The sequence below is a fragment of the Megalops cyprinoides genome, chromosome 17 (assembly GCF_013368585.1).
Source record: "Megalops cyprinoides isolate fMegCyp1 chromosome 17, fMegCyp1.pri, whole genome shotgun sequence".
NCBI lineage: Eukaryota > Metazoa > Chordata > Actinopteri > Elopiformes > Megalopidae > Megalops > Megalops cyprinoides.
In genome coordinates, this window is record NC_050599.1 from 23,260,700 (window position 1) to 23,332,788 (window position 72,089).

The window sequence follows — 72,089 nt, forward strand, 5'->3', positions numbered from 1 at the left end:
GTCACGACAGCACCTCCGTTTGAAAATTATTCTATAGAGCTTCCACATTATGGATTTTTGGATTGTATGACAGTGTTGGCTTTGAGGAAAAAAATCTATTCCAAACTGTCATTTAAGATGTTGTGTTTGCTTCATTTCACAGACCTCTGAAGCCCCTCTCCTTGCCTGGAACCTCTCTAATTGTCACTGTCAGCACGGGGGCAAAACTGGCAGAGAACTCAGTACCAAAAAGCTACCATGACATCTGCTTTTCTTTATCCTGCCGATTGCCCCACTAAAACAAGCAGAAGAAAGGTCATCCTTGTTTTTAGACTCATAACTGTGGTCGCCATGAACCAGAAACATTTCAGCCTGTCTGAAAAAGTAATTGGCACAGCTAAGACACCCCAGTTATGTAATCGCATCCAGCGAAGACATGAATGAGGAATGGCACTTGCATGCCTGCAGGTACGGATATGTCTCTGCTCTGTGCTAGCACACTTGCGTCTTCTGCAGGTAGACTGATGAAGTGTGTGCACGCAGGGTGTTATCTCTCGAGAGAGACGCGCTGATTGAAAGCACATGTGGCAGGCAATGGCATGGGCTCAGTTACTCGCAATCATGACAGCCTTGTAATTTTCCCCCACTTCCTGTGCGTGTGTTTGTGTCTCATACTGCTGTCACCAGCATGCAGAGATGTCCCTCTGTGACCCCGCAACACCCCTCCCATGGCTCTACTCCCTTACACTGGGATAATTATGCATCATGTTGAAAGGTTCTTGTCTCATACACACACACACACACACACAAACACACATGCATGTGCATGTAAACACAGACACAGGCGCACCCATGTAGCACCTTTCTGTCAGCATCTGATACAAGATATTGGCATCCACAGCGCTTGGTCAATAGACATTTTAATGGTGGCCTTTATATATGTCATTGTCACTTACCTGATGGCTACACCATCTGACTAATCCTATCCATCACAGCTGTCACCGGCAACCCCCCACCCCCCTGCTCCCCTGCCCACAAAAGGGGTTGGATTTACATCTCTCTTTCTGCCTGTCTCAGAGGCACAGAGCAAGCGGAACACACACTTATCTGTTTGCAAACCTACTGATACAGCTGGAGTGGGAAGCCAGACACTGTCCTCCCAACCTTTAATTTTATTTCCTGTCAGAGGGGTCTCTGGGTTTGTGTTGTGAAGATGCCTGCAGTGAATTTGAATGTGTCTGAGGCTAATTTTCATCAGCAAAATAAAGAGCCAAAACCAGGCTTCAGTGAACTATGACAAGTTTTGTCATGTGCGCAGATGTTGCAAGACAGAAAACTGACATGAAAAAGCAAAAAAAAAAAAAAAAACTCAGCCACACACTGCAGCAACTACTGGACAAAAACTGAGAGGGCTACAGAGTAAAAATTGCAACAGATATTGAGAGAAACAGGGAGGGAAATGGGAGAAAATCACATCCTCTCCTATCTCTCCTCCTCATTCCTACATCCCCGCACTGTTCGTGACCTCGAAATGGAGAATTGATCTTAAGGCCTACTTCTGTTCCATAGGAGAAATATGAAGGAAGCAGAACATTTCCCCAAATTGTCTTCTCTGGCACAGGATGCATAGATGTATCCTCATGTGGAAGAGTTTTCAAGGACTTGTGACATGAGTGTCACATTCCATGCCTTCTATTACACAAACAGTCACAACAGGTATACCACTATGTTCCAAATTGTTATGCACATGCAGTTTTTGTTTGCTTTTCCTAAACAGTCAATGCGATTAAGGATTTTCTTTATCCTCAACAATTATATTATAATGTGGATGTTATTACAAGCAAAACTACTGATGATGACAACAGCTTTTTCTAATATTTTAAAAAGAACTCAAAATACATTGTTCCAAATTATTATGCACAATGCAGTTTGAACACATTTAACTGGTCATAACGAAACAGAATTCGAAACAGAAATCTGTTGTATTTGTTGCATGAACAGATCATTTTTCAAAAAATAAAGGCAATTTAAATAAAAAAAAAACATATTTATAGATCAAGTTACATATTAATATATGAGCCCTTCTTTGATATCACTTTAACAACTCTCTCATCCATTGAACTTGTAATTCCATGTATAGTTTCTGCCTGTATTTCATTTAAGAATGCCAGTATTGCCTCCGAGAGCTGCTGTTTTGAGGTATACTGCCGCCCACCCTCATAGATCTTCCTTTTAAGGATGCTCCACAGGTTCTCAATAGGGTTGAGGTCAGGGGATGATGGTGGCCACACCATGGTTTTTTCTCCCTTTATGCCCATAGGAGTCAATGGTGTTTTTTGCAGCATGGGATGGTGCGTTGTCCTGCATGAAAATAATTTTATTCCGGAAGGCACGATTCTTCTTTTTATACCATGGCAGGAAATGATCAGTTGGGAACTCCACATATTTTGCAGAGGTCATTTTGACACCCTCAGGGACTCTAAAGGGACCTACCATCTCACTTCCCAATATTCCAGCCCAAAACATCACTCCGCCACCTCCTTGCTGACGTCGCAGTCTTGTTGGAGCAGGGTGGCCATTCACCAGCCATCCAGAACTCCACCCACCTGGACCATCCAGCGTAGCATGGCATTCATCAGCGAATAAAACTATTTGAAAATTAGCCTTCATGTATTTCTGAGCCCACTGAAAACATTTCTCTTTGTGAGCATTGCTTAGGGGTGGCCGAAATACAGCTTCATGCACAACTGCAAGCCTCTGGAGGATCCTGCATCGAGAGGGTCTTTGGAATCCAGAGGCACCAGCAGCTTAAAATACCTGTTTGCTGCTCAACAGTGGCTTTTTTATAGCTGCCCTTTTAATACTATTAATTTGCCTGACAGAAACTTTCCTTAATAAGCCTTTATCTGACCGAATTCATCTTTGCTCTGAATCTTTTCACAGTTCAATGACCTCACTTCAGTTTTCGCGAAATATCAATTGTTTCCATACCTTTTGCAAGACGTTATACTATTACATGCTTTTCATCTTCAGAAAGATCTTTCTTCCTCCCCATATTGCATGAGAACTGTGACTTGCTTAATAACGTGGAACAACTTCTTTAAGTAGGTTTCCCTTTAATTAAGATCACCTGGCAAACTAATTAACAAACCTGTCTGAGATTGATACCAGTTATCTAAAAAGATAGGAGAAATAAAACAAGCAAAAAACTTTCATTGAAAAACTAAATGTTTATTTAACTGAAATCCTACTGATTGTCACTTGCATAATAATTTGGAACACAGTTATCAGCCAGAGGAATACAGTGGCAAATTATAATACAAATTACATTTTGACAAGATTGCATACATTTTACGACTGCTTTAGTTACATTAACATTTATTCATTTGGCAGACACTTTTGTAAGTGACTTACAAGTGAGGCAGACTACCACACAAGCAAGAAACCTTAAGGAGTCAACAATATTACAAGCACTGCATGACCAGGTTTCAATGGTTGGCCAGACAAGCTCTGAATAGTTTTTTATCCAAAATGTCATTTTATGGATGAGTTTTTTTTTCCTAGCAAAATAGTCATATTAACCCATTCCATACATTCTATGCTAAAAACACATCTGTCCTGAAGATGGAGGGGATCCTGCTAAATGTCATGCAGAACTGACAATCTTTAACTGAACAAGGATGCTCCATTTCCCCGAGGCTGCCTTTTCTTCTTGCATGTCTCGACATTTTTCAGCGAGGAATCAAGGAAAAGACAGGAATGCACCTCAAAGACAGTCCTCTGTAAGCATATATGTACTCACACTGAACCCTGAATACTGCATTGTTCCGCTGTACTCATGAAACGTGCTATAAGAAAAGAAGGATTTTGTGTGTGTGTGTGTGCGTGTGTGTGTGTATGTGTGTGTGTGTTTTAAAACATAATCTGGCACCTCCTACATGAAGAGACTTCTAGACTTCTCTGCTTTAAAGCTTCCACATTCCCCTCTGATCTACGACAGAACACACCTCTCTATCCCTGTTGACACAGAGCTGAGCTGAGTTTACAGCATCTCAGACTCCTCCTCCCCTCAGACCCGGAGGACTCAGCACAGGAAAAGTTCTGGAACAAAATCACCTGAAGCAGCAGCTCCGGGAGAGTGATGGAAAAAGTCCGAGCTGAGCGTGATGGGAAATAGATGTAGAATACAATACAATAGAACAATCATTATTAATCCTCCAAGGCAGAAATAAGTTTGTCAGCAGGAGCAGCCCAGATAAAATAAAATCGAAAAGAGATCTAGAATAGAATAGAACAGAATATAATAGAGGTGAATGAAATTGAACAAAGCAGATTTTATTAACTCTACAGGGAGAACATAGTTTGTCACCAGCAAAGATAAAATTAGACTAAAATGCTCTAATCACTAGGATTAGAAGTTTACATAGTCATTATTTCTAATTGCAATCAGCAGGAAAGATCACATCAATCTAGACACCATGAAAAGCAATTTAACTGGATGTATCTGGACTTAAACCTTTCTCTGGTTTCATTATTTTAGTGTCCATTTATAAGACACAGAATTTAGAATCCTGTTTTTACGTTCCATAGGAAGATGTGGAATGGTGGTAATGTCAATCCTTGTTTGTGTAGCTGGTATATTTTTGCATATTAAAATGGAACCTAATTGAAAAGAAGTGTGAAAGAATTTAACACACACCTATAATTAACCTACCAGTTAACCTATATATATATATATATATATATATATATATATATATATATATATATATATATATATATATATATAAAAGAAATGTACACATTTTCTCAGAGGTACCAACATGGAGACAGTGCTTAGCTTAGCAGACACTCTATCTCTGTAGTTTACAGTTTTGTCATATTATCCATATATACAGCTGGACATTTGCAACGTCGAAGTACCAAGGGTACAACAGCAGCAGCTCATATTGGAATCGATCAGCTAGCTTTAGGTTATGAGCCCTGTTCCTCATCCTTCAGCCGGAGTTAATGTCGTTCCAGTGGTTTCTGATGCAATTCACTGCTAATCGCTTCCACTATCCCATGCATGCAATGTGAGCAAACTGCAAATGATAAATCTGTGTATGAAAGAGGGTGGAGCATACAATTACTTATGTGAAAATTAAGTACATAGACTCTCGCTGGGGACAGGCCAGGTTTTTTAGCTCCTAGATGATGGGCTCATGCCAAAATTTTACATCTAAAATTCCAATAATGACTGAGAGGAATTTTTTACCCTGCTGTGGATCCCACACATTCTGTTGAAGGTAGTAATTTATATGGAATAATGCCCACTGAAACCATGCTAGTTACCAGGGGGAGAGCTGATCGAGAATCTTATACATGAATTTTATCAGAACATTGCTGTAGCTCTGGCAGCCACTCAGGTCTTTTCCTTTTTTCTCTAATTTTGAGGTTGACCGACGAGGACGTTTGGTTGCCCCAAGCAACCGTTAGTGTCAAGCTGTGAAGAAAAGGCAGTGACACTCCAGTCGACTCCCAACAGTCCGCAAGATGTTCTCATGTCTAATTAACAACTCGCATTTTAGGTTACATTTGTTTTCTCTTAAAGGCTCTTTTTTCTTTTGGCCTATTCATTTAAACCCATTTGGCTGAACTATGAAGATCACTGTGCACAGATTAATCTCATCTGTGCTGTATCAGAATTAATAATAAGGAACACATCCCTCCCCCACAACCCCCACCCCCGCCCCCCACCCTCTATCTCTTTTCCTGGCAGTTTTCTAAAGTGTTGAAGGCCGGGGGTGTAAAAGGTTGCTGGAAACGGACACAAAGGACCGAACCATCAGTCTTTCTTCACAAGGTAATGAAGCCCCGGCTGCGGCTGAACCGCTGACCCAGTGATACAAGCCCCCTCACGCAGACTGAACTGGGGCCGCTTTTCAAACTACATTAACTTTTGCTTGCTTTTGCTTTCATCATCGCCATTCAGTCAGATATCACAAACACTCGCCACACGCTTTTCAACCCGCAGAGAGAAACCTCCATCCAAACCAAGAGAAAAGGGGCTCTGCCCTCTGCACCCCGCACTGGGCTGTTTATTTCCCTGTAAAGTGTGTGTGTGTGTGTGTGTGTGTGTGCGTGTGTGTGTGTGTGTGTGGGGGCGGTGTCCTGCTGCAGGTGTTGTCATGTGCGTGGAGCAGCAGCAGTCAGCAGCTTGCGACCAAAATGGCTTCCGGGGGGCCCCGTTTACCGCTCTCACCGAGATAGCGGGCACAACCCTCCGACGTGACAAAAAAATCCATAGAGATAAATGAGCGTGAGGCCGTGTTAGTCCTTCCGGTGCCATCGATACTGTACACATTATAAATGTACATGCCGGCACCCCCCAACTCACATGCCTCCAACTACCCACTATCGACATCCAGGCCTTTCAACTCCAGGATGATAAATCATCCCACAACAAATGCAACGGGAGGGAAGAAAAAAGTAATTATTTGGTCAGAAATAAGGTGAATGGTGGAGAGGATGTAAATCTCTCATGAGGGACTCATGTATGTTACACATGTAACTCGCAATGATAAACTAAATAACATAACAGGCTTACGGCAGTTAAAATGAGATGATGGTATGCTTTGGCAATTTCCATAATAAATACAGCATGGTGTTTGCGAAAGTTGTTTTATCAATTACTTGTGGACCAGGTATACATCAAATTAATTTACATGGAAAATCATCAACTTTGAGAAGAACGTAATGCATACTTTTCATAAAAATCTGGTCGGTGTCTGCACAAAAATGAGCAACGTCTCAGCACGTCCCGAAACCCTGCATTGTATTCCTTCAGAAATGATGCAATCTATCACTGTCACATTATTGAGTCAATTACATTACGATATATTATATTACAATATCAAAAACGCCTTTTTGTCATCTCGACGAGTCAGCATTGATGATTTATCGCCTCGGTATCATGCAAAATATAATCTTAGTTCTACTTTAGCAAAACAGAGTGATTTATGGCCTTCTGATCTGCGGTGAAACATCAAAACAGGACACCCCACCGTCCATGTGTTCTGATTTAACAATCAAAAGGCTGTAACGTAATAAATCAGGGACCCTGTGAAGTGTTTTCCATACAGTGCCAGGTTCAGCAAGTCTTGTATAAAATACATGACTACAAATAACAGGAGAATTAATATATAAGGAGTCCTTTAACAAACGTCAGTAGATTAGAGACAGCAACATGGTCTGAAATATAACAACAGCATCGCACCTGTCAATTTTCTGTCGTCCTGACGCGTCGAGCCCTCTGCAACGGGAAAAAAGTAATCACCCCTCAAATAAAGAATCAATCTTTCACACCTTTTGCGTGGTGAGAGCCGCGGTAACCTTTGCGAGAGAGAGGGGGTGGGGGGGTGGGGAACGCAGCCCCGCAAGCTTTCGGGCGGAATCGCATGTAGCCCGCGGAAGTACGCGCCCTGGCTCCGCGCGTCCCAGTGTGAGGGCGACTGCGCTCGACCGCATCGATTGGCGGACGCCGCGGCACTCTAATCGCGGTGCCGTCTCGCATTACTCACCCCTCCCGCACAGTAATGGGCTACCCCAGAAGAATAAAGATGCAGTCGCCAGATATTGATCATGAGGAATCCACACCTTGAGCGAAATTAACGAGACATCGCCGGGAGAAATCGATACGGTCATCTTCGTTCCCCCGCCAGGAGCGGGGGGCTTCTTTTTTTTTCATTATTTCTATCGTCTAATTAATACCATTCTTTCTTTCTGCTCCTTTCATCCAGCTGCAGATGACTCAAAATGATTCATTAGGGAGCGTCACCCCTTAACTTGGACATTTCTGAGGAATCTTTTAAAGATGAATGTCAGCTAGAGTTCACTTGCACTAGATAAACACTGTATGCCAATGTATGAGACATGGAGAGGCATCTGCATCCAACTTTCCATGTTGGATGGATCATGTTATTTGGCCTAAGATAAACTAGCCCCCTTCCATTGCTTCAGAGCGGCAGTAGAAACACTGCAAATTGACTGCCATGGTTGGTGTCATGTACAATGCAAATCACAAACTAAACTTGGCTATTGTTTCCTCAAGCATGCACAGCAGGCCACAGACCACATCAACAGAACTTAATGAAAGACGTTTCAAGATGATTTTCACTGTGATACCGTCAAGATCAAAGAATCAAAGGAATGTACGGCATGGCAAACAAATCGTGTCTGCTAAAATTCTCTCGCTCTCAGGTCTGTCAGTTTCTTCAGTACATACTTAGAAATCTTCAAATGGCCCTGCATCAACTCCTATGGTACTAAAAGGACATTTGACAATCTGATGATTACCCCCCCACTACTTTCTGCAAATTATAGTGAATTCAGTGCAGCCACCTTTAACACACTCGACAATCTTGTAATTTTCTAAAGGGTTTTTTTATTATTTTTCACAGAGCACAGGAACGTTTCATTCTTAATGGATGTTGCCAGGCCACTGGGCCCAGAAGATAGCTACCAACTGCGACAATCCCATCTAATGTGTGTTGATGGGTGTCTGGCGGAAGCCAGACTGAAAGGTTTTTTTAAAACCTGAAGTTTGTCGTCTGGTGGCGTGTCCGAATGGACAGACCCTGGCCAACACGGCAGGCTAATTTTCTCATTAAAAGGGGAATTGAGTTTATTTCTGACAGCGTGTGCCCCCGGTGGCTCCCTGTGGCTTTGTGCTATATTCATTTTGGATTAGAACAGAGCTAATGCTAATTCGTCCAAAGCATTTTGCAGTCAGACACGCTGGCAGATGCACCTTTTTGCTTCAGAGGTCACAGGAGGACTGCCGCTTTAATTGAGATGGTTGCACAGTGTCTTTCCCCCAGTTGGAAGGGAGGACAAATGCTTAATCCCTGTAATCTAGCCAATAAAACTGAGTATGCAAATGGCTGCCTACTACAAATGATGTAACAACGCCTGTAATGTTGACAGAAAGGAGAGAGAAAGAAACTTTAAAGGAAGAGTGTGAATAAAGCGGTCAATTACTTCTCACATAAGTGGCTCCTTTAAAAACACAGGAACAGAACCTCTCAGAACCTGTCAGTAATGGTTTGTAATGGATGAACCATTAAAATGGTAAACATAAAAACATGACACAGTTTAGAAACAGGAAAATAGGTACAAGCGAAAATGGGATAAAAATGGTTGAGATTAAGAGCCAGGAGTACAAATTTTCCTACCAAACCACCATGTTCTGTTCTAGTTCCCCTGAATCTCAATAGTCAACACTCTCATTCACATAGTCTGGTCTTCCCAGTTGTGAGGTGTGGCCAATTAACTAAACAGCTGTCCAAACACTGCACAGTGAACTCTCATTCTCTTGCACACATCAACACTGACAGTGATTCTGATAAAGAAAGACTGACAGTTGCATAGTTTGTAAAATGATGAGAAATTATAAAGTCCTTTCTTACACTTCATTCTTCACTCACACTTTAATTTAATTAAAAACATGGAGGAAATTTGTCTCAATTAGTGAAGACTGCATCGTCTTCATAAGGAGCAATGGAGCTCTGTGAAGCAGCCATGTCCCAGACTCCATCACAGTTGCTAGCTGTTACCTAGAAAATGTGTGGAGATACAATTTGTTTACATCTTGAACAATCTACAGTCTGTGACACATACTTCATAGATACACCAGATATCCCAACTGGTCAGCGCTCTTCACCTGCCGAGGACCGTATGTGGCCAGGTATTATATGTTAATGGTAATACAGTGGTCATGCTGAGTGATGTCCTGTAATGTGTCACTTTAACATGTAAATAAGGATCACCACAGTATACGATCTATATATATAGTGCAGGCATCAGCATTGTTTACCATTTGTAGTGTGTGCCTCTCCATGCCCTAACAGCCCACAGTACCTCAGAAACATGTCACTCCACGCTGTCGGCAGCACCGCGGATATGCCCCTGTAAGTGATTCGCCACTTATCTGGCCTGTATGACAACCAAAATCAATCACCTGCTGTCTTAAGGAGACAATAACATTGCCACCGGGCGTGGGCCGCTGACGTTCCTCATTTCCGCATTGACGTCTTCCCCCCTGGCTCCCGCGAGCCCACTCCATCTCCTTTCAACGTTTCCCCCCCTCAGCGTGAGGGTCTGTCATACACGGCCTCTGCGCTGGCCCTGAGGAGGAGACAGCAACGCGGGCATCGTGCTCACGAGTTAAAGATGAACTCCGCCAGCAAGGATACGGCCCACGGCAGGTCCTGGTTGGGCGGGTGCAGCGGCAGAAACAGCCGCACTGCTAGACACCCCACCTCCATCGAAGAGACAAATTAATAGGCTGCAAAGCTAATAGAATGGCTCTTATCAGAGGAGGATGCGTATTTAAGCGTGGGATGCGTGTTAGCTGTGATGCTAGTTAATTGGCGAGGTGGACCAGTGACAGGGGCTCAATATTTGCCTCACGTGCAGAAAGAGGACAGGGCCTCGGTGCCAGAGCCACCGCCCGCCCCCCCCCCCCAATCACTCCCGCCCCCGTCCTTCTGACAGCGGAACGATGATCTCCGCTCAGGCTCCCCGCGAATGCACTCCGAGAGATCGGACTGCGTGCGGCGGTAACAAATCGGCAGGATTTAGCCCGTAAAAACTGACATTTACTGCGAGTTTATTTAAAATCACTCGGAGCGGGAGTCAAAGCGTCTAATTAAAAGCTAGGAATCTGAAAATGATGCGCCATCTCAGCCGTCATGCTGCAGATGGAAAATGATTATCCTTCACTTTCACAAGCGCAGCACACCAGACAGCTATTCACTCCCGAAGATGCGTGCCGCTTTGATTATCCTACTTAAAGCACGAGGATCGTTTTGTGCGCTTGCCAAGGAGACTGCATAAGATTTTTGGCTCCTTATTTCTAATCAACCCTACCCTCTCAAGTTAGGGACTCCCCTAGCTCCTATCGGATTGATGTCATCATTGAAGGATTGATTGATTATTTGGTTAAATGTGAACAATTACAGAACAGGATGTTAGATGGCCCACAGATACACAATTTTAATAAAGATAAAATAATTTTAAAATGACCAAGGACAATTCAAAAAGGCTGATGAGGTATATTTCCAAACAGGCTGTGCATTACTCAATGTTACCTTTGGGGGAGGGATATAGTGTTCATTTGTTCACATGGTACAGCCAATAATGAAAATAGTGATTTTCATGATGTAAACTTCAGCAAAATAAAACTGACTGCACACAGATGAAGTGTAGATATGACTGACCATGTGTGCCTTTACCTGTGAAATGTACACACTGTCCATTCAATAAAAATAGATTAAACCATTCTTTGTGTGTAGTAGGACCATTCATAAAACCACAGCCTGAAGTGCTTTCTAACCACAACACAAAAAATGAATGCAATAAAATTAAACAAAGCCAGCTAGAAAAACTCATTTTTTCCAGGGTTACTTGCAGCCTATTACAAACGACAGTGCAAATGATATAAGAAAAGAAAGAAAGTTTAAGTATAACCTGTAGCATACAAGTACCTGGCTGAAGTGAAAATGGGAAAGGTCAATGAAAAATGTTCACAGAGAAGGAATCTTTGGAGTGCTGAGACAAAGACATGGTGCAATCACCATATAATTACCTTTTTCCTTCATGTAAATTACATACATACTGTCTTACCTGGGGCAGAACTAACCTTAGTTCTTAAACATGGACTGTGCCTTCTTTTTTCATTAATATTTTCTCTGCGTTTAAATTACACATTCTGTCTTGAAGGTTAATGACTTGGAAACTCCCCCTCTCTACCTTGCCCCTCCCCCCTACATGGTATATTACAATTAAACAGCTTAAACTACTTTCACAGCGATGTTCACAGATCTTCACTGTAATTAATGTGAATATTGATAGTCTACACGTATTTAATAAGCAAATATTTGCAAACAAAACAAATCTCTGCATAAATGTTGCTCACCACCTCCTAAAATAACCAAATACGGAAACGGTAGAGGGAGATTGATACCTCGCGTCCGAGGCGTGTATACATTTTCTCTGCGGATCCTGGGAGTCACGGCCGGGAGCATTTGCAGGGGATAAAATGCATCACAATCACAAAATCACAGTCCAATTTGATTAAATCATGTTTGAGTCCCCCGGGCTACGGACGGCTACAGCTGGTGGAGGGACTTATTGATGATTCTGTCCAAGTGCCCTACCGCCGTTTCCACCCCGCACAATATTTCTCCACGGACTTCAATCAAACACCAGTGGCTCATGTGTTTTGTATATTCGGCGCTGATTAAGATGCCTTTTTGATATGAAATTAAAAGGATGGAACTGCTTTCAAAAGCAGGCCTTCTATTAATTTCTGCCCTGGCCGTGTCGGAGAGGGCCACAGCTCTCATTAGCTTTGCGCTGCTGTTTTTTCGCCCCGTTTTCCCAAAGGCATCGCCTGCACCTCAGAAATCATTAGCTGAAGCAGCGTTGTAATTTGGAACTGCCTTGGCAGACTGATGGCTTTTGAGCCAAAGCGTGTTCCTTTTTTAATTAGCATTTTTCAAACATCAGTGTTCTTTTTTCAGTCTCCATAGATTAAACTTCATCAAATGAATTATTAAAATAATCTTTTTTTTTTCTTTTTTAAAAGCCCTCATGGTATCCAAACATGTGTGAGTCAATCTTGGTTGTACATTAAGCCTGTATCCAAGGGACAACGCTTCCCTTGGTTAGGTTTAATTATACAGAAAATGCTTTGTGTGTAAAATGTTCTATTTATGTTCAAATAACTATATCAAGCAATCTGTCTCCATCCTTTATGCATAAATAGCTGTTGCAGACCCATGTCATCTTTTATGGTGTTCAATCTACCAAATGGTGATATAATCAGCTTTTTGTTTCAGATAATCTGATCTGGTTTCAAAAAACAAAATTTTTCAGTGCTGTGAAAGGATTAACAAAAATGGTGAAAATTTGGCATCCAGCTGGTAAACCCTGTGTTATAAAAACCTGATAAAGGCCCTGAATGGTGACATGACCTCTGTTTTACATCTTCTCTGGAGAGCCCCCCAAATGTGTCCTCCCATGATGCACAAGGTCATTTCATCTAATAAGACCATCCAGGCCTCATCTTCCCATCGGAGCATCACGCAATCCAAATGGGAGCCAAACACAGTGAAATGGACAAGTCTCAGCTCCTCCAAACTGGGGGCATTTCCCGAAAAAATCCCAGCAGGTGGAGAAACATCCCCCCATCCCCTTACCACCACTACTACCACCAAAAAATGTAAGCCTTCCCCTATCTGGGCTTGATGAATCTGTGTTCCCGTGATCTGAGACCTTGGAAGGGTAAAAGTAAGAAGGCGAGGCTCCAGCCTCTCCTAATCTTCTCTCCCAGCCTCTGCCAAAAGCTTCGCCTCAGATTGCCAGGGTCACAGAGTGGAGTTCATCCCTCTTCTGTTTGTTTTTATGCACCATTTCTCTACTTCCTTTCCCTCAGCCGAAATCTGATTTCTGCGTGCAACCTTATTTATTACAGCACAACTGGAAATATGAAGAGCAATCAAACCCAATTTCGCTCCCAGCCTATCTGGATTTTAAGGGATTGATACCACAATGCATCTATATTCATGACAGTATGCCGTGTTGTTGCCATTCTGTTGTCTCTGAAGAGAGCACGCTCCTGTTTCTAGGGCAATAATACATGGTTTTGGGAGACGAAAAGTTTCATGCTCCTACCACAAGGTGAACAAAATAGATGCAACTAACACTGTCGTGTCTCATGCTGCCATCACACACTGACTGCTTGGCAGTCAGCCATCTAAGTGCTTTGCCATAACCTCTGTGTTAATTACTGTTTTTTTTCGTGTGATTTAAGGTTAGGGGTCCCAGTGCTCTCAGTCATTGGCAGTTTACAACAATCTCTTTAAGATGCTGCCAATTGCCTTGAGCCTATGCAGAGGTCAAGTAACCAAAAGCCAGGCCTCTGTAGATAAATGCTTCTTTTATTTCCAAATTTAAATCCTCGTTCATACTACAAACATAATTCAATGGTTCATCAAAACTGTTACACCTCTGGTATTGGTTGAGACCCCTAACGTGTTAAATGAATTATATAAAACCCATTTAACAGCAAAATCAAAATTGCCATCTTTGACTTTGACCTTGCAAAACACCACTTAAAGCTCATTCCCTCATGTATCAAAACACACATTGTTATTTTAATGTTAAACAACAAATGTCTTTGGATAGAACTGTACTTCATTATAGTTTTAATAGCAGGGAAAATACTGAGGAAATGTATTTAAATAAAATCTGTGCAAATTTATTCAATCCAACTTTTGATGGTGGCATAAAAAGTAATTATCAATGAAAATACAATAATCAACTGTGAAGCATTTTCAACTGTTTGAATATGTGTTCAGATCCAGAGCAACAGAGCATGAATTAAGCAGTAATAACCACAGTATATACTCAATACTTTAATACAAGAATTTCTATTTTTAAAAGTACAGAAAGAAAAGAACCCTCAGGCACTTCTAATATACATCCAAGTTCAAAGACGAATCTGATTCATTCAAAACTAAATTTTAAATGATAACAGCTACTTTGGAGCAGATCAAACAGGTACAGCTGTTACCCCTTGGACTGAATCTTATGGTTTTTCATGCGCGGATGTTGCGTTTTACACGGAGTAACGATAAAACGTCGTGTAACATTACGATTTCATTACGGCTCGCAACAGGAGTGGCGCTCCGTCTTTCTTTTTTGCATTGAAAGTGGATCCGCGGAGCCGAGCCCGCGACGAGGGAAATCCGTGACACGCCTCTTCCTTGCAGTCCTCCTCTCTTCTTCTTCTGTTTGAAGTTTCCCCATTTCAGCGGGGACTTAATTACTCAGATTCATGAAATAAAAGGTGATGCTTGCCATCAATTATTAACGTAATCATTTCATTTAGGTGCGAATGATCCGTGAACGTCGATGCTTCACTTTCGGAAGTTGTCAGAAGCGCACCGCGGTCTTTTTTAATGTTATCAGAGCGGACGCGTGGGGACCCCGGCCCTCCCAGGACACCCTTGTTGCTTTTCATCTGAGTCTGGAGTTCTGGACACACACTCTCCATTACTTCTGCAGTAGTTGACCTAATTGAATATACCTTGGCTGTGAGAGGACCTGTATTTTTTTTTTTCTTTTTTCAATTAATTCTCATTTCATTAAAATTACAAAAGAAGAAAACTGTCTTTTAAAATGTTTGGCAGATATGAAAGAGTCAACAATAGAGAACCTTCAAACTAACACATCTAATATTACATTTCTACACCTGCTTTTCAAACAGGAACTTTGCATTGTGAAGGTTCTGCATTATTAAATCTTTTCAGCAGGAAATAAGAGATGTCTCCTGTGTAAAGATGAGGAAAAAAACTCATGCATCAATTTTGTTGCTCCTTAAACAACTTCATGCACACAGATATACCTACAAGAGTGCATCATATACATACACACTTACAATAACTACAAGTTTTGTTCTGGTTGCACATACTACAGAGAGGGAATTTGTTTCATAAATAGAATTGGTGTAGGCAGATCAAAATCATCATTGTCTCTTACAATCAATGTTTGCATTCCACATACCAGCCAATATGTACACACAGTTTGCACTTCACCAATGCATTTTCTGTTCAAAATATGTATGTGTGATAAAGATTATAAAGATTAATGAGAGAAACATGTGTGTCCTCTCTCAGATGTGCTTGTGTAACAACAGTCAATGTTGGGAGGTGGTAGGATTGGTAGTGGTAGCGCTGGTAGTGTCTAGCGGTATGCAGTTCTCAAACAAAGGCATCATTTTGAATTAACCTATTCAGTGTATTGTAATTCACTTTTCTAAATGATTTGTTAATTTTTGGCAACCTCCCCATATGCTTGGAGCAACAACTACAATGCCAAAAATGACTGGAAGTGGATGAAAAAGATACATTGAAGCAGGCTGCTGTCCAGGCAGCACATCAGAACTAGTAGAGTCATTGAACATAAACTCATCCAAGTACTGAATGAATCAGTACACAGTGCACAGAATTGTTCATTGCATTTGGTTCCATCATTCATGTAGTTGTTTCTTTTTGTGGATCGGATGCAGTTCACTGACTCATTGCTGATTTGATCAGTCCTTCCAGCTTGTTTAGTTGTGTTTCCTTCTCTGAAAACATGGTGACAATCTATTTTAGTGACAATACTTTCTTTTGTAAAAAAAAAGACTTGTGTAAAACAGACTCCAATCAATTCAGACATTCAATCAAATCAGTGCCATTTTGTAAAACTAATTACTACTGAAGGTAGTTGTTAATGTTAGGTTATGAAATGAATAACCTACCTGTTTGTGGCAGGACCATTAAGATATACTGTATGCTATAGCAAATTGTATCAGGGCAAAAGAGGCAATAAGAGTACAGGACAAGGCTACATTGCATTCTGGATCTTCACTGTCGCAAATATTTGGTGGAATTAAGGAAGGAAGGCCAGTGAATTTTAATTTTTATTTTTGAAGTTATGTGTTTTACAGTTACAACATGTCATCTGATTAATGAGGCTATTTGCCCTGTAGATTTGTTTATAATGTTATGTTATTTTTAAAAGTTCACATCCTATGGTCAGAGAAGGAATCACATGCACTGAAGGAACCAGAGGAACTGAATGAGATAAACAGTCATATCCTGAAAAGGCTGAAGAAAATGAACAAATCAGTGAGACTGGTAATCTCTGAACTCACTCTGTGAGAACTAAAGCAGTGCTATTCAAAACATGCGGGGAAGTGCATGCGGGTAAAGAATAATACGACCTAATTTACAGTCAAAATGAGTTATTAGTACATGAAGAAAATAATGTCAAAGATATTAAGCATCAAAGAAGTATCAAAACACAAAATCCATTATTCATTGTGTTTTGGTTACACGTGTGCATTGCAATGAATTACTAATTTACTTTTTCAGTAATTCATTCTGCATTCCCTGTGGGTGATGAATGAATCAGTGATTCATTGAACCAGATATTTGTACTGAACTGAACGAAATGATTCAATTTAGTAAAAAAAAAAGTGAAAATGACCTTCACCTGTCATGACAGTTGGTGCTCAGACACATTTTGGAATATTGTCAAGTATGCGTATGCCACCGCTAAAGTGTGCTATTTTGGAACAATGAATTGATACAATATTAGTGGAATTCACATAGAGTATAGTAGTTTACAGCAGTTTATTTAATATCAAAAAACATGAAGCACGACAGCATAGCTGCATGTTTGATAAATGACATTGCTGCAAGTCATCATTGTCTCGTTCTGATTGTTTCCCCACAAGAAACTCACATCGTATGCCCTCGATTTTGCAGGCGGTCTGTTTTGCAAACCTGTCTGGCTGATGCAGAGGTCCTTTGACGTGGGTGGGACAGCCCTCCCTCTGTCCTGTGCTTTTAACCAGTTCGCATTTTGTGTGTTCTCAGAGTGCAATTACAAACACAAGCCCATTATCCTCTCAACTGTGGTCGATAGGACAGACAAGAAAGTGTCTGTGTTTAGGATGGCGGGGGTTTTGCAGGTGCGATGCATATTGATCTACGGTATTCCTATAATGAGAGAGGGAGGGACTCTGACCTCAGCTGGGGTAATGTCAGCCACATGGGGATATTATGCATTAATGGTCTAACCTGAAACACTGGCATATATGCCTATGCAGCTTAAATCACATGTGAATGCACAGACACACTTGGGAACAGTTGCATGCACACACACACACACACAGACACACACACAAACACACTCACCCCACCAGCCACACTCATATGCACAGTCACACACACACTCACCTCACACTTAGGCCCTTCTCGTACACACACAGACACAGAATCCCACTGACCACACGCTCACCCCACTCTCACACAGATGCTGTGTACATGATAAAAACAAAAAATAAATAAAAAAAAAATGCTGAAAACAGTTCCCTAATGTCCGAAAAGTGAAATCTCTGCAAGTGCAATCAAGCTATTTATCAGGTGGTAAAGTTCATTCTCTAAATAAGAGCTGCAAAATAGCCAATAAAATCTTTGCCAAACAGGCCAATCAGATGTGAAGCTATAAGTCTACCCTTGCTGACAGGCCGTTAATGAAAAGGCAGAAATAAGCCTCTTACTAAAAAATTGCCAACACATTGTGTTCGGGTTTGTGATTTTCACAGACAGAGGCTACATATTCATTTAGACGAAGCCTTAAAGCACACAGTCACGTCCGCGCTTGTTCACTCGCGTTTAGGGTAGGGGACAGAAATGAAAAACTGTATTCATATTTGACAATTGACTAGATTCACAAATTGGTCTGCCACTGTACGGTGAGCACATTGGCGCTGTATCTCGATCCGGCTTTATTGCTTTATTACTGCAGCCTAAAGACGAGCTGCAGCAACGGGGGCGGCGTTTACAGCAAAAAAAACGAAAATAAATAACACTCTGAGATTGTTGTAGCGCAAGCTTGACTGGAAGACAAAATAGGCATAAACCACATTTTACATCGTCTGCAAGTGCCGCTTGCTGAATCCTGCTCCCCTAGCCATTGTCGGGCCACAGAGCGAAACTTCTGTCCCGGCCACAGAGGAGCTCATTTGAAAACCGTAATTACAGAGGGGACGGGATGTGGGCCGCGTGAGTTTCAGAGGAGCCCGCCGAGCCGCGCTTGATAAGATTTCTGGGCGCCTGTGTTCCGTCTGTTCAATCAGGCTGGACTACGGTTAATGAATCCCAAAACGCAGTGGTCTGCACAGCCGCCTCCCAGCACAAGACAATCGCACTTTCTCCCTGAGAAGAGCCGCTGTCGCTAATTGAGACGAGCTGTGGAAACTCAGACACTCCCCTCCGCTCCGCATTTTTCTTCCGTGGACCGCGGCCAGGAGCGGCGTCCGCTTTTGGACGGATCCCCGCGCCTTATCTGACCTAAATCTGGGAAGATCTGTTCCACACTCCTCCCGCGCCGTGTCTCCGTTTCTGTTGTTGATCAGCCCGGGGGTTGGAACAGGCTGTGTTCGCTAAGACGCGGATATGCAAATCCTGAAGGCCTTACAATCAGAATAGAATGTACACCCACCGTGAAAAGTGGTGCCAATGCTAATGCTAAGGAATGGAAAATTCATACCACTGCCAGATTTTGCCCTTAACTCCTAGAACCCCAGTGCTGCCGCTTGGTGTCAACTTTCCGCACTGCTTGCGGTCTCTGCTGCTGCTCGTTAGCATTTCAAAACCAAGAATGACCGCTTTGTTCATTTCCCTGAACAAGTGGGATTCAGCTTTAAGTGACTTGAATGTAACAGCGGTGTGATGCAATTTATATACTTGATGCATCATTGCACACAATGCCGACACTAGTTGACATAGCAACACAGATGTATTGACTGGGTCTAGGTAACATTGCCCTGACTGGTTACACCTTTTATGCATGGTAAAGCATACTGTGCACATTGGTACAGTATGTGTGTAACCCTTAGTTAGTCTCAGTGCCCAGTCGACCCTTACAGTTAAGAAAGATGTGTATTTATGTTAGTGCATCAAGATTTATTTAAATATGTCTGGAGTTACAGACTCAATCATGGTGTCAGATGAGATTCAGTTCCTCCATCAGAATCAATTTGCCACAGAGTTAAGGTCAGGGTTCATACCCAGAGTTAAGGTTAGGGTTCAGGATAGTTAGATGAAGCCTTTATTGGAATAGAATGAACAACTTATCTTACATGGGAAAGCACCTAAACAAGCGCCCCTTTGTGATGAAGGATGAGGAGGAGCAAAGCCGACACAGCACCTGTGGATGAAAGATCCAGTTCAACAAAAAAATGGACAGGCAAGTTGGTGTCAAAGCCGTTATGTGCTACAACAGATGCATTCCCATAGTGAATGAATTAAATATTAGAAAGCACTTTGAAACCAAACATGCAACATTTGGAACCACTTGCCCAGAGGGATCTGAAGAATATCGATCAAAAGTGGAAGGTGTGATATTCTCCTCTGTGTGCATTCCCATTTCTTTGGTCTGGTCCAGCTTTGACTAATGAGAGTCACCACCAATGTTTATGAATTACCCTCATATTACACAATCAAAGAAGTCCATCTTCTCTCATTAAGACAAGTTGAGCACATGGATTCATTTCATTTTTTGCGGGACACACAATTTCACCAGTTCTCATTTGCATTTCCTTTGGTCTTTTCCTCAACATTTTTGACTTAATTAAACAAGTTAGATCTACAAATGACAAATACATAGCCTAGCTACCCAGGCAGCCGTGTTAAATAAAAATCTAAGAGAAGTGAAACACTTAAAAATGATGAAAAGACTGAACAGAACCTAAAAAGGAATAAATCAGGGACAGTGGAGCTGTGACTAAGTCTCCTGTTATTCTCTAGTTTATATTCTGTCATTCCTAACTTTATACTTGTACTTATTCTGTTATCCCTGCCCTGATATTTATGCATTTTTTTCAGAATTATTTTATTTATGAAATAATCACTGACCTAATCTAAATGTGTCATTTAGCGCACATGTAAAACAAATACAAGGAAAAAATGTCAACACAATCACAATTAAATAAGAGTGTACACTGTAAGATTGAATCTGTATTTTTTATACACGTATACATACTTGTTGATGTAGCAATATGTGAGTGGAAAGTGGAAAATGTTTAGTACACCTGCACATTTTTGTTAGTCTGGCCCCCATGAAAATGTAGCTGAATAACCCTATAGCCTGTTACTTTGGCATAACAAAATAGCCATGAAATGGTAAACTACCCAACAAGCTAGCTATCTATCTTACTTGTATTAAGATTATCACTGCAAGCACATCAATGAAAGTTACTGCTGCATAGTAATGAGGCTGTAATGTGTTCAGATAAAATAACAAGGAAATTTAACTTTACTTAGGAGGAAGACACACTTGGTTTTACACAGACAGCAATGAGGCACAGAATCAATCGACAAAATGGATGCCCCCTGCAATGCTTGCAAATTAAGTCGCGGCAGGGCTGTCCAAAAACATGCCTGTTCAAAAAAAAAAAATAAAGCATTGCAAATTAACACAAAAGGTAATGACCATCTATGTGGAACAAAGGAATATGTGGTAATAAGGAAAATTTCACTGAAAAAATGGATGGGGTTACTTCTTCCGCTTCTTTTGCATTCCCACATTTTTTATGGCAACTCTATCATCAAGCAAAGTATGAGCAAGTGCCAAGCGGCAGAAAGTGACAACGTCTCCAACGACAACAAAGATTGTAAGCACTGGACCTTCCAGCTCTCTCCTTCTTGTTGGGGTATAGGATGTTCATTCATTGAACCGAGATATAATATCAGACGTTCTGTGTTACATGGGCCCAATGTGGCTTTGTGAGAGATTACCTCATTACAAGAAATGACAGCAAACATTGTTATGTTTCTCTCCCCTGCCGTGACCTAGGGTATCAGCTGTGGAGGTACCTTTTGTTCTCCATAAAGGTCTGACGGTTGATTGTAAAGCCAAGCAATGAGCATATGTCCAGGTGGAGCGAGAATGATTGCAGTGGGTTGGAATTGCTTTCCATGGCACATATTTACATTTGTTCATTCAGCAGACACTCTTATGCAGTGGGAGTTACAAAGCAAAGGTCCATAACTGCATATTATAGGGCTGTATGAACAGCAGCGCCTGCAGAAAATGTCAGCCGACATTTGAACAGAGTGTTAGCGCATCACAATACTATAATAACCACTGCCATACTGAAAATACAGACTACAAACAATGCACAAACTAAAATTCTGCAACAATCAGAATGAAAATAGCATATCTAATGTCAATGTACAAGTCATTGATTTTAGAGTATACATATATGCAGCACACATCAGATGTAAGTACCACAATGAGATCGGGGAGCCAAAATGGAGTCTGAAGGAACTCTCATTCCACCACAGAACAGACAGGTAGCTGTGACTGGGTTGTGCACCCACTTGGGGGTATAGTCTGATGATTGCCTATAGATGGCCAGTTGGTCATCACCAGTGTTTTAAAACCTATATGAGTCACCTGGTAGCCAGTGGAGGGAGATCAGCAGAGGTGAGGTGTAGGAATATTTTGCAAGGGCGCAGGTCAGCAGGGTAGCAGTGTGCTGGATGAACCGCGGGGGTTTGATTGCAGCAGTAGGAAGAATCAGAGCACCAGGAGCTGAAGTAGTTGGAGCGGGAAAGGACCAGAGGCTGCACCAGCTGATGAGGAAGGGATTCTTCAAATGTGGAGGAAGCATCTGCAGGTCCTGTTCACCAGTATTACATCTTCTACAAAGGTCAGCTCCTTATTCAATGTCACCCATAGGTTATTTTCAGGGACGCAAATGCTGTAGTGCTGTCCAGAGTGATGGAGATGCCATGGAGGGGAGGGGAACTGGCAGGGATGTGGAGCCACCCAGTCTTGGCCAGGCTGAGCCTCAGATGAAGGTTCATTCAGGTCGAGACAGCAGCAAAATGCAATGTGTTATTGTGCGGATGTAACGTGAAATCAAGAATTGTTCAAATAAAATGTGTGCAAAACATAAAACTAAATATGATGCTTTGCAAAAGTGTGTACTGAAATGAGATTGTGTGGGGGAAAAAAAAAAAACCGTTTATGGTTTTATGAAAATATTTGAAGGTTTGATAGATGAGCTTCTGCTTTTTATCTATGCAGGTGTAGTCTGTGCTGCAGTGTGCAGGCACTTCAAAAACCATAAAAGGGTGATAAACAAGTGTGGGAACAAATCTGTGAAAGTTGCATCCTGCTGTTCTTTTCTCTTATCTTGGGTACAACGAGAATACAGTGTGGTGGATCCCTAGTGGCACTCCTCATCAGGTATAGTGATTGGGCATTAATACAATCGGCCTCGAAACCGTGATGTGATTGGATCCGGTCGCTCTCCCAGGGGCTTCTCCCATGCTGAGTGATGTCTCTTGAGGATTCATCACCCACGCACCCACGTTAATTTTTTGGAATGTGAACGACATCTGAGTTGGTAGTCCCTGCCCAGGGCTACCCTGTACTGCAGGTTTCTTCCATATCTTCCTAAGTAAAACGCTGCACTTAGACACTTTGTAGAGCTTGCAGCGCTCGCCTTGTTCAGGAACATGCTGTTCATGTAACACAGATCCAGAGAAAGAACATCTGAAGTGCTGCCCAGCTTCTCAAATGTATTAAACCCATGAGCCGGTTTTCTCTTTCAAGCCAAAACACTGAGTGCCCCAAAATTGCATCCAAGGAAACAAATTGGAGCACTCATTTACACTGCAAACAAGTATGAACATTGTTGTTCAGCACATACATATAAAGAACCAGTTAATGAGGTTCAAAAAAAGTGTGGATCACCTGGGATATGACATCTGTCTAAGGGAGGAAGCCTGTGCATCAGTGAACATTATGTGAAGTCTTTCTTGTCACTTGAGATGAAATGACCTACACATGGAGGCTCAGAAGTGACCCCCACACACCACGACTATTAACCCAGAAAGTTCAGAGTGGGGTTTCCTCCAGCTGGCAGTGCATGACAGGTCTATGATGTTATCATAAAGGGGCCCGTGCTGTACAGACCCTCCGGGGGGCAGAGAAATGGGGCTGACTCCACCCCGCTGGCAGTGATGGACAGCTTGTGGTTACTGTCTGAGCTACTTTAAATTCCTTCCCCTGCTCCCTCCGCCTCCCTCTCCCCTCCCTCCATCGCAAACCCTTGAGGATGTTTCATCCTTCTTTCATCCCTGACTTCTTACTTACCAGTCTTCCACTCCTCAAATAAAATTTGACTGAGCAATTGATTGATCCTGGGCTGACATGCATAAGGGACGGGAAACCTATTTCTGGTACAGATATCTCCTCTAAATCCACATGAATGGGTCCTGACACTATCGCCCCCACCTCCCTGGTGGTTCTGCTCTCTACACTCGGAGAAAATCCCAAATCCTGCCAGATTGCCTTACATGTAACCGATTGCCAAATCCCACTCATCCTTTATCTGGCAGGCACGTATAACTTGCAGCTATAAGGGAACTGAAGTGTGCGTGCACAATTCTGCACCACGCAATACAGGACACCTGCTAATTTCCGTCCATGTTTGCATACCAGTATTCTCTGAACGGTTACAGTCAGTACATACTGGCATCTGGGAGTGAAACAGCATTTGAATCAAAGAAATGAGTGAGTGAATGGAAATATGCATGACATTAATATGCTATGTATATGTTCTTGATGCAGACTTTGGCTGTTGGTGGGTCTCTGTGTTCAGATGCACCATGGTTGATTACAAAAACTGGCCCATTTTTTCCCGCAGTCATGTTCAATTGGCTGTGTGGATGGAACACAGCTATACTGTACTTGTTTACTTGTTCATTTCCACGTGCTTGCTGGCTTTGATATGCTAATTTCCCCGTTTAAAAGAGAAATCACGCAGTAAATTGTTTATGACTTCCTCTGAACTCCTTTCGCTTTTTTTCCCCCTTGTTTGTTTTACATGAGCTACGCTCTTGTATTTTTCAAGCACGTCTGTAGTTATTGGCCTAAGAGAGAATTCAGAGTCAACAGGGTCCTTTGATGTACAAACTAATACACTAAATGGTATTTTGTCATCTTTGATGATAATTGGGGGTTTATTATGCAGGCCAGTCTGTGTTGCCCCCTCTTATACATGCCTAGCCCGTAATTCAACAACGAAGACTATAAACTGACCTAGTTTGAAATGAAGGTGATTTTATCAGCTGTGGATGAGAGAAAGGCTTTCTTCTGTCAGAGATGGCATTAATGCATGGAAACTCTGGAGATTTCCAGTTAAGGGAAGGGATGTAAAAGCTGAGCTTTGTCATTTAAATTGAAGAGACCAAATCATGTCGAGTGAGAGAGCCGGAAAATAAGAGAGAGGAAAAGAAAAGAAAACTATGAATACATAATTCTTGCTCAGAAAACAATCTGAAATGACTTTCTGTAAAACATTAGCACCAGAAGAGCACATTACATACAGTTATTTAATTCAAGCAGAGGGGCTTGGCTTCATGCAGAGAATGCAATTTCAAACATATGTGCCCTTAATGAATTGTATTTGAAACCACAGCACAATACACTTTATAATAAATGTATTCTTATGTACATTCAGCAGATGCTGGGATCTATATGCATATTGCTAGTTATGACCTCAGCCTTCTTATCCAGTTAAAAAGGACTACTGTGTTTTCCTCAGCTGATAAGAAGCACATTATGGTGGTGCTGCCCTGATCTGTGTGAGTCAGTAGCAGATCTCTTCATGCCGACATCCATTCATGCCAGGATTTATTTAAAAGACACAATGGTCAATATGAGACCATAACCTTTTGTTGCAGAACAGTACATCTGCTTTTGTAATGATCAAGCAATAGCAACCTTGCATCACAATGAAACCATTTTTTACATACAAGTCCATTTTATGGCATTTTGATTCATTTTGATCCATTAGATTAGGGCCCTTTTTGTGAGAGAGTTACATGGGAATGGAGAGGTGGGAAGAACCATTGGACGAAGACACATTTTCCATGAGACAAGCCATTTTAAATGACAGCAAATCTGCTGGCGGCTGGATGGGAGCCACCTTTAATGATGCCAGAGAATAGATATGTTAAAAACACCCAAAGACGAAAAATGTGATTTCTGGGGGAAGGAAAAGGAGAGAAAAACCCTAAAGAGGGAAAATGTGATTTCTGACACCCAAAGGTGTGAGAGCGAGCAAGCCTTCAGGAGGGAAAATGGGCATAAAATGGGCAGTGTGAGTGTGCGGCTCTGTGCGAGTCTGCTAAATGCTCCCGGCCACACTGTTTCAGACTGACTGTCTCTCGTCCCCTTTCCCTCCACTTCAGATCAGGCCCTTTCAGCGCTTTGTCCGAGATTCATTGCCGCTCCATGGCAGAACTAATGCTGTTTCCACACTCGGCGCGGCTATTCTTCTGCAGGAAGTTCACCTGTCAGAACAATCCGCTAAAGAGGCTTTCTCTCTAGGCCCGGAAGCATCCTTTAGCCTTCCACAGATATTAAGTGCACAGATGCTCTTGCGCCCGACTTAAGTGTTTGCTCTCGAGATCAGCATCTCTTCACGGATAGGGTTCAGCGTTAATCTGCAGGGGTCGACAATCTTTCAGTTTTTTTTTTTTCTTTTGCACAGCTTGGGGGGAATATCTAAACTATTCAGTCCCTTTGCAATCCAAGAAAATACCCTGTGTAGTCCTCATCAGCAGTTGTATTTCAGAATATTGATATTTTGGCTGTTGTATAATTGCTTGGGGAGAGGTGAGTACACATCAATAAGAACTTATACTGTAGCACATCTATTTAAATAAATAAATGAATAATGCATTTTTAAAAACTATAAAAATCAAATATGATTTTATGATGTCAGCCCATGCCACATATTACAGGTATAATATACTGTTTGGCAGTGACATAGGTGCCCCTCCTCCTACATCACTCTCTGGCTGAAACACACCGGATTGCTCCACTGAAACTTCCAACACAATGTGCCGCACCTGAATGGATGGGCCTTCTAATCAGAACACTTTCATTTGCTCGGCCCTGCCAGGCGTCAAGCCGTCCACCTGTCAATAAGGCCCTAATGCACTTAATTTTCTCTGTTCTGCAGGCGTGAAACCCGGATCAAATTGAAAAGAGGCGCTGAGTCACAGTGAATGAGATTAGTGATTAAATCGCATTGTACTCCTTTGCATGCATCCACCAGGCACAGAGGCCTCCCTTTCCACAGCAGCTTATTTACTCCTAACGAAAGTGAACAGATATTTTCTCCTCCCCCTCTGTGTTCAGGGATATGAACATAGAGGGCCGGAATGCATTGGAAGGCCTGACCATCGTTCATTACCGTTGCAGCTCTGAAGCGGTTTGATTTCTGCCCGTTAGTTGTCAGTGGTGGAAAGCTGCTCGTGCTGACAGGGCCTTGCGGTTCGATGAAGTGTCGCAGTGACAGTTACACAGTGTACACATGATGTAATAACACAGCAGTATCTCGTGCCTGGACTGTCATCATGTCCTCCACACTCCACTGAATGGCAGAGTTGTGTTTGCAGTGTTATTGTGCAGTATTCTTCCCTTGGTTCCAAGCTGGGCTGACCTCAGACAGTTTAGGGGCCACCTTCATGCCACCCATATGAGCACACTATTATTAATTACAAACCAGTTGTGCAGAGTTTTTCAAATGACAAAATTATGCAGTAAAATAACTTTTTGCCAATCAAATAATTCCTAGATCCTTACCTAGATTGATTTACCAAATCCCTTCTGTACATTTCTCAACCAAGTCAGTCCAGTCACTGAAAGACTTTTTTTTTTGTTTTGGGCTGAAAAATTTTCAAGTTTTAGTAAGCTGAGGAAAAAGTGTTGGTATGATAATTGTGGACACTACAGAGCAAGAGATATTATTCTCATTAAGTGGAGTATCATAGTAAAGCATATATCATACAATAAAAACATTTTTATGAGGAGAAAAATGTCGAGAAAAATTGTTGCCTTTTTTAGAAAATCCTGCCCAGGCTTGTATAACACACCCAGCATATGTTATCTCTTGATCCACTGCATCTGTCAATAAACATCCACCTGATGCTTTCAGCTGGACCCTGTAATAGCATCGTTTCCCCAGGACCGCCTCCGTCCCTCCCCGACCACTCTAGCAGCGCTTTGGCAAGTGGAAATTGGAGTAACATGGCAGAATTATTGATTGCGAAAAGCTGCGAGAAAGAGAAGGCAGAAGAACATATCAAAGAATTAGAGAAGTCTTACAAGAATGAAAATAGGGGCGGTGTTTTTTTTTTTTTTTTGTTTTTGTTTTTTGCGCCGTTTCTAAATCCATCTCTTTCATGTACCCTTATCGATTTTGTAGGACGGGTTTGTGGAAAGATCAGTCTAGCAGAAAAGCGGTGGTGAGTTGAAAGTCGTTTCTGGAACAAAGGTGCCCCACCACCACCCCGTCATTGTGCTTATTGGTGGTGGTGGTGGGGGGGGGGGGTTGTCTGTGAGGGGGGTCTGTTGCTTTGAGGAGAAAAGTATATGTTCAGTACCCGAAGGGAAAAATATCTCTGTTTAACAAGCCTCACAGATACAAAGCCTTCTGATAATCAAACTATCGAACCACAACTGTTTTCTTTTTCTTTCTTTCTTTTTTTTGTTTTGTTTTTATTTATTTTTTTTGTGGTGTTGAACACCCTAAAGGTCTCTGCTTCCACTGTAAAGCCTAGCAAACTATTCCATGCCTTTACTAGTGAAAGAATATTTCTCTTTATGACAGACATTTCTTTATATAAATTTCTATATTTTTATAAACATATAAGACCATTCTTGTTGCCCTTCTCTGTTCAACTTCCAAAGCTTCTATAACTTTTTTATCATGCATTGCCCTGAAATGGACATAGTCTGAAAACGGCATTGTATAGGACTACTGTAACCTCGTTGTAACTGATAATTCTACCATTTTGCTTCCAAAGTCCTTACAGTCAAAATCTTTTTTTTTTTTTAACCACTGGATGCAGTAAACAGAAAGTATTTGGTTTCTGAAATTATAAATCAACAATGAGATGTGATTATAGACTATTGGCCATTGATCTCATTGTAAGCTGCAGACTATTGAAGACTCGCCACAAGGAAGTGTTGGCTCTGAGATGTAGTTGGCTACCAGTCAGATATAAAGGAGGGGCATCTCAACCAAATGAGCCAACCAAATTTTCTCCATTCCCCTAGTTATGAATCTGAATGGACATATGCATGGCATATTGACACCTTTGACCTAACCTCTGGGGATTATGTTTTCATCAACGATTTTGTGAGCGTGTGATCACTCCCCAGTGGAAACTCAGACTTACTGTACCGATTACTGTACTTTCTGCAGGGGGGGGGTACAACACAGTGTCCTGATACAGCATAAGACAGTTGTGAAGTGGTAAACACGAGGCTCCTGTCTTTCTCATTAGAGCTGCACGTCCTCCCAGAATTCTGTGTTTTCGATCAGCTACCTTAATTAACCCACGTCACACTCATGCAGAGCCAGACCACATTGCCTGTTAATTTTAGAGCTTCCATTAAGGAGGAGGAAAAAATAATTGGAATAACACTTTGGTCAGTTTGTGGACTACTCTGTGCCTCTTCATTTCAAAATAGCTATGTTATCCACGTAACCTGCTACGGGCCGTGTGCACCCAAACAAAGGTGATGTGAGCAGACAGACGGGGGCCTGCTGATCAAATCAACTCAAATGTGTTTGTTTAGCACTCCTTATGAAGCACTGTCACTGAGTGCATCACACAACAGGTGTGCAACATTTTCACAGACTGACCCAAAGAGGGGTGTGTGAGGAGGGGTGGTAAAGTAAGTAAAATGGCATGGTGACACAGGAGAAAAAAATACAGTCAGAGACAAGGCTGAGAGACCAGTACAGTTTCAGCTGCACTGGACTGTGGACAAAGATGAAGCACTTTGGTGCTGCTCCATTTTGTGAGACCTACCCTTGAGGGCTAACAGAAAGTACCCCCTGGCATGAGGAAAAAATGGAACATTCGGCCTCGGTCCTGCGTTAAAGAGCGTCTGAGCTGCAGGTGGGCGCTTGTTCGCCCGGCTACAATGGCCACTCTGAAAGTAGGTCATTATAAGAAGAGTTTGGGCTGTTTTGTCACTAAGTGAAGGAACAGCGTGTGGTCTGAGATAGCTGTCTGTGCCCACGGTACAGCAACCGGGCAGGTTCTATTCACCTAGAGTCCTGCTCCCTCGTACTGTTCCCTGTTCCTTAAGCCACCAAAGATAACCCACTGGCTTATAGCAACAACAGTGTATGAAGGCTTAGAATAAAGATCATATCTTTTAATTACATTTTCTGGAGGGGGTGAGGTGTGTGTGCGTATCTATGTGTGTGTGTTTGGAGGGGGGGGGGGGGTATACAACATTTGCCATACCCCAATTCTCGGCCCTAAGTACTTTATTAGTGAGAACATCGTAGTTGGACAAACCTTGAATTTCATCCACACAGCCTTACAAAGATGTTTTAATTTATGTTCAGGGAAAGGATGTGTGACTCTATAAACTTTTACTGTTTCAGGGCCTGAAAATGGGGGCCGCTCTGCGAATAAGTGCGGCAAATTTACAGGATCGACCCAAGGTGAATAATGTGCCCTCCAATGGGATTTGATCTGGACCTTTTTCTTCATTTCAGCAGCTTCAGCAAGCAGAGACAGTAAACCCAGACTCACTTTAGCATCGCTATGACTTGATTTTTATTCATTTAGTTCTGTGCTGTCATGCTTCAGACTGTGTGTTTGGTGTCTTTTTTCATTTTTTTTCTCCCCAGTGCAGACTGCTGAAATCGTGTCACATGCATTCATCTGGCTATGGGCTGTCTGCGCTGAATGAACCTATTGAAGGCGCCACACAAAGATTTCACACAACTGTGACACAAAGGTGGTATTCTGTTGCATGAGCTGTTTCTCCTTCCTTTTTCCCTGTGTCAAACATAGCATGGCTTCCTCTTTAGCACACACTCCCCCGCACCCTCACACCTCCCCCACCTCCCCCAACCAAAAAAAAGGTTCAGCAAGACCTGTTTATTTATACGTCACCTTCATGTTGTTGAGAATGCATGCTGTCTCTGATTACTCCTTTTGAAAACTGTGTGATCTTAAGGAGACACAAAGTGGTCTAGCATCAGCCTGTTCCCTGTGGGGTGTCGTGCAGTAAAAGCCTCTGAGTGAGGCTTATGAGCTCCCAAAGCAAACAGGTAAATAATTCAATGGCCTTAGAAGCCTTTGTGGCCTGACTTCAACTTTTTTTTTGATTTCAGTTTTATTTCATGTTTGCAACTTACACAAACATTTTGGATTTGTCTTTCTATTCCCCAAGAGGCAGACAGCAAAGTGGTCGTCCTTACAGAGGCATTAAAAAAAAAACAGATCTAACACATTATCCTAGGAACTGAAAGAGCGAAAGAGCTTGATGGCTTTGAAATTCGGGACACCGTTTCAAACGGTCCGCGCAGACTCGCCGGTGTCTCTCGCCGGCCCTCTCTCTCCCCTGAATTACGTTGCATAACGCGCGCTCGGTACACGGGCCTTGCGGCACACTAACTCCCGTACATTCCAGCCCGGCACTCCTCTGCATTTTTAATTGCACTTTTCCCACAGATTAATAGAGAGTGAATTCATCGTTCCCCGGAGCCAGTATCAATCTTTACTGGGGTGGAATAAAATTTGTAAATTTAATACCCCAAAGAAATTTGATTTCTGTGAGATTAAATATAAATAAAGATCAGTCGTTTAATTTCAGCCAGGCAGATGGGTTTGTTTTATTACAGATGCAGTTACCATTTTCCATAGATTGCACCCTTAAACAGAGTCATAAATGGTCATTACCACTACAGTGGACTGTTTTTGCCTGTAAAAAGTGGAACTCTTTTACTGTGCAGCATTAGGGATAGCTGAGTGTTTTAGCCTACACAGTGCAACTTCCCTTTAACTGTAACCCATTTAGAGCAATGTTGCTTATATACTTATGTTACTAATGATACTAATGTTACAATGTTATGCCTGATAATGAATGGTTAAAATGTGTTTTGGAATAAGGCAACACTGCCTTAACACCACTTAACTCCATTATTTGAAAACCTAGAATGACTTTTTTCTCCTAAAGTGGAGCGATGCAGCTTTTAGTGATAGGAATTTGCAACCAGTGTGATTTGGTTCAATTACTGTTATCGAACAATAAACTCTAATGGAAGTCATGTGCATCCCAAGCACTCTTTGTGTTCTGCTAATCTCTGTTATTATAAAACTTAGAATAAGCCTTTTTTGGAAATAGCTTTCCCCTTCTCTCAAACAGTACGGCTTTACAGTCAGAGCGGAAAGCATAACGATACAGACTGGCAAGAGGAAGCAGGGCAATTCATTTGTTCCAGAAGAATGTGTGGGTATGTTTCTGTAGTTTAAACATTCTGTCTGAGAAACATCTCTTTGCTGGAATGGTACAATGTCATTCACTTGTTGAATTGAATGTACTTGTACAAGTACAGCTGCACTGAGAATTATGGGTATGGGTCTATGGGTATGGGTATGGGTATGGGTCTATGGGTCTATTATGGGTCTATGTCAATACTTCAGCCCCCTAGCTATTGTTTTTGTGTTCTCCCTGTCTGTCTATGTGGTCCATGTGCTTTTGTTTATTGTTCCCATGTGTTCTAGCCCTGCCCCACTCTCCACCCTGTCCCCGCCAACCTGATTTCCTGATTGCCTCCACCTGCCTGCCTGCTCACCTGCATCCCATCGCCTCATCTGCCCAGCCATATATCTGCCCTGCTTGTCTCTGTCTTGTTGTCAGTTTGTTGTACTGCTTTTTTTTCTTTTGTTGTTGCCTTTCTCGTTCCCGCCTGTGTATTCTGCTTTGGAGTTTCCTGTGCTGACCTTGCCTGTTCCTCGACTTCGTCTCTGCCTGCTGTTTTGCCCTGATTGCCTGATCTGCCTGCCTGCCTGGTGCCGACCCCGTCTGCCCCGTATTCGACGCCCCGACTTTGTCTCTGCCTGCCACTCTGACCTGTTTGCCTGTTCTGCCTGCCTGCCTGGTCCCGACCCTCGCCTGCCTTGTTTATGACCCCGGCCCCTCGTCTGCCCTGCTTCAGACTGCTTCCTTGGTTTTGACCCTGCCTGTTCTGACATTCTGTACCTGCCCTGCGACTTCAATAAAACCGCTTAGAACCTGAGTACGTCTGGTCTGCATTTGAGTCCGTGCCTGGGCCCTGACAGTCTATCTTTGTCAATTTCTTATAATACCTTATCAATTGATATCACATAACATTAATACATTTTGTATTACTTTCATTTCTTTACACTAGAATCTCCTTCTTCTTAAAAAATGACTTTCAGTCCTGTGTACTTTGAAAATAGTCTGGTAGTTCTTCTGAATTGCATCTGGCTCATATATAACCATGGTGAGTTTTATCAGTAGATATACTTTAAAACATCCATTGCGTGATGTCTTCAAAATTAACTCGGGGTAAGGGACAGGACTTGAAACCCACAGATTTCCTGTTAAATTCTCAGATCAGACAAACTTTTGGGTACCCTTGGACAAGGTATTTTGCCAATATGACCTCATTTAGTATTAAGCTGTATCAACGGAGAACATGTAAATATTGTAAGCTACGTCAGCTGCTCTGGACAAGAGCATCTGCTAACCAACTGTGAAGCATTTGATTATAAATACCGTCTCAGGGCGGAGCATGACTTACATTTGGCAGATAAGGTGCTTGTAACATATGGAGACAGATTCAGTATTGAAAGTTACAGCCAAACCACTCCTAAATTGAATTACTGATGTGGGTCCTTTCACCTCAAGATTGGCGATATGTAGTGAGGGACGGGGCGCCTTGCTAGCACAATACCTGGTTATATAGGCACTGCAGTTGCCATTTGACAGCACTCCGTGAGTTCAGCTCCCCATTTCACACAAAGGCTCATTCGTCACACAGACGAAGACATTAGGAAAACAAATAATTTCTCGCTTCTGTTGTGCAGCTTCACTGTGGTGGGCGCAAGTAATGGTACGATAATCACTGAGAGATTGGGGACTTTGTGGGACGCCAATCACTCTGAGGGGGGAGACGGGGACAAACAATGTGTTAAAACCTTGCAGCGGTTCATTATTGATTTGTTTGTGCTTCGCCAGGGCGCAGGGCCTACAAAATTGTCCCATAAGAAGCATGTAATAAAATATGGGAACATTAGGATGATTTGCGGTCACCGGGCCATTGCCTTCCAACAAAACAGCATGATTTCTTCATCCCTCTGAACCAAAACAGCATCAGTTTCCCATAAACTCCTCTCTTGCCCTAATTTCAAATGACTTCTTAAATGGGAAAGAGTGTTTTTTCCCCCCTTTTCCAAAATTACATTTTCAGCAGTTTAATCTTTTGATGTGTGAAAAATGCGGCCCTTTGAATCAGGCGCGTGACTACAATCAGCAATGCAACTTATTTCAATTTAGTTTTGGAATTAGGAAGAGAAGAAAAAAAAGATGAAGAAGAAAGAATTTGCGGGCAACCTAATTCACCCCTGATGGAAATTCATGCTGACGTGAACCACCGATGTGAGCGGCACGGCCTTACTTCTGAACTGCTCTGTCTCTCTCTCTTCCTCTCTCTCTCTGAACCGGTCCAATGACCAGGGGACATGATCTGCTCTGGGAAACCTCAAACATCCTGCATTTAGAGCCTGTCACAGACCCACCCCAGCTAGCCGGCAGCTTCAAAGCGCTGAATTAAAAGTCCACATCCCTCCCCCGCCCCCCCCGCCTCCACCCCACCCTAGTGCGCTGAGCTCCTGTTGTTATCAGGGCAACACCTTCTGTAGGCTTCTCTTCTCATGGTTTTCGCCTCAGTAAAAACTCTCACTTCACAATATTAACAGCGGGGTAGAAGAAAAAAAGGCACAGAGATGAGTCTTAGACGAGGAGGTGGTAACATTTCTTTGACACCCGCTTGTCTGTGGCGGAGTTACAGTGGGTTGGTGTCTCTGCACTGGTTCTGCAGTGCCTGTAAAGTGGGGCCCCAGGCGTCCGGGAAAGCCTTGGGAGTAATCCTCTGGCTTCAGACGCCGTTGGAGGGGATGAGAACATGGCCATCAAAAGAAAGCCAATGAGAGCCCGTACAATGATGTGGATTTCCAGCCCACACAAATCCCCCACAATGCCTCTAATCTCACAAGTTTGAGATTGCTTGTGTTCACAGAATAAACTTTGTGCAGCTTCTCAGTCCGCCTCGAATACCAGATGGTCAGAGCGAGTGCAAGGAATAAATACACACGACGCGAGACAGAGACGCAATCACTCAGGCATTGTGCCGAGATTAAATCCAGATGTAGGGTTTACAGATAGCAGCGTGTCACCTCTGTCTCACGTTTTGACAATGAAAGACATTCTCTTTAATACAGAGGAGGAGAGGAGTTTATTTGTAAGCTTGATAGTGTTTTCAGCAAAAGAAAACAAGTATTTGAAGGATTTAAACATGTATGTGTGCATGAATGTATTTGTCTATGTGCTTTGTGTGCATGGACATGTTTGGGAGAGCATGTGTGCTTGTGTGAGATTACATGTGCATATGCATACACCTTTGTGCCAGTGGGTACATGAGAGGGATAGAGATTGTGTGTGGTGTGAAACTGTGTGTGCGTGCACACATGTGTGTGTGTGCATGTGTGTGTGTGTGCGTGCGTGTGTGTGTGTGTGTGTGTGTGTGTGTGTATGTGTGTATGTGTGTTTGAGGAGAGTGAAAAATATCATTCTGTTTACACTCTTTGTAGGACTTGACTTATCCAGGATAGTTGAGACACTGGAGGATGAGAGATCAAAGAGTGAGCCAGTTGAGGTTAGGGAAATATGAAATATGAACTGTTAGTTACCGTGACTTGGAATTTATGTCTGTCATTATAAGCTTCTGCCGCCTTTTCTCCGGGAGCTGTCTGGAGAGCCGGATTTGAATTGGATCACTCGTCGCGGCGCTTATTGCCATGGTACCCTGTTTATTTACCGCGCACCTGAGGATCATTGATTATTGTATGCAAATAATCCAACCTCATATCTCGCACAAATAGAATCCCCACAGTATCACTCTGGGGCAGGGTGTCGGTTATTTCCAAAGGTACAGGAATGAAAAGAAGCTGGATGGTTTAAGCTTTGGACCTGAAGGGCATGTATTTGTGAACATGGAATTAGTGGGGAATTGTTCGCCTGCATAAACACCTGTTGGCACTAATGCAAAAACTGCTTATGTATGATGTGCCAGAACTCAACCCCGGGGATACCTCAAAACAAAACTGAGTTCATGCCCTTATCGGTCAAGGCACAAATACCCCTGCGGAGAGCGTGCCACTCCATAAACCAAAGCTTTTCCATCAGCCACTGTTTGCTCGTTGAGGTACCTCTCTGTTTTGTTAGCAGCTGTTTTCTATCGTGTATCAAAGAAGACTGAACTAGAGTGTGCTTATGTCTACCCCCCTCACGTCCCCGAACTCCATAGCCTTCTGTTTCATCGAATGAAGATGGCGAGAATGAAACCTCCTGTGGGCTTGAAGGTGGCAGCGTGTCACTCCAGGGCCAGGCCAGGGGAGAAAAACAAGGATGAATATAGGTGCTCTTTTGGCCCTGCCTGCCCATTCTGTATATAGCTCCCTGAAACAGGGCCAAGAGGAGCTTTCTGAGAGGGTTTTACTGCACTCAAATGGGTGGCTACAGCACACATTCATGAGCGCACCTTTGTTTTTTTATACACAGTAAAACATACAGTGACCTCCAGTTAACCTGGTTGGTTACATGGTTTGGTTCACAAGAAGCATGGGCTGAGTTGCCAAGGGTCACAACATGATTCTCTGCTCACTTATATTCAGCCCCATGCTCATTAACGTTAACATGATGGTCCGATTTAATAACCATCTGTGAAACAGATATTAAATGGCAGTTCTAGACAATATGTTATATGGGTTACGATTCTCTCTCCATTAGTTACATTAAACAGGTAATTAATCACTTATGTAATCAATCACAATGATGCCGACAACCAGAGGAAAACGGAGGCCTCCTAGTAGCTCAGTGGCTAAGGCACTTGCTTTGAGTGCAAGCTGAGCTGCATGGCCCAGGCTCACTTCCAGCCCTGTCATTGTCATCAGTCAATGGCCAAAAGCCCACAGCAGCAGAACAAACTTTCTCCTTCCACAGGGGATAAGAGCAGGCATGGGGCAGGGGCTTCTCCTCTCACTGCCCTCAGACACCCTCAGGTTGCCTGGATAACATCATTGAAGCCACACCCATTCTCCAATAGGCACCCAGCTCGCTGTAGTGTGCCAGGCCAAAAATAGTCACGTTGGTGTGTGAGTGAATTGGAGAATTGCATGCGGTACATCCCACGCTCCTGCATGAGTACAGTGGTAGTCATAGTGATCGGCAACTATATCCTATTGGCGATTCCAATAAGAGGGGTGCAAAAAGCTGAAAAAGCACCATGGGAAGAATTCAGGGCCACGTTGTTCTCAGCGGGAACAGGACACCACTGCAGCAGAGTGCTCCAAGCCACAGTTAGCACAAATTTAGATTGTTCGAAAATGAAATTGAATAAATTTTTTTTTAAAAAACCCTCAATGCCGGTGAGCATCATTTCGGAGGGATGCGTGTACCTAAAGCCTCACAGTCCTGCTTCGCTTGAGAGGCAGGGAAAAGAAAAGAGACCAAAGGGAGCTGCAGAGGAACACTCAGCTGAAACCGCACTCCTCTGGGTGGCCGAAACTTAAAACAACAGAGAGAAAAAAAAAAACAGGACAGGAGGGACTCAAAGCAGCTCTGCAACCCTGACAAATTCGTCCCTGCCAGGTGTGTGGAATTGGACCCCCCCAAAGCATTCTGGGAAGAAAGAAAAAAAAACAACATGGAGTGTCTGACTAAATAACGTGTTAGTCGAGCAGCCACCAGTTTACTGAGGCAGAAAATTGGAAATGTGGTTTTGAGGCCGCAACGGTTTACTCAAGCAGGGACTTCTGTCCTGCAGGGAAACCTGAAGAACCTCAGCAAAAAAGAAAAAAAAACAAAAAACACCCCAGCCCAAGAGCAGGCCCGCATGGCTAATTGTAACTAATTGGAATTCACTGAGACAATAAATGTGCAATGCAGCCGTTTCCAATTCCTCCATGCTCTAACAGACACTCCAACAGAACTGAAATGGGAAGCCTCTTAAGGAAGAGAATTACATGTGGAGAGAGCTTGACGATTCTATAAGCACATGGTTGTAATACTAATCACCAGTTCTGACTTTACATACTCTGGGGATAACTGAACGCCGGGGGGTTGCACATTGGCTTTATGAAAACAGCTTATATGTTTTAATGTTTGAGCACCTGACAGCCTCAGATATTTTCGCCTTACACTGATAATGTTAACTGAAGCCCCTTTCACACATGCACTGCAACCCTGAACTTATCTAGACATTATCCGGAGGAGCTGTATGTGAGAATGCAAATGTCCGAAACAGTTGGGCCGGACATTAAATGGACTTTACCCCTCCAGCTTCCTAGTACAAAGTCTGTGTAATGTCCGATTGACTCCATGTGTGAATAGAGCAGGTGATTGACTGGAGAATTCACAGCGAGCGAGTGGGCGTTTTGATGATGTTTCTATCATGCGACTGGCGCGAAACCGAAAGAATACAAACATCTGCTTCGTACTCTTTTCTGCTTGCCTGTATGTTGCTTTCCACTCTTTCGTTGATATTGCGGATATGTCCAAATACATGTTATTTTGAGTCCAACGATCGTTAAAGAGATAGTTATCTATAACTATACTGCCAAAACTTGTCTCTTACGATGATTAATAATGCTGGTTAGTAGTTTATTATCTGGTTAGTAGCTAGCTAAGTTGTAGTGATAGGTATAGTGAGGTGAACTGGTGAACTGGTGACCTAACATTAACATAGCGAACAACAAATACTTACCTTCCTGTTATAATAAATGTATAATTAATAATAAATTATGTGTATCGGTAGCACCATTTGGATAGCTATGTGTAATATTTTTTTAAAGGCTACCCAAAAGTATAATAGCTATGTTCGCCTTCTCCTCCTCCGTGCCACATTATGTGCCCATCCCACCGAAAGGTAAGACATTGAAAAGAAAAAACCTGAAAATACTTCAACTCGCGAATACTTTTCGTGAACTTGTCAATACTTTTCACACGTGAGAATGCAAGTGGCGTGTAACTGGAAAATACCATGAGGAAATCTGGATGTTTCTAAACTTGCAATGATTTCACATAACAATGGAACATACTACAAATGTAATCATTAATGGGCACATACTGGGCACTACACTGAATAATAGCATGCAGTATACAGTATATACTTGTGTAGTACGCAGTACACAGTATGCAGTAGGCGGTTTCAAATACAGCCACTGCGATTTCTGCAGCATACTTTTTGTGTCATGTCCGGCCTTCTGCACATTCTACCCAGGTGCCACCCCTCGCCTAAACCAAACGGAGTATTTCCAGCAGGTGAGAACGCGTCTGACACGGACAATCTCCTGTTGTGTGCTACATGTGTGAAAGAGCAACTCCGGACAATGTTCAGAGTATCAGGTCCAGACATATGTTCATATGTGAAAACAGCTTGATGAGTTACCGTGAAAGAAAAAAGGCAACTCGCCGACTGATGCTTCAGTGAAAAACGAAAAGAAGAATACGCTGCGCTCAATTGAGCACGGACACCTTTCATTAACGCTGGGCGCGGCGGCGTGTTTGAAGTGTTTTAATGCATTAAATGAAAGAGGGAGCACCATCTCGCAGCACACGAACAAGGAGAAATCGAGACTCTGAATCACATTTAGCACACATATGTGTCTCATGCCTGCTTATTGCTCACTCGTCACAAAACATTAACACTCCTGCACAATACATCTGAAAGCACTGCATGTTTTCAAATACCCCCCCCCCCCTTCCCCAAAACATACACGCACTACACATACACTTCTTACATATGCATCTTAGTGTTTAATGGTAATGGAAGTCCTATATCAAGAAAATGGAAGTGTTATTTACACATCAAAATGAACAAGCAGATGAAAGAGAACACTGAATGGCACAAAGCTTCCTCCTCCACGGAATTAATGCTTTCGCTCGGGGGGTCTGCAAGTAATTAATTTTCCATTGCAAACATTCATTAGGTGGGACATCTTTCATTCGAAATGGGGCCGGTGCCAGCTCTGGGGTGCCCCCTGCTCCTGAACGGCTTCACTGCACCGTGCAGGAAGAGCAGAACGCTTCAAGCTGTTGTTGTTTTCCTCTTCGTTTCCGTATGTCTGTATTTATCATGGATCTGAGACGACCTCGTGAGGACGACCCTCCCTGGAGAACCTGGGGCTTGTGTTTTTTTCTATAATAAAGATAATTATAACCGTGATCATAATAATTACTCATAGCTCTAAGGAGGGGCTACCACTGCCTGGAGGTACACACAGGGACATACACACCACTGCTCAGCTGATCTGGGACTAAAGCCTTCCTGATTTATTGGGTTCATTTATTCTTAAAAAAAAAAAAAAAAGAAACAACGTATTTAATGATAACCGTTCAATAGCCCATCCAACAAAGGTTTATTTTTGAAAGCTTTTGAAATATTGCTCCATTTCGTTTCTACTGTAGTTTTAGTTATACAATGTCTGCAAAATGCCAAATTTTAACTGAAAATGAAAATATCAGCATGATCAAAATAATAATGTATTGTAATGTGGTTATTGTATGGGATTGTATGGTTATTATTGTATGGTGGCACACTTCAGTCACCACTAATGTGTTGTATCTGCCAGTAAGGCAGGAGAGAATCAGCATAAAGGTGACATCATCCTCTAGAGCTGTAACAAAAGTGCACTTATTCCCCTGGGGGGAAGGACCTTGGTCTTTAACATACTGTGCTAATTATATCTCTCATAGTTCTGTGAGGATTGGAACAGCTGGGGTTTGAACCTTACAGCAGAGCTGCGTTACACACCTACGGCAGAAAAATCAGCAGAAATAGACCCCCCCTCGGTACCCCTTTTGAAACGGTGATCATTACTTCACTTAATGCAGGGTAATGTTTGTGCAACTGCACGCAGGGCTTAGTTCTGTTTGTATCCACTGGAAGCCCTTCACAATTGCTTACCACCCAGCTCCGTAAAAAAGGAGAGCTGTCATTCTCACTCTGTGCTCTGCTCCCCGAGGTCGAACACGGGCCGCACGACGCAAACTCGGCTGTCATGTCTGGGAGACCGCCGACTTCGTCGAGCTCCACATGAGCAGGCCGGTGAGCTTCCAGCACTACCTGCCTCGGCCAGTGCAGAGTCAGATTTTACAGACAGCTGCTCTGAATGTCAGAGCATCTAGCCTCAGAGAGCAAAGGATTTCGGGGGCAAATGGCAAATGGTGCAGGTGGGTCCGTTCAGACAGGGCAGAGGGTTTCTCTCCCCTTCCGTTTCCCGACCTCGCTGCCTGCCGGTTAAACCGTCCCCACGCCAACACTTTAGCAGATCGCAAATCGAGTGTGTCGGTATTTCGGGCGATTTTCTTTCATGTCTGCATTAAGACCGAGGCGTGAAACTTAGTTGCTTGGAAGAGCTATTGTGTATCATTCCGTGAGTCTAATTTCCCGTAATTACCGAGACGTGTCCTCGCATCGACAGAGCGGCGAAAATAACCCAGAGCGAACGGCTGCTGTAATTTTTTTTACTTTTTTTTGGCATTCACAATCTTTCAGAATTTAACACACCCAGCCCCTCCCCTCCCAAAGAAAGGATTACTCTGGTGCAGTTTATTAGCCAATGTTTTGGTTGTCTCTGAAGAGTTGAAACGCCTGCTCGCTGCGGGAGTGAATTTGGCACAGAGATGTGTTAGGGGAACAGGCGGCGGTGTTTACCTCATTAGAGGGTTTTTAAGGGCCAGCGCCCATCTCATCCATCCCTTTAAAAGGGAAGAGGACCTCTGCGACTGTTAAACCGACAGCCACCCAGCGCCCAGCAGGTCCTGCATCCCTCAAGCACCGAACCAGAATTTTTGCAAGCAGTGACCTGCTGGGGGGCAGTGGGAAAAGGGTGGGTGTCAGCTGATCCCAGAACAGCGCTTTGGGTCAGAGCTGCTGGGGGAGAATTGCTTTCATGCATTACAACCGCCTGCCTCTTCAAATGACCATGGCGAGGTATAGCAGGGGATATCACAGGGGTGTAGAGAGAGCATTCTGCCACTCAGTCTCTTTATATTAACATTTCACATGAGAACAACCCCCCCCCCCATAAACACACACACTTTCCACATGAGGGCTAAAAGCATACAGCACCGTGTTCTATCTAATGGATGCGGATAATTTGCTCCCCATTTCCATTTCCCCCAGTTGTTGCCCAACAGGGACCACTTTGTTTTCCAACTCTTTCCAAGTGAATGCATTCAGCTCAGAGTTCTGTGTCATACCATTGACGACATGAACACGGGGAGCAATTTTTCTTAATGCCTTTCTCTCTTTGTTATACTCAGGAGACAGATTAACCAACTAGGTCTGCCTCAACCTTCACTGTCAGACTTTCAACCAATCCCAGCCTAGTCCCAATCCAACTCAGCCTGGCTGAGCCTCAACCCAACTTGAACAAAACAAAGTTTATCTACACCCCCCCCCCCCCCCCCCATCTTCCAGGTCCGCATCCATCCGCATCCATTGCAACAGGGAACTGAGCCATTCACTTTCAAGTTCCCATGTACTAAAAGCACTATTCAGCCCCAGTCCTTTATGGTACATGATATGAATGTATTGCTTTATGGTACATGCATTCAACCACTGTATGAAAGGAGAAGGCCCTCATCATCTCAATCATCCCTCATCATCCTCATCCTTATTATGGTCCTGAAACACTGAGAGTGGTGCAGCTGAATGCTTACTATCTTAAACATTATACGGAGTAAACGGGATACACAATATATCATCTTGAGTTATTGGTTTTCTGCAAACGATTTTTAAAAAAGAACATACTGTTATTCTGAAATATGCCGATTTGCTCAAGGCCTGTTTTTTTTTTATTTCTAAGAAGAAATAACTTCAGCACAGCTTCTGTTTGCAGATGTGGAACACTTCTGCTATCTCTGTCACTCCATGGGGACAAGCGAGCCGCTCTGTCTCTTAGGTACTGCACTGCATGAAAGGTTTTAAGTGCTCATTCACTGATTTGTTTTGTTCTACTTTACCTGGATATTGAAGCTGAACTCCATACTGTCACAAGATTGCTGTAGAAGATGTGGGGGAGAAAGCATTCAGGTTGTGTAAGGCCATGCGCTGGTGAAGAAGATGGTGGTGATGATGATGGTAAGGAGAATGATAGAAATGTTGAGGGAATTGACAGTGATGAAGATGATGGTGATGATGATGATCACAATGTAAACAGGAATCTGACTGAATAACTGTTTAAGTCTCACTCTCCATCAGTAGTAGGATTTGGTGTATTTTGCATTATGTAATATCAGTAACCCAATCAGGGAAGATATTTACTTATTAAAATGTACAGAAATTTTATTTATAAACAATATAAACAAGCATTTTCTTCAAGTGAAATTATTTGAAATGTACAATTAATTGTATGAGTAAGAGAAATTTAAAGGCACTAGATGAGGTGTGAAAAACTTTTATTCAATATGAAGTGTTTTGCAACATTGTCTTTTATTGTAAAGGCACAATGTATTGTTTTTGTTAAATATTTATGGAGGACCAAATTTGCTAAAACTAAATGAGCAAAACTGAATAGGAATATGTTAATTAATAAAGAAATGTTGAAATCTTTTTTTTTTTCATGGTGAATTTCAAAATAATCTGTTTAATCAGAGCGCTTCATACAGGCCTCTTTTCATCACAATAGCTATTCATCTGCATATTCAAATTAACCAGCAGACTTATGGCAATCAAAGCTAGCATGCAGGATGTTTAGAGATGTAGATTTGGTGGCTCTGCAATGAAATGAACTTCTCTACACAATGAAGGGGATTTAGAAGATACAGGAGTTTTTATTGTGAGAATAAAATAAATATTAACTGTTTCTAAATATCATTTAAAGCATGTAACACCTCCAGCACCAAGAACCGACATAAATGTGACATTTATACAGTATGCTGTATTTATGCAGCAGATCACGCCCACATGGAGCCTCCATTACTGTCTGAAGTGATGTTTTTGTGTCTGAGCAGATTACATCATCAGAGAGCTGCCTACGTTTCTCAGAGGACCGAACCCGCTGTACCGCGCAGGGACGGTATAGAAAATGTTGCTCTAAAGCGGCTGCAAATCACTGAAGGCAACACAAATCATTTGTATAGATCTGGTGGTGAGTGCAGTCCCTAGAGCAACCGGCAAATCGTGCACTTCATATATAATTGATTATTCTTTGCGTTTCCCTCCCATTTTACACAAGAATGCAAAATGGGAAACCGTGCTAACACCAGTAAACGACCGAAGGGGTTGTTCCGAGGGTATACATCATTATAAATAATTCACAGAAGAACAGACCTTTGCCCAAGGCTTCTGGTGCGGGAAACACAAAAGCACTTTATCATGTTCACCGTGCACTCCCTGAAGGAATAACACTGACCGAGGGCGGCCATCTTGGGTCAGCTTATTCCCACATAACATCATTCTTCTGTACAATTTAACCCCCCCCCCACCCCCACCCCCACTCAGTGCTCTGACTCAAGATCACTCTCTCCAAGAAAGGCTTGGCTCTCTGTGAGGAATGAAAAGTGGAAAAAAGGGAGGAAAAAGTGATTAACAGCAACCTTGGGTAGTTATAAAAGAATTCTAATATCACCTTTATGCAACGGTGAAAGACGGTGAGAGAAATGACATTCGTAAGGTCAGGTCATATTTGATCTGAACTTGACCGCCATTCAACTAGTGAATTAATAAACTGACTTCAAGAAGGAACAGCATCTTGCATGATCATAAAGAGAAGGTCAGTGTACTGGAGGGTCAGGTTGGGGGTGTTTTTTTCTTTATTTGCAGAAAGGACTTTCAGAGTTAAATACATACATCCATGTAGCTCATCCTATCAGACCCACACTTTTTTCATGCCACAAAATAGTTTATATAGAAATCCAATATGTAAATTAGTGATTACTTAATATGAAACTGACACATATGTATGTACAGAATGTGATATTAAAAGGGTCCATTCAACAATGAAACTAATAGTGAGTGGTAAGTGGTTTACAATTTGATATCACAAGGGTCATGACAGTACATGATATGGTGACATTACCTGCGTTCATTGGTACCGAAAAGAGAGTGTGCTGTGCTGAGAGTACACTGTTTTCACCATTGATCCAGTGAAGCAGTACAAGACATACTGAACTGAATCTGAATTAAGAAAAAGTCATTACCATCAGTAGCATGAGCTACTTTTCACATGTGCATCACTGTGGAATGAACGAGAGCTGGCTTTGCGGGAAACACAGCAAGTCAAATTTGCCGTTTATGCTGCTGTGGATGATAGTTTCCGAGGCCATGGTCATTGCTTCGGTCTTCATGGGAAAACTAGCTTTCCTGGATCTCATTTTGGTGGACTTTGTGCCTTTTTCAATAGCCCAGAAAGGCAATTCGTGGCTGTGCCATCAAGCTGTGGGAGACGCGCCGATAAAAGGCCAGCTTCCTTCTTATGTTGTGCTCTGCATGAGCGCAAAGCCCGTTCAGCTTCTGTCCTACACAGGGCCGGGAAATGACCGTGTGGTGTAAATGACCGCCTCTGCGGAACAGATGGTGAGAGATTCAGGCTCGATGAGAATATGGCTAGCAAAATGCTGGAAGATCTTTAGTTTTTTTTGACTGTGAAGAACATGAACAGTGTGTACAAGGGGGATAGCCTACAGGAGATGACAATGTCCCTGCGATGGTTTGTACTATTTCTTTGTCACGGTGGTCAGAGAAAGCCAGTTCTCCCCTGTTCCTGCTTCACCTTGTGGCCACCGTGGGTTTGGCTGGGTTTGTTGTTTGTTGGCCAAAATCTCAGCATGGAACCATTTTTCATTTCTAGAATTGAAAGGGCTAAATTCAACTGCCAAAATGGGCTAACAAGTGAAGCAATGGGAAATGCACATTCCACAGCTGTCATTGGCAGCATTTTGTGAGTGAAACACACACTGATCACATTTATCCATCATGCGTACATGTATTCATTCGCCAGATGCTCTTGTCGAGACCAACGTACAAAGTGATGGTGCATCAATGCTTACAATAAGGCCAAATGAACAACTGCACATACTAAAAATATCAGCACATCTGAACTAATGTCACACTGTGCTACAATAATCAGTGTCAAACCGGGTGCAGGCTAACTGCTACAGGAAGCAAATTCCAGCACCAACTAGTGTCAAAGTGCCATAATAATAATACCTTAGTACTATACAAAAAGGGCAAAATTTAAGAGCTTTAACAACCACTATGTCACCAAAAAAATGGGCACGCCCACACAGCTGACTGCAGCCTTTAAAAGCAAAAGACGGCACAATCGAACCCATTCCCAAGATCCTCTGTTCCGACCTCTGACCCTAAGAGAACAGAAGAGTTCAGAAATGAGAACAGAGGCTAATGTCCAGTAAATCCCATGGCGCGTGTGATAGAGTGATTGTGGCCCCCCCACGAGAGGACAGAGCCGTAGTGATTTCTCACACATCTGTATCAGCGTCTGCTCGGAATGCCTCATGGTGTTTGTTTGTCCTGCCTGACAGTGCCAGTGCCTCCAGCTCTTGGATCCTCAACAGCTGCTATTAATTCACAGCTAGCTGTCACTCGCCCGCCAAAAACCGCCACGCGCGCAGTAAGAAAAGCCATTTCAGCCCACCTAGATAAAGGAAATTTCGCTCAGGGTTCTGATCCACCTCACAGACTCTGCATACCTCTGTTGCAGCGAAAGCCGAGATTTACAGATATCTCCTGCCCGCTGTCAGTCTCGCTCAATGACTTAGTTTCCCCACACAGGGAATTGTCAGCTGCACTGTGGCTCCTTTAAAGAGGCAACAATGGATCAGCCGCAACGGTGGTGAGGCTTGCAGCGTCCTCCTTGTGAGAAGGCCAGGTAATTCATGTCGCAAAATAGATTAATTTTCTTCCCCATTTGAAAAGGCAAGCAACGCGTGTTGAGAAATAAATGGAATCTCTCCCCTGTGCAAACGGTAGTGGGTGTATGTTTCAAGAGTGGGGCTGTTGGCCGAAATCGCAAGGTGCGCAAGACTTATTAAACCCCTGAGGGAACAAAGCCCGACAGTTCGTCCCTGACCCCCCCCCCCACACCCCCACCCCCTAAAAAATTAGAAATGGAGGACTATACATCACAGACCGGAGATGAGCACTAGGAAAAAAAGGCCTGACCTTTCTCCAATCATATGCAAATGAAGTCCTCGCCTCAGGTGTAGAGAGGCTGAAACCTGGAGCAGGAGAGAGGAGTCATTTTTAATTCAGGTGCTCTCATTTAAAGTTGCAGCAGGGCCAGCCGAGTGCTGAGTAAGCGCTTTGGGAATGGAAGAGTTGGGTCCTCTGCTCCGAGGCAGGAAAAAAAAATGCACCAGGCGTGTCAATGCCATGCACAATTCCCACAAATGTTTACAACATCACAACAAAGCCTGACTCATTTCAACTGCCTGTTTTTAATTTGATGAGCTGTCATATTTCAATTCAGTGAGCACCTCTTTGAAAATTGTTTAGGCACATGTCCTGGCAGGGTTCTATGCGTAGCTTCCATGTTGACTGTTTAAATGCAGAAAACACCAAAAGCTGTTTTCCAAACAAAAAATACTTTTATGATTGGAGTAAGAAAGACATTACAAAGTGTGCGAGTTCACATGGCAGGTGAGAGGAGAACATAGGGGTGCAGACCACTAGGAGATTTACATTTACATTTACATTTACATTTCATTTGTCAGACGCTTTTCTCCAAAGCAACTTACATCTGAGGTAGAGTACAACACAAGCAAACAACCGTAAGGAGTCAGCACAAAACCATAAGGAGTCATTGTAGGAGAAGAAACTTAGAGCACATACTATGACAAGATAGCAGGATATATCAGGAAGATATACTAGCAGGAGTGGTCAGGTGACGACACCAAAAGGAAAGAGTTGGAGAAGAGACATGTAAAGAGATCCCAGGAGAAGCAGTTACCAGCAGGACAGACTGGGCGGGCATACCAGGAAAAGAAACCAGGAGGAGAGACTTGGCAGAGAGACAAGAAAGAGATACCGAAAGGCGGTGCCATGAGGAATACAGAAAAAAGCAATAAACTAGGACTGCAGTAACCACAAAAGTGGTTTTAAAAACCTTAATTATCAAAGTTAGGTGTCGTTTGTATCAGCTCAGATATTCATCAGGAAGTCTGTCTGTGATAGCATGGAGTCTCCATGCGTTAACTAAAAAGAGTGCTTTTTCTCCTTAAAAGTGCGCATTCCATACATGTCTGACTGCTCCTGTGGAACACACTGTATGAGCTGAATCAAGTTGAGCTGGGGCCTATACAGTATAACCAGTTACATGCTCGAACCTGCAGAAGCCCTAAGATCGTTTGGGGGCATTTGTGGTGCCACAAACGTGCCATCATCATGTGGACTTCTTGACCGTATTCATACTCACACTCACAGGCCTCGTGACCACATTGGTCACGCATTGCAGAACTGGCGGTCACGTCAAACACCCACAGACCTCGTTACAGCACCACGTTACGGACCCCCCCGATCACATGCAACACTCACGCGGGACACGTGACTGCATCGCCTTGCATCGCACAGAGATCATGACACAGAACTCGCCGCACGGAAAAGAAGGCAGAGGTATTAACAGAGGAGCCTTGCTGACGTTCGGTGCGCGAGATCCTCTCGGTCTGTCAGGCTCAGGATGGGAACACAAGGACACCTCACCCCGGCACTGTCCGCTGCAGCCCCTCCCCTCCAGCCGAGCCATTATTTTAACTCTCAGGATCACTGGCCTCTTTGATCAGGAGTTTGCCTGCCTCTTAAAATGGGGAGGCACTTCATGGCCATCAGAACTAGATTCCAGCTGTCATGCTCTGCACACACTCTTTCTGATTTGGGACCTATCTCCACACTAGTGTCTCTGGCACCGTTGCACCAAATGGCCTCCAGCCGAGAGAGGATCTCACAAGTCCTGCGTGGCCGAGCACATATCGGCTTCATCCACTTGGCTTCTGCTACGGGCAGAGAGAATGTTCATCTCAAGGCCAGGCTCATACAGTGTGAGCATGAGTGCGCATGTGCGTATGTTTGTGTGTGTGTTGGAGAGAGTGGGCGAGGCAGAGAGAGACACGGAAACAGAAAGAGAGGGAGAGAGCAGGCTCGTACATTTCCCCATGACCCACAAAGCCGCGCAGAGGAGATATTCATGTTTATCTGTGTCAGGCTAATATATGACCCGTGGAGCAGCATCCACATTGAGTCGTCACATTCAAGCCCCTCTTCTGCCACCAGGCTACCATCAACGTGATTAACGCCACATGTGCCTGTTCATACAGAGGCGTGAGGGTTCCACCATCTGTCAGTGGGTGAGGTTTGATCTACAGTGGGTGTGATCGATTGGGACTACCTGCATTTATTGATTTACACTAGAGCACGAGGCTTTTACCTAGACACTTTCATCTTGCTAGTGGCTCTTTTTTATATATAGGTGGCTTCAGGGTTTATTTGTTGAACATTTCATTTTAATTTGCCTCCGCGTGTGTATGTTAAATCATCTCAAGTGAGATCCTTCAAATTCCAAAGATTACGGTAAACATAAATCTCCTTTCAATCACTACACTGTGGACCCCACTTTCTGTAGTAACCCCCTAGATAGCAATTTCGCCATTTTTACATTGCTGATTACAAGTATTTGCATTCTGTGGAGTGTGCTACTTTATACAATGAACATACATTTCTGTTGATGGGTAGCAGTTCTGCAACTGTATGCAGATATGTCTGTGTGTGTGTGTGTGTGTGTGTGTGAGAGAGAGAGAGAGAGAGAGAGAGAGAGAGAGAGAGAGAGAGAGAGAGAGTGAATGGAAGCATCTTTTTTAAGAAGGGGCTTTTTAGAAAAAGGATATTTTTACTGTTCCTCTGCAAATTGTATCGTTGAAGAAGTTTCAATTTTCTTTCTCGACAATTACATTCATCTAAAAGCCTTGGAATTACTTTGTATTTCTCAAGAACCTTCAATTTACATAATGTATCAATACAAAAGAGTAACCGCTTATGCTTACCGTACAAACACCTTGTGTTTGCAATGAATATAATTATCCCACTAAAATGCTTGCTTTCAGAGTGAAATTCTGGGTAAACAATTTAAAGTAAAAAATATTTGGAAGCAGTTGTCTCCAATATTCAGTCACTTGCAAAAAAGGCTTTTTGTTAACACAATCACTCACCCAATCAATTAAGCAATGCCCATTATTGAAGATAAGTCAGTGCAAATTATTAATGATTTTTCTAGGAGGGTGGCTGACCCTGCCGAACTCTCTCAGATTTCTCCAGCAGTGATGTCCAAGCGGAGGGCAGCCGGACCTGCATGCCTGTACATTTCCCCTTTAGCTCTGTGTGTGACATGCTCCTGACACACTGCCGCTAGCCACTGGCTCATTAGTGTAGCTGTCAGGGACAATTACTCCACCGCTGAATGGTGTCGTCAATGGTAGCCTGGGTCCCAGCCTTGGGATTATGTTGCCACAATGTTGTAGCAACACCAAGATAATATTGCTTCGACATCACAGCACCGTAGTGAGAATGTTATGTTGGCTATTTCAGCATTTTTCCCCCCTCCCCTGGGTTAATGCATTTCTTGTCTGTTCTGTTCTTGTCTACACAATGCTGTAATTGCCATCAAAAGTTGTATATTTCTTTAAAGATGGTTCATTGGGGATTAGTCTGGCAGTACAGCGGCCTGGTGAAATGCAAATGTAAATGAAAGCAGCTTTGTTTTGTCTAACGTGTCACTGTATATCTGAACACACCAGAGGACAAGGCGTGTGTTTACTCATTGATCGCTGTTTGAAGAGCGTTCATGTGTGATGCATCATCGAGAGACGAAAGTGTCTTTGAAGGCGTTCAGCCGAACTGGTTCGAGAGGGCCTCTTTTGTCAAACTCCGGTTGCTCACGAGCTGACATTATAATGTTATTACTGCATCAAGCCCCCCAAACGGTTACCCTCCTCCCCTCTGTGATAGCCTGCGAGAGATCACAGAAGTTCAAGCGTTTTTGTTCTCCCTGTGATCCCGAATGTCGTCTGTGCATCAGGAGCGCCGCCCTCGGGGGGTTGCCGGTGGCGACAGAGAGGTGAACCCAGCACGCGGCCGAGAGCGTCTTTGCATTGTTTCCCATTTAGGCCCCGCGCTTTGATCGCGACAGAATGCATCCACCAAGGGAAAGAGAGAGAGAGCGAGAGAGAGAGAGGAGGGGACACACAAACTGAGTTTAATCTCCAAGCAGATTATAAAAAGTCAATACCCAGGCCTTGCCAAGCAAGAATTTCTTTACAAAGCAACACTTTTCAGATCTATAAGAACCATTGTTGGTCTTATGGTGGACCGTAACACGTAGTCGCCCCCAATACACCAAAGGAATTTGTATCAAACCGAGGGTATTGGGAGCTGTCTTATATCTGATTAAAGATGAAAGGCTTTGCGAAATACAATCATTATGAAAAGTCAATTGCCAGAGTCATTTATTTTGTAATAACCAACATACTCCTGAAGACAAGAAATTCAATCACGGCAGGAACGTCTCATTCAATTAGGTTTTGATGGAGTTGTAAATGAACTATGCTGTTTGAGTGCTAAGTGTTTTCAAAAGCATACAAAATAACCAGATGTAACACATGTACAGATAAACCTTGACTGCAAATCCCCCAAAGACAGCTGCTTATTAACCTGGAATATTTGACTTTGAGATATACTGTACATATACACAACTAAGAGGTGTCTTAAGCTTATGAAAGGCTAAAGGAAACGTCTTGTAAGCGTCATCAAAGCCAAAGGAAATTCACAGATCGTGAGGGTGTGAACATTGTTCATTTGATCATTGTTGTTTGATTTTCTTGCATGCAAACATATAATTACTTTGGAAAACATGCCGCTGTTCTTTGCGGGTCTCGGTAATGTTAATACTGTACATATTTTCAAATTTATTTGAGCTTAAACAGTTTCAGAAAAAAAGTTTGTATTCTTGTGGCGGGTTCCCTGTGTTTTTTTTTTCCTTTTTTTTTACAGCGAGTGACTGTGCCAGCCCTGCGCCTGCGTGCCCATGCTGGGTTTGTGTGCCGGGAGCCCACATGGACAGATTGGTCTGGCACGGCAGCCCATGTCTGAGCAGCTGGTGGCGGAGCGGCAGAATGCCACCGAGCCCCGGGAGCAGGGCAAGGCGCACGTCCCGGGCTGGGAAAGGCACGCGCCAGCCGCGTGGAGCAAGTGCCACCGCCGCCACTCTCCATCCCGGGGGCCAACCGCGACAGTGCTCGGCGGTAAAAAAAAAAAAAAAAAGAAAAGAAAAGGAAGAAAAAGAGCTGGGATGCAAAAGGTTCGCTGGATCGGTGCTCTGGGAGACGGGCTGTGCTTTTGGCCGCCGAGCATCAATAATGTAAAATCAGAGCGCGCCCGGTCAATTGAGCAATCACCTTGCGGGCGTTTTGAATTGTTATAGACAGAAAAAAAAACAGAAGATTGAAAGTTTGTGATCTGTAACCATTTACCGTTTCATTCCATTTATGGACCATGGGCTATATTTGCTCCAATGTTCAATAATGATACTTACGTTTTCTCACGCAGCATGCAGAGTCACATAGCCGTTGCATTGCGTCCTCCATTCTGGGACACCAGAAGAGAGAATTCACACGTTTATATTGCAGGAAAGTCATGGCCACAGTTCTCATGGATTAATTAAAAAAAAGAACTGGAGGGGAATTGTGAGGGCATGGAGCGAACATTGGCACTCGCATCCCTACAGCCTGCAGTCAGACCACCCTGTTGCTGTCTCTTGCCAAATGGCTGGGGTTTGAAGTGCGGCTGGGCTTGACTAGTGCTCAAATGGGAGGCCTCCTGGGAAAACCAGGCCGCAGCTGGAAGTGGTGCTGACGGGCCAGCAGAAGGCAGTCCTCCCCAGTGTAGTGATGGGGACGCTGCCCTATAGAAGACAGATGAGATTTTTAACCGAGGTCTGACTATGGGTCGTTAAGAATTCCGAGGCACTTATCATGAAAAAGGGAGGTTTCCCAATGTCTTGTCCCGATCTAGCACTTTCAGTCTCACCACCTAATCATCCGTCAGTTGAAGTGGATAAGTAAATCCCTCTCTTTCCACATCAGTGGTAAAGTGAGTGTTAGCCAAATAGCTGCCATCTATGGATCTATACTTACTGAGGCGCTTAATTCAGGACAAAGAAAACTGATGGTTTCTCATCAAATACTTACCCCTTAAAAATAGCCAGATAAAACAATATTTATTTTTCTGTGAGTGTGTGGAAAAGTCTTCAACGCAGCTATTACAGTATCAGAGCCATGAGGCAGAGCACATTATGGGAAATCTACTAAAGGGATGCTTTCACAATTTACCATTTTCTGTATTTCCAAGGGATTTTTTTATCATAATTTACAACCTTTTTCATTAAATGTATTTTATCATTATCATTACATTTTATCATAGTCATTATATTTTATCATATCAATATAATTATTTTTCATATAATATATTTATACAGCACAATTGTGTTTTTTATGGTGCATTGACCTCATCACATTTTACAGCACGTAACCTCATCAGGGAGATTAACCAAGAAGAGCAGTAAGGAATGAATCCGGCCAATCACTGAGTGGGGGTGACATGATTAGGTGGCCAATCACACTCATAATTGAGTCACAGAGGGGGGATGGGATAATCGCCTGGCACGCTTCAGAGAGCTGGGCTTGGGGTTCAGCCAGATCTCCGGGGTCAGGGTCCCGGCGCTTCTGTGTCACGGGATCTTTAATGACCGACGGGAGGTTGACGGTGTCCATTTAACGCCGCGGCAACATCTCCACGGAAGCCGGGGCACCAGAGCTGTGTGCTAATTTCCCGCTGTGTGCTTCCTTTTTGTTCTGCGTTTTCAGAGGAGCCTGCCTGCCTGCCCCAGACCATCACAGGTGATGGTGAGCAGGAACAAAGCTGCAGAGCCTTGCAGACAGATGAGTCACGATTAACGGGCTCAGCAGAAGGCTAACGGACCGTCTCCAGCCATTTACTTTTAAATCAAGGGGAAGGTCCACATCTACCACAGCCTGAGTGAATTTTCCAGTCGTGCGGACATGTTAGGGAGAGCGGCCCTGTCTTTTATAACGAAGGCGACAGTGACCGCATTGAGGCGAAATCAGTCGGTCCAAACAACACTTCTGCAGGGATCAAATAGAACGCAAGGAAAATGCTATATTAACCCTTTCGTGCAATCGGTCGCACCGGTGTGATTAGCTGTGTAGCGCGTATACTAAAACTGGAGCAATTAGAACACTAGATTGGAAAAATGCTAGCTAATTTTAGCTTTAAGGAAACAGCGATTTAATGTTAAAAAATATAGCAAATGCGGCGGTGAAAACTATGAGAAGCTTAATAACACTAATGAAAACATAACAAACCACAAACCACGTAACGTAACACACGCGCTACACAGCATAAAATAAGTTACGTGCAAAAGGGTTGATCTGCCGAGTGTTAAAAAAACAAATTTGTGAATTTTAAAAATCACTAGTCTATTTTTTCTCCTTTAGCTCGACTTGAATGTCCTTGCTATGCTGAAAGAAACCATACACGGGTTAACCGGACCGGCCTCACAAGCAGCTATCCTCTGCGAAAATCTATGAGCTATTTTGACAACAAAGGGAGAGCGGAGTCATTTTGCCTGAGGGAGAATTTTTGGCGTCGAGAGGTCTGGGCGTTACCGCGGGAGGCGATTGGAATGGCACATAATGTTGTGTTTTCCACTTCGGCTCCAGGACTTCTGCACACCATTGTCAGGAGAGGTTAGGAAACAAACAGCCGTGGGCTGTTGGCGGGGGGGGGGGGGGGGGTAGCTAACTGCACACTTGAGCAGATGTATGGGGCTCTGAAGCAGAGAAACTGCTGGGATTGGCATTCCCTCCTCCTCTCCCAACTGACTCCGGCTCTCTGATAGAAAAACAGTAATTTTCTGAGTCAAAAGTAGTTGCTGGACAAAAGGATGTTTTTACTTTTTTTCCCCTAGTATTTAGTGTTTCCTAGTTTTCCATCTTTTTTATGGGTTGCATTCATTTGGCTGCTGAGCAGCATGGTTGAATGTGAAGCCGTGATTCCATCTGGTACCATTGCTATCTCTTCTGTACTAGGTCAAGGTTCCGAAGGCAGCTTCAAGTTTTCTTTCTTGGAACTGCACCGCTGTGCTCAGAAAACAACCGGGACGCCTTTGTGTTGCATTTAAAATGGAACACCTATACACATAGACACCGCAGTGACTGTCATGGCTTTGTGCAGCCCCTCTGGACTGAGGCATTGTGAAGCCATTCTATGAGATCTTGTTGTGTAAGGCATGAGCCATTGTTTCTTTGTGAACCCCTCTGGCATCCACCTCACCAGAGTTCCCCATGCTCTTTGGTTTCCAGTGATGGGACAGTCTCTTTTTTTTGTGGGAAGGGCATTGGGGCGAGCAGGATAAGGCCAGGAGGGCTCTCACCCCCTCCTCGCCGCTGACAGTGTGGAGAAACACATGGAGAAACAGAAGATAAACGCTTCGATCTAAACGTCTGAATCAGAGAGGGAGCGAGAACAAAAAAAAAGTGACATTACACGGTCTGCCACACTTTGATAATTTCAGATAGATTGAGTCATGAATGAAGTTAAATCAGTCGATGGGGATTTTAATAACTGCTCTGCTCTCGCGCGTAATGTGGTTCAGCCTCCCTCCCTGAGCAGATACTGTGTGGGAGGGAGGGGGGAAAGAGAGACAGAGGCAGAAACCAGTGAGAGAGAAGGAGAGAGGGAGAGAGAGAGATTGTTTCAAAGGCAAACAATGCAAGCGTGGGCCCTGTCTTCACAACGCCTTGGGCGCAGAAAACAAGGTTTTGGTTAGATGTCAAACATCTCCCTGGATGGCTCCATAAGACGGTCCACTTGAGAAAAACTATTTCAAAACGGAACAAAAAGAGGCTTCTTACATGACCTTCCTGAAAAAGAAGAAAAACATTGGAAGTGTGGGTCTGTGTGTGTGTGTGTGTGTGTGTGTGTGTGCTGGGGGGGGGGGGGGGGGGGGGGGTGCGGGGGGAGTTATGTACAACTCTGCTGTTTTATTCTACTATTCTACTGTCTTTCCCACCAGCAATCATTCCTAAGCCTCTCCCTGTGCTTAAAATGATGACGGGACTCTTCACAATGTGCTGCTCCAGCTGCCTTCCTATTCAGCCTACAGAATTACAGAGGGCTTGTCAACTTATCTGCTTTTAGTTATATGACCATGTGTGGAATTTTAAAGAAGTTCTCAAGTTCAGTTAATTAAACATTGTATGCCAACTTCCAAGGTTGAGAGCAGGAACAATAATTTCATAGCTGAATAGAAGTCTTACCTGAAGAAGCCAGGTCTGCCAGTCAAGGGCTAGAACAAAGAAAAGACCATTAGTAATATTCTAAGAGCCTGGAAGAGAATATCATATATCCCATCTTTGATACAACACAAGAGGAGCTTCAATTAGGGTTTACACAGGATAAGGCTGCCAGACTGGCATTAAACTTTCAGTCTGACAAGTTTTTTTTTTTTTTTTGCTTCAGGACTCGCTCTCATTAGAACTTATTTAAATGGAGGAGTCCTGGCCAAGAAGGAAGATGACTCTCTCTGCAGTAAGACCGTAAAATCAAGTACATCACTTGGTTACAAGGAACTGGCTGTTCTGTCCTGACCAGAAATCAATGGATGAGAGAGCAGCCTGCCCTTGCCGCTTGGAGTTAGCAGCACAGTGGGAACAAGAGCAAATGAGAGCACCAAAATGTGGTGTTTGGTGAGGTGCTACAAAGGCACCCGATCCATGTCGGACCAGCGGCTCATTTACAGTAAACACGGGCCCGGCTCACACATGGCCCCAGTGCCGCAGTAGGCCCTCGGCTCTCACTTCAGAGGCACCGGGGTTCGCAGTTGCGGGGCGACCAAATCACCCGCAGGTTCGAGAGCAGCTGCAGCTTTTTTTCTTCCAAACCCAGCCACCCACCTTCCCCCACCCCTCCCTCCAACCCCATGTCCTTTTCAAAGACAACGGGGGAAAAAAATAAAAACAAAAAGCACGAGCTGCCTTCAAAACACGTTTCTCTTCAGCTGGGAGGGTGGCGCGGGGCGCTCCTCACAAAGGGCGCTTTGATCTGAGAGTGCTGGGAGGAGTCTGTCATCTGCACCGGATTGAGGCTCGGCCGCTCAACACGGGCCAAAAGGCCCCAGCGCTGACCGGCCCGGCGTCTCACAGGCAGAGACCATGAACATCTGAAGGTGGCTTCGCCCCGCCAACCAGACGGGTCAGAGCACACTCTGCGAAGAGTCTCCGCCCACAGTGCACCTGCCTCAGTGTCTGTTTCCATTGTCCCGTGTGGTTCCACGTGTCTTTGAGTTCGTGTCTGTGTTGCTGTGTTGCTCTCTGTGTCTCAGTTTCAGTCTTTCTCAGTCTGTCTCAGGGTGAAATTGTGATTCACTGCTTGTCTCAGAATTTCTTCCACTGCCTGTCAGAACAATATCATCCCATAAAAAATGACTGATCGAAAATATATTCTAGAGAACATTTTTTTTGCTTAGGAAATATATTTAAACATGTAAATCATTTCCATTTAGGTATCCTGCAAAATATTTCTTTTTTCATTAATATATTTTAACTGTATTTCCAATATATTGGACTTGGGCTGAACAACATATTCTTCAGTATATTAAAACGTATTTCATCTTCATATGGGAATTTATGATAGCTGTAATACTCCACAGAGAAATGTGACTGAGCTGACCTTTACTCTACACATCGAATAGCTCAAAGGTCATTGTGTTCAGGAAATATATCCAGAACAAGTACAAGTTGAAATATTCTAAATACACACATCGAAATATCCAACATAAACACTGGTTGAAAGGTTTCGTGTTGACATATGCAGTAGAAACACACGTTGAAACATCCAACAGAAATACATGTTGCAATATTAATAACAAACGTCAAACGTTCCCCTCCATGTGCCACCTCCCCTTACCCGCAAACTGCATTCCAAGGCCGTAATTATTTGTAAAAAAAAAAAAAAAAAGCAACAAGCCAACGAGGGCCATAATCAATAACAGAATGCTTCAGCATGCCCCAAGCTCACCTCCTCTGGAGTCTGACTCCAATAGAGAAATAAAACCCCATTCCTTGGCCTTCGCCCCCTTTTCAAGTCTTCTGTCAATACTGGCTAATGCGCACTGCTGTATCTATGCGGACCCGTGCTGGGAGGAGCGGGCCTGACTCTTAAGTGCACGTTTTAACACACCTCATTGACCAGCCTCGCTGGCCGGGGCGAGAGCCACGCCATAGATCGGCAGCACTTTTATCTGGAACGGATCGTTTCGAGCCAGCGCCTTTCTGAGTTTGAGTTTAACGCGGCGGCGGATGCGGCTCACCTCGGATCTGCAGTTACTCCAGCTACGGGGTTCTGTGTTCTTGACTTCTAATATCTCATTTCTAGCACGCGCGCGTTGGGCAGTGATCCAGCAGCCTGTGCAGCCTCCGACTGCCTCGGAATCAGAACAGAGAGCCTGGTGGCGTTTTGGAAGGCGATGACAGTGACAGATAGAAGCACTTCAGGACAGCCGGCAGCTTGCGCTGTTTGTGGGCTCCCTACAAATTTTAAAATACCTTTTTGACTGCAAAATATCTCCTTTGGTGTCATTAATAATGACTGGTAGGCCATATTAATAACTAAACAATGTAGTCTGCTAACATAGCCCGCGTTGTTTTCCAGTTGGAGTCGAAAATGTTTTCGCACCAGGAGGTATGCTGCTTTTGTTGATTCACATAAATTCATACAAAAAAATCCACCCACACAGGAAGCCATACAGCCATGTGCATGCACTTTCTTTCCCTCGTAATCTGTTACAGGCTTAAAATGCACATGTGCTGTATTTCAGTTAGACCATAAAGTGCCTCTGTGTCCTGAACCTTCTGAATAAGTCATGAGAGAACGAATCCCTTTTTTGTTGTCTTCTGTCCAATCATTTGGAGTTATTTTAACAGATGAGTTGGCGCATTGACAACAAGATGTCCATCTTGACAATAAAAGATGGATAGAAATATTTTCTCTAATGCTTTACACCAATTGGAGGGATGGGGAATGGGACTAGTACATTTTCCAAAGTCCACAATTAGTTACAACAAATTAAAAGTTTCTAAGCTTCAAGGGCCAGTGTGCTGTTCCATGGTATAGTGCGGACATATGTCATTAAGCATTTTGCATGCATTTTGGACACTACTCAAATGTTTAAACCTCCCTGACCAGAATGCACATGGGTCTGAAATTCCTCCATACGTACCCACTTTGAGTCATACTACATTAGAAAGGAATAGCACCATTTGGTTTGGTGTCCGCACTCCTTGTATGGCAAATACATATTATTTCAACTTTCAGCCAGATTTTTCTTTACTTGATCCATTGCAGAACCATTGTATTTGAAATATAGGCAGGTTATGTGAGCGCCATTAGTATGTGACTTACAGTTGGCAGGCCGTTCAGACAGCCATTTTGCACAATGTGAAAATATGTGTGGTCATGTGCATGTCTCTTGATTTGTCACTCACATAACTCTCAAACATTGCTAAAAGGTTCAAAATGTAACATCATTTGACCACCTGGGTCAATCGGCCTGATGGCCATTTTGTCGAATTGGTTGAATACTGGTTGAACATTGGTTGAATACTCCCAGTATCATATCCTGCTATGTTGGTTGGAATCCATCTCTCCTAATCCGTTACTCATACGGCCTTCAGATCTTGCACATTGGCTCATGATGTGACACTCCTTTGATCCATGCATTGACATATGCCTCCTAATATGGTCTGGGGGACTTATTTCTTTTGGCACATGTATGCATACATGCATGAAGACCATCCCCTCTCATTACTGATTTGCTGCATCTTCAGATGTTACAAGGGGCTCAGAATCTGTAAGATTCATGCATATCAAACGTAGCTGGATGTGTCACATAGCTTGGCAAGCACATTGCCCTGCTCCTTAGTATGAGGGTGTGATGGTAAACATAGATCCACGTGATTATTGCCATTTCACTCTCATACCACTCTTGTAATCCTGTGATCTTACAAAGATACATAATGTGACATCACTTTGATGAGTGCATTAGTATTGGCTGTTGGCTGTGTCATATCCCCCGGGAGCCATATTGCGCATGGCAAATATACACTAAAATGATGCAGCCTTCAGATGTTACATATGCAGCCATGTTTTGACACCCTTTGATATGCCAATTCAAATACGTGCATTCAAATGGTGTAGCGGCTAAATTGCGTACAGAGAATGAAAGCAAATGTACGTGAAATCCACTTACTCCCGATCCATGCCTTAGATAATCCCTGTATGTTGTAGGCAGGTGCCACACGCATATTCATACTGGCAGAATACATTATTTTATCTATTGCATGAAATGCATCCTAATGTTTCTTGCATGTGTGCTTGGGCCTGGAAGCCTCTATTGTTTTGTATTTATGCTGGCAAAATGATCAAGAAAAAAGAAACAAGTGGGAACTTGGCAGTGTTCAGCAACTCAAAGACGGCACCGTTCTTTAATAGTGGTGGTGAGTAGCTGTATTGACGCGGTTGTTACTGGCAAAACAACAAACTGCTTGCAACGTCTTGCTGCTCCACAACCTCCTGTTGCCTCTCTGCTCTGTCCTCAGACCAAGCATCTGTAAACCTCATGCCCCCTCACCCCCCCCCCCATCAGAGATAAGATTTCAGGAGCTGGCAACTTGTTCTCGCAGTTTTAAACACTTAAGTGTGCATTGTTCAAATTCAAAAGAGCTACTCAACCTAACGAGTGGCATTCACACACTGTAGGGGCATATCGTGTGCGGTAATTGGCATATAATTTTGTGCATACAGATCACATTCTTCTCTACTACATACACGAGAAATGAAATGTGGAGAGAGAGCAAGAGGCTGGGAGAGAGGAATTCATCGTTAATGAGGCCAAATAAGCCATTTAACTGCACTCCAGCCTCTGGTTGAGGAATTAATATAGCCTGATACTGGGGCCACGACCTCACCAACAGTACCACGATAGTCGATTTGTTCACAGTGATACAGAAACCCATTAAAGACATCCATATATGTCATTAAAAGTCAAGTGGAAAGCGGAGGCCTCATTTTCAAATGGCGACTCACACTGCACCCTGGGAAATGGTCCCATGGCTGCTAATCCTTCTCTCTACGGCCTTTCTGTCAGGTGCGAGCGACACACACGGCTGGGATACACAGCAGGAGCACTCAGTTGTGAAACAGGAAGCCGATTCACTGCAATAGCAGTAACAGCAGCTACTCTTCTTCATTCAGCCTGGCTGTTTAGACTCACTCCACCGTCGGCCCAGGCAAGGCCACGCCACCGTGTCCCATAATGCACTCATACAGGCATGTTCCTGCTCTGCGATTTACGCCTCGGCCCCACCTGACCTTGCTCTCTTCTTCTGGGTTTTGATTAAAGTCTGTTTTTTACCTTTTTTGCCTCCATTGTCGCCGCACAGTCACATAGCCACACGCACAAAGGGAGGGAAAGTGTGAAGTCAGCCCTTTACAGAGGAGACGAAGACCTTCACTTGCCGCCTTTGTGATTCGGAGCCCGTCTGTGTCCATAGGCCCATGTTCTCTCAGGGATGGCTGCAGAGCTTAGCCAGCACGCATTTCAGTGGCACGCGTGTGGAGATCGGGAGTGTGAGGTCACCAGGCGTTCACGCAGAAATGGCTGCTCAGGGGTGGAGAGGGGTCAGTGAAAATTTAGTGTATACATACAGTAGTGTATTCCATTCTGTCTAATGTCAAGCAAATCTGTAGTGCACTTCAGATGAAATCATTTTTTGATTATAATTTTTTATATCATCATATCTCACCATATCATATCTATTATTTCATGTAAGGTACACAGAAACAGAGGTATAAAATCAATCAAAAAGGATCAATCAATCCTGTTCTGTGAGTTTTAACTGGCAAATTAGTTAATAGTGTGAAAAACCAGGTCGGGGATCGTCATCGGATAAAGGTGCTAATTTCTCTGCCTCCGCTGCTCGCAGTCCCTGCCGGTGGCCGGCGGCAGGGAATATGCGACGCCTGTCACTTCCTGTTCCTGAGGTTGGGCGTGATGCTGAGCCGCGGCTGGCTCCGCGCCTTGGGAACACACCGCTGAGACGAGCCCCGGGGAGGTGGATCCACGGAAGCGCGCTAAGCCCTGACTGTGTTCTCCCCGCGGCTGTGATGGTTTGCATCACGCCCGTTGCATCATGCTGAACGCAGAGAGAGAGCGAACGGCGCGTCTCGTTTGATTGGCAGTGAAAGTGAGGGAGAGAGATAGAGAGAGAGAGAAAGACACCCTCAAAACTTGGCTGTTCTGCACTAGTGACAGGAGAAGCCTGGTGATGTTCTGCACACGCAGCCAGAAAAGATTTAATACTTCTGAAGTTCACTTGCAACACGTTCAAATTGTAACAAATTGTGACTTAAAAAAGAACTGAAATAGTTTTCTCTGAACTTAATTAAGGGTATCATTGCTGTCTTCGGGCAAGAAAATTGCATTGACTATTACAGGAGGGCTTTATCATGGGAGTGCTGATATCACTGAAGAGCAGCGGTCTGTGTACAGCGTGTCTTCAGAATTCCAAAGGTGATGCGTCTGTCGCAGGTACATTCACGGCAGGTCACAAGGTGCAGACAAAATCCATGGCCCCCGAACTGAAAGAGAAAGGGCTCTGTATGAAAGTCTGAAATCGACTCGTGCTGCCTGCCATGGCGTGACCGGACTCGTCATGCCTGGCTGCGCAGCAACCGTTCCCTTGAGGGAGGGGAATTGGTCTTCGGCGTTATAATCGCCTAGGTGGTGCAGAAGCCATCATTTTAAGAGCATTAGCATCCTAATGATCCGGGGCCTGGTCGCACAAAAGCCGGCTGCCTGAGAGAGCGCAATAACAGCGGGAGGGAGGGGTTTGGGGGAGGGGGATAGAGGCGCGATCCGCGCACGTCTAATGCAGATTCCCTTTTATTACGTGTGGCTTTCCGAACTCCCGCGGATTTCCGGACGCGCCCGGCGTATCGGGCTCGGTTAATCCGCGGGGCTGACAGGACGGCATTACTCGCGCACCCGGTGTTAACGAAAGGGGGGATTGTCACAGCCGTCGCTCCCTCTTCGGTAAAAAAAAAAAAAAAAAAAATGAAGAAGAAAAAATCTCTCATTTGCTGCCAGCTCTACCGGCTCAACTCCCTCTCTGAAGTTCACTTTCAAGTCACCAAAGCACGGAACTACACGCCAATCTGAAGTGACTCTAACTCCGAACAAACCTTATTCCCCGCACGCACTAAAAAGGGGGTTCTGCCAAAAGGCTTCACTGCTGCATCTGCTAAACAGGGTGCACCTGTGAATTCCTTCGAGAAAACGCATAACAGTCGGCAGTGCTACGTGCATGTTCTTTGAAATCGTGCAAAAAAATAATTTGTACAACGCAAGGTCCCACCCACACCGGAGCCTCCAGCTGCACCGAGCACGTGAGGGGACCTCAGTCTCGATCCCATTTCCGCCGTCGCAGTGACTCACATTTACAACATCCCTGCAACCTTGAGCCTCTCCAGTGCTGTCAGCCGTGGACCATGAATACTTTATAAAGGTAATAAAGCACGCAGTTATGCTTCCACAATTACAGGAAATTATGCTCCGCGCACTCCCAGCGCTCAGCCTCTCATAATTATATTGGTGTCTGGTGATTTGTGCTTTATTACAGATGGGCCCGAAAATGATCATTGCCCACCGAGTTTTTATTGGGATTTCTTTGAAATGCGCTTTTGAATTTTAAGGCAGGTTCCAGAGACAGGCTGGAGTAGCAGGATATATAGTAGCCTCGGAAGTAGGAGGCCCTATTACATAAAGACATGATGGAGGCAGGTATTTCTGATATGTGACAGCAGAGCAGGGTTTCATGAGCCACAAAAAAAGGGTGGAGCTCTTGTGTTTTGTCTCACTGCAGCAGAATCACACAGCATTTTTGCTGTGGGGAGAAAACTCTTTTGATTGGTTCCAGCCAGTCAGTGATTGACAGCAGGCTGCAGGACCACCCATCATGGAATTCATGAGGCCTCGCTCTGCCATAACTGCGTTTTGCTTATTGTGTGTGAGATTTGTGACTGTCTGTCCACGGGTGAACAGCACAGCACAAACAAAGGCAAACTCGCACGGCACCGGTGAGGCAGATTATTACAAATGGACTGCCATGGCAGGGATATTGGGAAGGTGACACAAAGCCGCTTGGTCCCCTGCGCTGTGCAGACACACAGGCTAATAGTTTACCGTGCATGCACACTTCACCAATATCTGTCTGACACTGAAAAAGACAGCAAATCTCTGCTTTTCATGTTAGTGATTCCATGGTTTGAGTATTCAGATTTCAATGGAATACCTTTTGTGCAAGTCATGAGGGAACGTGGTGCTTGAATTCAAAGGTACATTTAACTATTTCTTGCCGGAACATATTCTTTTTTTTCTCTCAGTTTTTAGACATTGTGCCTTGCAATTCATACTTCCTTTGTGTGAAATTCATTCAACGGATCTCTACAGACTGGAGTTTACTGTTCCTCACTACTGGCTGGGCATATATGTGTGAGGTCTTTTTGTTAGGCTGACAGGTCTGATCAACAGACAATTGTCACACATTGTGCATGAATGGACACGTGATCACTCAATGCCTGCGTCAGAGTTCCAGGAATGTTCCATCTGTGAAAAGCAGCAGCAGACCAGCGATAAAAGCCTGGTGGGGGCGCTGTGTTTGACCAGTTTTGGTCCAATTATGAAACGCAAATTGAACAGTGCTCTCCATCACCTCTTCCTTCATAAAGTGATTACCTCTGCTTCTATTTCAAACCAAAATGAAACAGAAACAGTTGTCTGAAGCCACTAAAATTACGTTACCAGAATTACACTGTGGTGATGACTTAATCCTCTCATTTTCTCCCCAGACAGAGCGCATTAATATCACAATAGAATGGCATTTGGTGGGAGAAATGGATTACTCCGATACGCCTATTAAATAAATGCATCTTGAGCACTGAATCGCGCGATTATGCAGAACATTAAACATAAAGAGAGGGGCTCTAATATTGTTAAGCGAATTAATGCAGCCATTTGCAGGATCCACGGCCATGGCCGCGGTGTTCCACTATTTTCTTTCGCCGGCGAAGTGTGAAAGATAAGGTCAGCGCCGTCGTCTGCTACCCGCTCTTAGGAGTCACCTTCATTTCAAAGGGAATTGCGTCTGGCTGTGTGAGTAACACGCCGCCCGCCGAACGCGCTGGGCCATGAACCGAAAAGCCGCAAGTTAAAACGATTAGGGTAATGATGAGGGGTGTAGTCGCGAGGAAACATTGACATAAGCCAGTAATCTGCCCGCTCACGGAGGTGCCGTACAAACGCGACGCAGAAGCGAATCAGGCCATGCGGAGCTGAATGGGCTCCTCCCACTCAGTCAGGCCTAACAGCCGGTGTCTCTGCTCTTCTGGTGTCTTACACCCTCCCTTCAACAGGTAATACTTCCATTCACTGCATCTCTTCCCAGGGGTTATTCTATCTTGTGGCATTTAGCTGCATGTGTTATTCTCTGATGCCGTTAACAACAGCAGTTTATTTTGCGATGTTCCAGTCATGTTTTAAACATGTTTCTTTTTTCAAAATGAACAATAAGAGGGATGTTGAAGTGTAATACAGATGCCCATTCAGAGAAGTGGTTGGTAACCTCATGTGTCTCGTTGCTCGGTTGAGTAAGACTTGTGAGGTGACCTATTTAAATGCAGCCCCCCCCCCCCTTATTTCTTCCACTTCCACAGTTACCTTATGGATATCAGAGCTGGGGTGAATTCCACTCCAATTCAGTCGATTCAGGAAATAAACTGAAATGCAATCCATAAATTTAAAATTTAAACTTGGTCATCATTTTCGATGAGGATTTTCCAATTAATCACATTGAACTCCAGCTCATTTCCTGACTCGACTGACGTGAAATGGAACTGACTCTGACTCTGATGGGCGTGCGAAGTGACCGCTTTGATGTCTTACGTAGGCTTAGCTGTTTCTGCAGGAGACAGGAAGAGAGAGACGGTGACACGTAAGGCCAGTGAGTGCAAAGGTGGGTCGGAGCAGGGGCGTAAACTGAGCTAGACTGGTCGGCGTTGTGTCTGTCAAAAACAGAAATCATTGGAGTGCCAAGATGACAGGATATTTGACTATACAGGAAGGGGAATCACTATCTGTGCAGGCATCTGTGGTCATGCACAGTAGTTTGCCCCTTAAGCTCATGTTGTCATAGACAGCATGCATTAGTCTGATAGGATCAAAGGGACTCATATGCAGCTAGAATTCACCTACATAAATTTAAGTCATTAACACCTTGGGTTAAAGTCATTAACCTTTAATTAATACACAGTTCAAGGATGACTAATATTTATTTCAGTGCCAGAGTTGATGTTACTTAGCATTTACAAATTACTTTCAGACAAGCATTGCAAAACATTTAATTGCAGAACAATTAGTTTCAGTTTATACATTTTTAATAAAGCATTAATAGCTGAAATGTAAGTAATTACTAACTATGTTAGGTCACACAGTAATAAATCAAATTTGATATTTAGTACAAAACTGGGATTGAGAAGATACCACACAAGATCACAATTTATAGTTTTGGCAAGTTATACTGCAGATACATTGCAATATTACTTCAAATCCATGCAACAGAGAGATATTTCTTGCATCTCTATGATGTTATTGTGTAGCTATGTTATCACATCCTCTGTCCATCTTGGGTGAACTTTGCGATTTCAATTACAAATATCGAAATGTACATATAACTGCTTTATACATAGTTTATTACATGTATTGTCCTGACACTTTAAACAAGTACCAAACTAAATATGTAGCAGTCTGATAAAAATAAACTCGTGGGGAGTGCCTCAAGGAAAGTCTAACTAAGGGCCCCATAGAAGCTTAGGCAGGCCCTACCACACACAAAACCAACTCCCCCCTCCTTTATGTGAGCAATCAAGGTGCACACAGGCAAGATTAATGGGATGCTTTATATGAACTGAAAATGCTCATTACCAGCGAGAGTGCCTGCGGGGAAGAGGCGATGCTTATCTCTCTTTAGACAAACGACCCCACGTAGCCCGTTCCTGGTCAGCTCACAGCAACCTCCCAAAGTGACCTCACCCCCAGAAAGCGGCGGAGAGAGAGGCGCAGCCGTTTCCCGGGACGCCATCGGGAGCTCTCATTAACACGCCCGCGCGGCATGCACCGCGAGGTCAGAGCACTGCAGAGAGCTGTCTGCTCTGGGGAAGTAGCAGGGAGACAGCTGGTAAAGGAGCAGAACAAATGCAAATTTCCCAATGCACACGCGATGATTGTTGTGCTGACTTTTTTTTTCCTTTCTTTTGGTTTATTGTCTTATTTAATTTCAAATGTCCAATGGATCTATCCACGGATATTGCATTTTGTTGTTTCTGTTCAGAATTGGATTTGAAGAGCGAACCTCTTATTATGGCAATAACACTTTGCATGAAAGAGTTTTACAGCCTTTTCTCCCAAACAGCTCTGCACTCGGCCATGGATTGCGATGGTGACTCTCATAATGTGGGTTATAAACATAACACAGTCGTCCAGGGACAATAACCACAGACATGAGAGATGCGACTGACCACAAACTAAATTATAAGGTTGACACAGCTGTCGGACTCACCCATTGCAATCCTAAGCTATTCTCTGAAACAGGCTCAGAAAATGAGAATATGATCATTTCTCAAGAACTTTGTGTGTATTTAGGTGAACTCAACAAATCGGGGGGAGGGGGGGCAGTCTTTGCAGTCCTATACATCATAACTTCAGTGGTGTTCACAGTAAAGAATTCTGGCCAGGACCATGTCTTATTGCTGATTAAAAACAAGGCCATTCTCTTTCAGAACACTTGGTTTCATGTAAAGTCAACTTCTACCTGTAGCCTGCCCCCAAAAGATGGGTGACACTATGTCATGCCACCTCAGAGTAAGTATGTATGGATGTAAGTGAATCTCTCCTTCCAAAAGTGAGAAGACAACTGAAACAATGCCCCATTAATATATCTTTTACTAGGCCACAAAAATCACAGAAAGTTAAGCTGAGATGCTAAATAATTTCTGCGAAATATACTGTAAATGAAAAAGTAAATATTTTACTGCTATCAGTAGATCAACGAAAATTTGAAGTCCATTCAAAATATTCAGTAAAAATGTTGAAAAATAATACATTCACTGTTACTTGCTTGGGCTTAAAAAACATTTTCAGCTTTTCTAAAGCTGAGAGCATATAAATTTTCTCAAGTACAAGGCAAAGTCCTTGGTTGATGTTCATGGAATTGTTCCATCAGAGCCGGAGCTGGCACCATCAACAGGTACAGAGAGATCCCTATTGATTGCAAAATGCAGGCTGCAGAGAAACAAACCACGATGTCTGGTTTTGTGACTGCCACATTCAATTTCAGAACAGTCCAAAATGACAGCACCCAAACATCCCACGCAAATCTGAAAAATCACAGGACAGCTCATGTCTGGAGGAATTTTATTTATTTATTTATTTTCCAGAAAGTATTGGAGAAAGATGCAAATGTACAGACAGGACTATTAAGAGTCCCATCCTCCCAGAAGAGAGAGGACACACACACACACGCACACAGGCACACACACACACACACACACACACAGACACTCATCGGATCCAACATTCTGAATACCACGTGCACATAATCAACTGCTGAGTGGCAAGAAAATGACATATTGGTTTGGGGTCTGAATCCAAAAGGAAGAGGAAATGAGGTGAGGGATAAGCTGAGAAGGGCACTTCTTTACGACTGCAGATGCATGGGTCTGCTGGTGAGAGGAGCTGTGATCTGGAGCTCTGCATCTGGTATTTCTTTTGTGGGAAGATCACCCTACAGAACTGTAGACTTGAGTTTCCTGACTGGGTGGGTTGAACCTTACGCTCCCTGCCAACGAAGCTAAAGATGCAGACGCTTCTGGTCATCCTAACGCCATCATTTAAGAGGCGAAACCCGCCCTCTTTCCCACCAAAACTGCAGGCTTTAAAACTGCAAACCTGTACAACTGCTCTCAGTTGTTGCGGTCTTATCTGGAGTCGAGCGAATATTAAACCCTTCTCTTGACCCGAAGACTGAGGCAAGTGAGGCAATCACGGCCACATTTACCTGCAGGTTTCTTTTCTTTTTTTCTTTTTTAATGGCTGACCCTTTATTTGCTGGAGAAACCCTGAGCAAACCCTCGCTGATAGTACATGCAGCTGAAAAACTTGTCCTTGCCTCGGAAAGTGACCCTGTCTTCACAAAGTGGTGTTGAAGAAAAGAAGAGAGACATTTTCTTTCTGTTTACACAGATTCAGAATCTAGGGAAGCAGCAAGTCAGAGCTAGAGATCATCCATTTGCTGGAGGACAAGGGGAGGGACTTCACTGGAGCTGCATCCCATAGTGAAATATCCCGTCATCCTACCCATATATCTCTCCCCATCTACCCCAGAACAAAACATCAGCACTCACACACATTAACAAAATAAGATATACCTGTGACTGTGAGCTTACCATCCATAAAACGACTGGCTCGAATGCGTAACTGGCAATGTGTGACACTACTACTACTGGGCCTCTTTTTACCATACTATTTAGAACACAAGGGTATTACTTAAAAATTGAAATAAAAAATCTTGCTCCTGGCACAGCTGTGGTAACTTTCAGCGTACTGGCTTACACAGCTCACCAGTGACTAACAACACTAAAAGTGTGTAGTATGCAGGGAAATTTTACAGGATGTTTTTGAAGGTTAAAGTACAACAGAAAATATGGTACTTGATACAAGCTGACCTGTGTCACTTGTGAACATAGACATCTAGTTTATCACCCTGAGGACCATCCCGGCTCGTGCAGCCTCTTCTCCAGAACTACACCTTTCACATGCTGTGAATGCAGGTGTGCTCAATCACACCTCTACAGCTGAGCCAGCAAGGCCAGGCAGGGCATCTGTTTCCATCAGGATAACATATTTACAGCCTTTTACAAACATTCCCTCGTGTACACACAAGCGCCGGTGTTATAATGAAAGGAATATTACAATACATGAAATATGTGTTGCACATCACAGTTACAGACTGTGGGAGGTTGACCAGTGGGGAGATGTACTGTAAATGAGGGTAAAGAGATAAAACACTCATTGGTTGCTTACAAGAAGTGCAGATCTCATGCAAAACTTGATGAATATGCTACATACAACTCACAACAAGACAGTAAGACAAGACAAAGCAAAGTATTTTTCTCAGGTTTGCATGTATAATATGTTATTCCATAGATATGGACATAAAATATGGATATAAAATATTCTGTAATATTCTGTAACATGGACAACATTACAATATATGCATCAGTGTTTCTTACATATGAATTATACTATGCACTAAAAAATGTTGACAATATTTCATTAATGATTAATGAATGTGACCTTACTATAAGGAGTAACCAAAATGTACTCCTTACATTTTTATTTTATAACTGAATGGCTGTTCTGCAGCATTTCACCCCTCTCAAATGTTTTGCTTGCTTTAGCTCCAGGGCACAAGAGAACCGGACCGGAGCTCCACCTGCTATTTCCTGTGTCTTCACAATGGGAAAAAACACATAAACCCAGTCAGCCCACAAACAAGGTCCCATTCTCCCGAGAGAGTTCTGCGGCACGCTAGGAAAAAAAAAAAAAACCTTTCAAGGCTGCCCCGGAACGAATCGAAAGGCTCAGAAAATGGCTCATGACGGCACGCCATCGACCATTCGATTAGATCTCACCGTCTCCCAGGGACAATAAGTGTTAACAGAGCATTACCGGCACAAAAGCATTTGGTCAGATACGATCTGGCTTTTGCAATTCCGCATGATATAATGTCAATGCGTCCGCTGCCGAAAGGCTAGCGTCCCTTAAGCTGATATGAAATACATGATGTTCCAGGGGATTTTATTTTTCTTTTTTTTGATTGGCAGGTGAAGAAGTAAACATGGCTTCCAGGATTGGCGTGAATGTCAGGATATGCATTTGATTCTGAGCACTGTTGTTTCAGGGCCCAGAGCTGACTAAATGCGGGACGCAGGCTCCCCACTGTGCATTTAAAGGATCAGGCGGAGGGGCTTGTTTCAATGCTCCATTTACATCACAAGCAACAGTTTAGATCCACTGAGGCGCACCAAATAAAATAATCATGAGGTAGAATGAACCAGTCACAACTAAACTACAAATCCTGCTTTACTCACCCTCTGTGCTATATAGATGCAGATGCGCACACACACACACACACACACACACACACACACACACATTTTTTTTTTTGCATTGATCTGATATTGCCATCCTTAAATGAATTCCTCTGTAGTGGAATGAAGCTCTTACTTCACTACATTATTAGTAATAATGGGTCTGGTAGCAGGATGCAGGGTAACGTTGTTCTATTGGATTCACATTTGGCACCATGTGAATGTTAAGACAAAAGGCAAGCCTGCACATGTAGATCTTTATTTGGCACGTTTATGTGATGGAGGATGCCTTGCTCTTAGGGGTAATTGCTATGTACTGTTTGTGAACACTAAAGCAATTGCTGTTGTCTGCTTATGTTTTACTACTAATTTTTTTTGTAATTGCTTTATTCACTTGGCAGACGCTCTTATGCAGGGTTGTCATGGCAAGGTGCATATGGTGCATAACATAACAGCTGTTTTTCAGCTTGACGCCCAATCACCTTGTTCCCAGCTGCTCTGTACCTACACTGTTTTTTGTTGTCCTTGTCTCTCTTTTTACATAAAATTTCAATGCATTTCAACTTGATCTCCTTATAGGCTGGAGAGGTTGTTTTCTTATTTAAATACAATAAACCCACAATTTTTAGCCAGAGAGCAATACTTTACAGAGCATGAATGCATTGTGCAATTGTTTTTTCCCATAGCTCAAAGAAAATGGAAACTATTACAAGTGTTATTAAAAATATGCTTTTTTCATCTTACTCTGGTGAGTATTAGATGAAGCAAGAATTCAGTTTGGACAACATTCGATAAATGAACAAATTATGCTGTCCTGCAACGAAGCTGTTTTTCGCTTTGCGGCGTTAACATGCACAGCGAAGTGTAGGTTTGCTGAGCGCCTAGGCACTGCTTGGCAAGCTTCTTAGCCATTGCGGCTGAGTCACATTCAGTCCTCCGGTGAGAC